The sequence below is a fragment of the Mauremys reevesii genome, linkage group 8 (assembly GCF_016161935.1).
Source record: "Mauremys reevesii isolate NIE-2019 linkage group 8, ASM1616193v1, whole genome shotgun sequence".
Lineage (NCBI taxonomy): Eukaryota > Metazoa > Chordata > Testudines > Geoemydidae > Mauremys > Mauremys reevesii.
This window is the reverse complement of record NC_052630.1, coordinates 22,710,242-22,782,023: the sequence shown is the minus strand read 5'-3', so window position 1 is coordinate 22,782,023 and position 71,782 is coordinate 22,710,242. Positions and strand designations below refer to the sequence as shown.

The window sequence follows — 71,782 nt, the reverse complement described above, 5'->3', positions numbered from 1 at the left end:
CAGAATGTTCTGACCAGCTGTAACGTACATGCTACACATTGCAGGTCTAGCAATAGTCCCAAAGGCCTCTAATAATATTCATTTTTAGAGCATTGTGTGTAGACTCATTTATTTACATTAAGTCACAATATTATATTAAGTCAATAGAAAATCTGGAGAGGTAACTTTATCAGGGGGTTTCTTATGCACACATTCAGGTATCTAAGTACTGCTGATATATGTTATACATGTTCGGGTGGCAGGATATAATGCAGCCACCACACACAAAGGTATGTGAACACATTTTAGGTAGTCTAAAAGACAGGGATTTTGCATCTTGAAACACTCACAGAAACAGTTAGCTGTGTTAATGCTGGTGCTGCAAGAAACAGCAAGGATAATTGGGAGACTAATTTTCAAAGTGCTAATAAGGGATTTAGCAAGCAATTCCCATTAAAGTTAATGAGAGTTGAGAAGCCAAAAAAGCACATACAAGTCTATGAAAATGCACTTCCCAGTTTTTCTTATATTTTCAGCAATAAACATCCAATCTAACTAAACAAAAAATCTCATGTCAACTGACTGTAAAAATATACAACAAGGAAAAGATTTACCTGGCAGAATATAGAATAGTTTCCAGTTCTAGTGACACCTTCTCACTCACTCGAACCTCTGATCACAACATACGCATATATACTAAAAATGGTATATGTACTCTCTACTATTATATAACAATATAGAATAGTAAGATTAACCACAATTTGAACCAACTTCCGATAAAGATGGAATCAAAAGCCCTCAAAATCATTGCTTGATGAGTATCTATCAGAACTGATCTAAACATATTAGAATACAGGAAGGGAAAACTGCCCAACAACCCAGGCTAGATGATGTCCTTTTCTGCCTCCCTTCTAACTTCCAATACTTCTTTTATAATTCAGAAGAACTGTTGTTTTTTACTTGTTGAAAGTTACAAAATAATTACAGTACTCATCATTGCAGTTTTACTGCATTCTATCTCATTAGCTCTATTAAAATTATTAAGTTAAATATGTTTAGTTTAAACAAACCATAATTTTATAAATGATTCCAGCCCTTTCATTATTTTAAACTTGAATTTGCTGTAACCCAGGAAGTATTTTATTTTAACCAGCACCATATAGTAAATAACTGTAGAATCAGAATTCTAACTCTAGAATTCATTACAGGACAGAGAAATATTTTCTTAAAACAGGTTCAAAATGTGCTCATTTAAAAAAATTATAGATGACTCCTTTGTAAATAAATCTCTGTGTGTGTCTATCTGTCTTACACAATACGCGCGCGCACACACACACACACAGCTTGTTTAATTAGTAATTCTTTGAGCTCAAATCCTGGGGAAACTGTAGTGAATTCAGATAGAGTTAAACTCCATTCAGTGAAATGGAGTTAAAATGATAAGTTGTAACTCATATGCAGGGACCTGCTAGTCATTCCAAATCATGTAGGCAGACTAAGGTGGGGCCTGCAGCAGGCTTCCACTGAGGCAGACTTTTCTGTCAGTAGGAAACATAACTTTAAAGGGCAGCTTTCCCCTTTTGGAGATCTGGCATTGAAGCTTATCAGTTTAGCCAAATGTTTGAATAAGTGTGGCCTAATTTAGAGTCCAGTAAAGTATGCTTCTAAGTAGGAAAAATTATCTGTCCTTGATGACAAGAAGCAAATACGCTCATTGACACATGCACATATCTGACTATATGCAGACAGACATTTCATAGAGATTTTCAAAGCCCACCCTGACTCTCTATATACTCATACAAAAGCTGTGGGCCTTCTCACACTATTTTTACTGGGACTGTACATCTAGCTCCAATGTCCTTAATAAGACTAACACAGGAGGCATTGCTTCTCTGCCTACAGTAACTCAGTGTTTCTCAAACTGGGGTCGCCGCTTGTATAGGGAAAGACCCTGGTGAGCCGGGCTGGTTTGTTTACTTGCCCTGTCTGCAGGTCCGGCCGATCGCGGCTCCCGCTGGCCGCGGTTCGCTGCTCCCAGCCAAAGGGAGCTGCTGGAAGCAGAGTGGGCCGAGGGACTTACTGGCCACTGCTCCCAGCAGCCCCCGTTGGCCTGCAGCGGCGAACTGCGGCTAGTGGGAGCCGCGATCGGCCGGACCTGTGGACGGGACAGGTAAACAAATCGGCCTGGCCCACCAGGGGCTTTCTCTAAACAAGCGGCAACCCCAGTTTGAGAAACACTGCAGTAACTGCTGGGGTGCCTACACCACAGTTCCAGTTTGTATGGCTCTTGCCAGTTCTATCAGTGTAAATTCAGCATACATTGACATAATCAACAAAGCGCCTTCCACCAAGTCAAGAATCCAAAATTTGCTCCACATCCTAAGTTAGTCTCTTCACAGAGGGCACAGAAAGCTATTGTCATAATAAAAATCTTTACCTTACATGAAGATTTCATTTTGCAGTCCTAGGGCCCAGTCCCGTGTTCCTGAAAACCCTGCAACCCCAGGAGTTCACGGCCCTACTTTTCGCAGAACTATAGCCCTATTACTACTCCTCTCCATTTTGAGGTACAGAAAGGCAACTCAAAATAAAATGGGGTGGGGAAGACTTAAAGGTGGCAGAAGAGGGAGAACAGAGGCAATGAAGCACTGGGAAAGTAGAGTGGGTCCAAAAAAATTTTTTAAACTTTCATTTTGATAAAAAATGACCTTTTTGATTACATGGAAATTTTCCTCAAAAAATCTGAGGGTGGGGGGGAGGGTTGTTAAAAGGATGAAAATACTTTGGTTTCTGACAACAAAAAATGAAAAGAGAGTTGGTATTTGAATTTTCTTCTACATTTTCTGCAGAAAATAAATTACATTATTGACCAGGTCTCCATGGGAATCACTTCTGTGTGAAATTCAACAGTGTGTGAGTTGTGTGAAGGGCCAGATAGCAACCATTGTACACCGTATGCTCCCCTCCTGTTCCTGTGGACATCTGTGCAGATTTTAATTTTACTCCCAGTTAATATTAACTCCCAGCAATATTAACTTCCACACCATGGATGCAATCCTGGTCTCATTGAAGTCAATGGAAGTTTTACCACTGACTTTAATAGGCCCAGTATTCCATCACATGTTGACAGTGAAAGAGGTGCTTAGGTAGGGGGCTGCCTCCCCATCAAAGAGAAGAGGATAATAAGGCTTGGACCCAAGATCCAGTGGCAACACATCCTCTAAGGGATCGGTACTACTGAGGAAGATTGGAGCTGCCTGGACCATTGCAGTGGGTCAGCACCCTGCAGGGCAAGGCTGCAGTTTCCTGATGCCCCAGACCCCCAGAAGATGTATCCTTTGCCTCCTTCCTGGCCTACTAGAGATATGTTAGAAATGCCACAAGGGGAACTTTGTGGATTTTCCTGAGATCCCTGACCTCCTCTTGCCAGTTTTGTTGCTCATTTCATAACTTAAGACAATTTTTTAGATGTCAGTACAACCACCCTATAACCAGGAGAAAGAACAAACAAATGAATCAACTACAAACAATAGCAAGTCCGATGACAAAGAAAAACCTGTAAAACCTAAGACCCACTGGTTGCAATTACTCTGTACCCCTTCAAAATCAGTGGCATTTGTTGGAGAGGCAAAATTAAAATTCCATAGGTAATACCTAGCAATCATTAACTAGTGTCACTTTGCTGCTCCTAATTAGAAAATAGGAATGAAAGGCAAAAATGTTTGCTACCTAAATAAATGTGCCCCTCAAATGCATAAAGCAATGCTTAAATATTTCACTATATATAGTATGTATATACACATACACTTTACACTTACATTGCTATTGAAGATATAATTTTAATATCTAAATGAATGCATATAAATCATATCTCAAGAAAAATATTCAAGCTAATAACTTATCACCTAGCCCTGCTTATATTATAATTGAATGCAGAAAAAAAGTAATCATAGTACCATTGTGACTATGCAGCCAACTCATATATGGTGACAGAGATATTAGAAAATGTGCAGCGTCTCTGACTTATTTATATTTACAAAATCAGTCTAAAAGCCTTATCTGCTTTAGCTCAAATAAAATTCAGTGTGTCTTAAACTTCTTGGGATTGAATTTCCTCCCATTTAAACAAGTTTAAATCCAGAGAAGCCAAAAGATTTGCACCAGTTTAAACTGGTAGAATTGAGAGGACAATCAGGCTTCTTGATTCTATCTTTAATGTGCAGTTTACTATTAAATTTTCTTATATACGACGCTTCCTGGCTCTCAGATAGAAGATAAGCATGTAATAAATCAGCTTAGAATTTTTTCCAGATCTTACTCACAGTGGAATCCTAATATTCATATTACTTTATCTTTTCCCCATTCTTCAGCTTTTTTGCTTTCATTTTCTTTCCTCCTCTTCAGTGCATTTCTTATTTTCTATTTGACACCACTCCACTCTGTGCTGTACAACACAGCCTGAAGAAAGAAAGAAAGAAAGAAAGAAAGAAAGAAAGAAAGAAAGAAAGGTGTCCCAGGTAAAAATCTCAAATATCCACATTCCGGAGGATCTGTTTCACTCTCAAACACATTTTAACTTTATAAAGGGAAGAGAATCAAAACTTATTTGCATAAGGGTTCATTCCATTTATTCACCTCATATGTTTATAGCTCTGGAAAGTCCCTTTTTGATTCCTTGGTTGATAAAGAGCCAGGAAGGTAACACAAACAAGGGGGAGAGGTGAGAAATGTTCTGCTGACCTTGCAAATGGAGCTAAGCTAAACTGTTCCATTCTCCTTCTATCCAAGATCCAACTGGGAGGCTAGGGTGCTTTTTATCCCTGCAGATTTCAGGGTTCAGACCATGCATTCAGAGCTAAAAATTCAAGTTAGAGAAAGCCCCACTTTTGCACAGGAGGAAGGTCTGGTCAGGAGCTCGATACTTCAGCTTCCTGTCTGTACACTCCGCGGTCTAATCTGGGGAAATCCTGAAAACATCAGATGCCTGATAAGCTCCTTAGCTTTCAAGTACCTAGTAATTCAGTTTCGACCAAAACCTCATTTGAATAAGTTTAAACAAATAAATAAAAAGTTAGACTCTGATCAAGAAGAGATTAGACTTTGAGTCTAATACAGTTGGTCACCAAAAAAATTCACTTGTTATTTAAAATTGACATCAAAAATTATTTTTCCATATCAGTATTAGTTGCTCTGTGTGCATGTGTGTGAATTTAATGCTTGTAAAAGATGCTGAAGTAACAACCCTGCTTAAATAAAGGCCTTTATTTATCAGCAGCAAAGAGTCCTGTGGCACCTTATAGACTAACAGATGTATTGGAGCATGAGCTTTCGTGGATGCATGCATGTCACATGCATCTAACCAAGTGGGTATTCACTCACAAAAGCTCATGCTCCAATACATCTGTTAGTCTATAAGGTGCCACAGGACTTTGCTGCTTTTACAGATCCAGACTAACACGGCTACCCCTCTGATACTTTATTTATCAGCTATAGCATAAAGAGTAGTAGTGTAGCTTCCTTACTGCACTTTCACAGCACTGACTTGGGAGAGATCATTCTAGAGAAAAGAGATTACTTGAGCCTTTGTGGCCTGTCCCCATCAGTCTTTCTGCTATGGCTCACAATTGTGGTGGTGCTGGTTTGAGTGATGTGGACACTTATCTACTGGACAAAGTCCACCAAATCTGTTTCACATACAGCAGTCACATGGTAACAGTTGTCAGTTACTACTGACATGAATTTGACCCAGAGATCTAGAGGTGAAAGATTATACATCCTTAGTGTTGATCCCATGAGCTATCTAGTCCCTCACCAGCACTGCCTATTTCAAATCAGTACCAAATCAATGCTAATGCACAGGATATTTCTCTTAATCCATAGCCAGTGGCTCCTCTAGATCTTACTAGGTAGGGACTTTTTCCACTGATGTTTCACAGCACATTCACTTGTTAGTACAAATGGTAGAAAACCTCAGAAAAGGTTCAGAGAGGCAGCTAAAAGTTTGGACGCAACTGGGAACATATTCAAAACCCTTCAGCCTGCAAAGCCAAGCAGCAATGGCTTGATTTTTAAAGGTACTGAGCCCCTGCAGCTCCCAGGCCATAAACCATACAAAAATGAGCTCTCTCTCACCAGCGCTCTGCTTTTTCCTACATTGGTTGGGTCTAGGTTTACCACAAGAACAAGCTTACGCACGGTATTTTAAAAACACCTCTGGTCCTGAGCTGATTCAGGCAGTGAAGGGAAAATTAAGATAAATTTTTTAAAAAGTTGACCAAATTCTCTTGAATTCAGTTCAATTTGGTTCATATTTTGGACAAAGGTTTGTGTTGTCTCTTGCTGTATCATAGCTGGTTTACACATCTCTAACTAGGACCATCCGTACATCTTAGATGCACATTGCAGAGACACAGCAGAGAGTGCAGACAAACCACCAGCCCAAACTCAGATGCTTAAAATGGTCTGTATTAAAATAAATAAATAACAACAATAATTAATATTACTTAGAGATGGTCCCAATGCCACAAAATTCAAATCCAGATCTGAAGTGTCCCAAAGTTTGGGAAGAGTTTGGATCTAGGATTTTGGTTTAGTTCATTGTACATGGAAATAGGGAGAGAGATTTAGTGTTCCACTCCAACAGCACAACATACTCTATCACCGGCAGAACAAGCCTGCAGCATAATAGGCTTCCCTGGGCAGCACAGAGCTACCAGAAGTGCTCAAAGGTAAGTATATGGTACATGCTGGAGACAAGTTAGGGGAGGGAGATGCAAGCCTAGTCACTGTTGTCAGCTGCCCACGGCCCACAGAGTGTGAGTGCAGCTCTCAGACTGCTCTGACTTATACAGATCATTTTGATACGGGAACAATATCAGTTCTCATGCTTCAGGACATAAAAGTATCACCAGCTGGGTGAGGAAGAAATTCCCACTACAGTGTAGAGCTCCATAATTAAATACAGTTAGATGCACGGTCATAAAGGATTTACACCTTCCACGGAAGCATCCAGCATTAGCTGCTCTGTTAGAAACAGGATGAAGAACCATTAGCCTGCTCCAATATAGCAATTATTACATTGCAGTATATAAAAAATATTAAATGCTTTGCAGTTCTCTAGTATCATTCATTTTGTCTGCTTTAAACTGAGGCACCAAGTATTTAAGCCACTCATCCAGGGGTACACAGTGTGAGAGCCAGAAGACCCCATTTTCCTCCTCTCAGCACACCTACCACCACTATACATGAGCTGGAAAGTACCCAGTAAACCTGAGCATTTTGGCAAGCTCTTAGAAAATAAGGATGAAAGCATGAGTGCTACAGTTTGCTTCACATATCAAAGGGGTAGTCTGGATCTGTAAAAAGCAACAAAGAGTCCTGTGGCACCTTATAAATTAACAGATGTATTGGAGCATAAGCTTTCGTGGGTGAATACCCACTTCGTCATGAAACTGAGGCAAAGATACAAGGAAAAGAAGGATCACATGCACGGGATGACTGAATGGGAAAACAAAAGATAAACACTATGCATTGTTCTCAATAGCTTACATCAGTCAGGATGGTTATTATCAACTTGCCATCTCATCTGGAAAGTTTTGACTTACAGGGTTTATTTTTTGACAGGAAGTCTAGATTTTACCTTATTCGGAGATTGGAAGCTCTTGAGGCAACATTATGTTATGCTACGCCAAACAAGATAACATTACAGTCCTGTTTGAAGCACTATCAGAAAGACAATGGATGGCCACACAATGCTTTGCGAAGGCAACACATCATAGTCCAAGTCATAATAGGTATGTCGTCGTCAGCTAGTACTAGCTCCACCAGCTTATTTACTGCTGCTCATTGCACTCTGAGCATAATGGACCTGATTCTCTTCTTACTTTTAGGAGAATCTCTCAAGAGTAATGCTACAAAAGCCAATGGAGTTACACAGTGTAAAATGTGTACAAGAAAAAGGTAAATCAGACCCACTATCTCAAATATCTTTCACAAAAATATATCTTCAGTAAAGAACAGTGAACACGCTCGCAGTTCTCTGGTAGTTTCATAAATCTCCTATTGCTGCCTAAATGTTTTGCTGAGATGTACTGGGAGATAACACCATGAAATAGAGTTATGAATAGTACTAAGGGCCAAAGCCTGATCCCTTTGAAGTGGATGACAAAATTCCCATTATCTTCAATGCAAATTGAATTTCTCCCTAATCACACTGTTAAAAAAGATTTTCTTGCTTCCCTTCCATAGGAATTGATCCCTGAGGCTTCCTATATCTTTCCATCCTAAGATATGTGATGCCATATGATTATTTAGAGCAGTGGTTCTCAAACTGTGGGTCGGGACCCCAAAGCGGGTCACAACCACAGGGCTGGCTTAGCCTTGCTGGGTCCCAGCACCAAAGCCTGAGCCCTACCACCCAAGGCCAAAGCCTGAGGGTTTCAGCCCTGCATGTTGGGACAGGCCCCCTGCCTGGGGCTGAAGCCCTTGGACTTCAGCTTTCCCCACCCCCACCCCCTTCCAGGTCAGCGGGGCTGAGGAAAGCTCAGGCTTCAGTCCCTTGTCCTGGAGTCAGATAGTAATTTTTATTGTCAGAAGGGGATCGTGGTGCAATGAAGTTTGAGAACCCCTGATTTAGAAGTTTATTTACTAGTCAATTTATTTTAGCACTGAATTAATAAATCTCCCTTTTGATTTACATATCATAAGAGCTCTGTTGTTGATTTATAGGCCATTGCTTTAATATTAAATTTAACCAGCTGATTCAAAAGACATTCTGTAGATTTAAAAGCCTGAGAAATTATTTGCAAATCATGCACTTCCTGCAGATCCTACCGCACAATTACAAAACCTACAGACAAATCATAAATCAGTTAAGATTTGATTTGCAAATTGTTACTTTGCTCTTGTCACAGATTTATAATTTAAGACCCAGTGCTCCCATCTCTTAGAGACAGCAGGTGTGTCTGGGGAGCGGAGCGCAGAAGTGGAGAGGAAAGTAACCTTGTTGCATACTCCCCTCTCCCTTTTCAGCCCACAAAAGCCCCACTTCATTGCACATAGATATGGATCCATAAATGAGAGGAGGATCATGCCAAGACAGGGGAGGAGAAGCTGGAGAGTGGCTGTTCTCTATAGCATATTCTCCTCCTAAAATGAGAAATGTTTTCATTAGGAAATTACTACAGGATTAATGCAGAAACAGCCTTAACCCTCCCCCAGAGCTTCTACCTTCCAAGGCATGGGTGTATCTGTGGCCAGTCCTACTAAGGGAGGCAATAGGGTGACCAGATAGCAAGTATAAAAAATCTGGACAGAGGGTGGGGGGTAATAGGTGCCTATATAAGAACCCCCCCGACCCCAAAATCGGGACTGTCTCTATAAAATCGGGACATCTGGTCACCCTAGGAGGCATGTTGCCATGGGAAGGAGAGGGTTGCGGGGGGGGAGGGTGTCAGTTAACACAGAGGGTCTCACCAAGGACTCATATAATTGTGGTCTGTGGATTTTCCAGCCCTTTCCATTGGAGGAGAGTCAACTCTCTGGCCCTATGAACTTAAAGCCCTGCCAATGGCATCCTGCTTAGGTTTATAAAACCTATCTCACTTGTTCTACTGTGAAAAATACACGAGTGGATTTAATATCTATGAAAGCAATATGTTGCTAATAGCATTGGAATGAGCCGGGCATAGCGTAGTCAAGCTCTGAGCAAGCTACCGTGCCCAGAGTCCTGAGTCCTGACCTGCACCTTTGCTATTTCACTCCTGCCTGGAGGCTGCCACTGACTGTGGTGTGCATTGGTTTGTGATGTCGACAAATGGCTCTTTGTAAAAGAGACTAATACAGTAGGTCAAGTGGTGCACAAAATAGATCCGTGAATCCACCGGATCCCCTTTCTTAGCCAGCATGAGTGAAACAGTTTTTTGCAATGGGCAGCACATATCAGATAGCACAATATAATTTATAAAACATCCTTCAGACATGGCTTCACTGAATATTGTATAGTCATAAGCTAAAGAAAACAGGAAGGTTGAAAAGCGAAGACAGGAAGTGACTCAGTGGAAAGCAGTTCTAAGCAGAGGGGGCAGCTAGCTGAAACCCCTTCAATTGCCTAGAGTCAAGGGGGACGAGAAGGAAGAGGAGGCCAGGACTGGAGGAATGGAGTGAGTGGGCTGTTGAAGTGAACACATGGAGATCAGATAAGAGGCATTGTAAAGTGTATCGTTGGGAGAGGAAAATGGAGGGAAAGAGGAATTCTTAATTAGACAGGACCTAAATAGTGGTGGCAGAGAAGTGTCTTCCTGGAAGCTCCGCACAAACAGGTGCTCATATTGCCTGAGTGCAAACAGAAGTGAACTGTTGGCAACTCGCACAGATCTCACAATTTGGTGTTTTTCTTAAAGCTCCAGCTGCCAGAAACAAGAGTTTGCGTGAGAATCTCACCCCACATTGTTAAAAAATGCAAATTTCTCACCCTAATGATTGCAAAGAAAACCTTGAACACATGGTCCCAGTACCCTAAGGGCTCAGACACCAGATCAAAGAAAAAGGGCCCAACATTTACTATGTTATACAAATCTCATGATTTTAAGCCAGTCTCATGATTTGGGGGGGGGGGGTCTGATTCGTGATTGTTGAAAGCTTGGGGTTGGCAATGCTGAAAGGGATCCCACTCCACTACGAGCTTGTTCTTATTATAACTACAGTCATGTTCTAGCCCAGTTCTCTACTACAGTTAGAGAGGCCTATCTTCTAAACAGGTATGTTTATTCCTGATGTGGATGGGACCCTAGGGATAACATTTTCAAGGCAGCCCAAATGACTTAGCAGTCTAATTTCCATTTTTAGGCTCCTAAATGCCTACATCCCATTGAAAGACTTAAGGTGGCCAGCAATGCTTTATTTAACCTGAGATCTCCCCACACTTCAACCACCTGGCATCTTCCTATAGTCCAGAAACATAGAAACCAATGGAAGTTAGGTGCCTCAATACCTTTGAGGATCTGGACCTAAGTCACTTTTCAAAATGGAACTTAAATCCTAAGTCACACAGACTCATTTGAAAATGTTACCCTAGAAAAATATTGCCTAACACATACAGCTGTTGTGGAATCATGTTGTTCTCTCCACATGAACAATAAAAAGAACACATTAGAACACAGGTATCCCTCAGCATGGTAGACGATAATGTCAGCACATAGATGGGCCCTAAATTATTGACATCCCCCACTCCCTACTATAGGTTCCTTGGTGGGAGAAAACAATTAAAACAGTGAAAGCATATTAACCACTGCTACAAGTACCACACTGAGCTCTCACTACCTCAGTCTCTGATGCACCAGGCTGCTAAGGCTCAGCCAGTAGGCCGCACAGCTGCTAACTCGGCTGTATTTATCGATCCAGAGAACTGCAGGGTGTTAGTTCTGTTGCCAGTCTGACAAAGCTAAAGCAATACCAATGCTGAACACCTGCAAGGGCCCACAAACCCTGAAAGTTCAGCCAAAGTTGAAACCAACTTGGGGGTGGCAGCTGCCTACTACTGCACAAGAGTTTAGGACAGGAAATTGAAGGAAAATATTGTGTCCAACTGAAACTGCAGAGGGATTTTAAATAGGGAGAATTTACCTGCAAAGAATGCCAGGGCTAATATCTCTATGTTTTTGACAAATCTCATGTGATCTTTAATTATAGAATCATAGAAGTGTAGGGCTGGATAGGATGTCGAACGATCATGTAGTCTAGCTCCCTGCACTGAGGCAGAACCAAGTAAACCTTGACCATCTGTGGCAGGTGTTTGCCTAACCTGTTCGTAAAAACATCCAGCAATGGGGATTCTACAACCTCCCTTAGAAGTCTATTCCAGAGCTTAATGACCCTTTTAGTTAGAAAGCTTTTCCTAATATCTAACTTAAATCTCCCTTGCTGCAGATTAAGCCCATTACTTCTTCACCTACCTTCGTGACATGAAGATTGATCACAGGCCTCTTTATAACAGATTGGAATATTATTATTAGGTCCCCCATCAGTCTTCTTTTCTAAAGACTAAACATGCCCAGTCTGTTTGTTTCCTTTCCTCATAGTTCAGGTTTTTAAAGCTTTTATCATTTTTGTTGCTCTGCTCTGGACTCTCTCTCCAGTTTATCAACATATTTCCTAAAGTGTGATACCTGCATTTGGACACAGTACTTCAGCACAGTACCTCACCAGTGTTGAGTAGTGCAGAACAATTCTCCCCCATCTCGTACATCTCGTACACACACCAGAATGATATTAGCCTTTTTTGCAACTGCATCACATTGTTGACATGTTTAATTTGTGATCCGCTATAACCCCCAGATCCTTTTCAGCAGTACACATAAGCCATTTCGTAGTTATGTATTTGATTTTTCTTTCCACAATATAGTACTTTGCACTTGTCTTTATTGATTTTCAGCTTGTTGATTTCAAACCAATTCTCTAATTTATCGAGGTTGTTTTGAATTCCAGTCTTATCCTCCAAAGTGCTTACAACCCCTCTTAACTTGGTGTCATCCACAAAGTATATACTACTCTCTACTCCATTATTCAAGTCATTAATGAAAATATTGACTAGTACCAAACCCAGAACTGATTCCTGTGGGACCCCACTATATACATCCTTCCAGTTTGACAGTGAATCATTGATATGATAAATACTCTTTCAGTATGGTCTTTCAACCAATTGTACACCCACTTTATACTAATTTTATCTAGACTACATTTCTGTAGTTTGCTTATGAAAATGTCTCATAGGACAATATCAAAAGCCTTATTAAAAATCAAGATCTATCATGTCTACTTTTTCTCTCTATCCACTAGACCAGCAACCCCATCAAAGAAGGAATTAGTTTGGTTTGGTGTGATTTGTTCTTGACAAATCCGTGCTGGCTACCCTATTATCCTCTAGGTCAGTATTCTCCAACCTTTTTACGCCCAAGATCACTTTTTGATCTAAGGACAACCCAGGATCTACCCTGCCCCTTCCCCAAAGCCTTGTCCCACTCACTCCATTTCACCTCCATTGCTCACTCTCTCCCACCTCACTCACTTTCACCGGGCTGGGGCAGGCGGTTGAAGTTCGGGAGGGGGTGCAGGCTCTGGGCTGGGGCCGAGGGGTTCACAGTGTGGCAGGGGGCTCTGGGCTAAACCTGGGGCAGAGTGTTGGGGTGCAGGAGGGGGCACAGGGTGCTGGCTCTGGGAGGGGGATCAGGGCTGGGCATAGGTACAGGAGAGGGTGTGGGGTGCTGGCTCTGGGAAGGGGCTCCGGGCTGAGGCAGAGTGTTCAGATGCAGGAGGGGGTACAGGGTGCTGGCTCTCGGAGGGGGATCAGGGTGGGGCTTAGAGTGCAGGAGGGGGTTTGGGGTGCAGGAGGGGATATGGGGTGCTGGCATTCTACCCATCTACCAGGCTCAGAACCTTAGAATGCCCTTCAACTCCTCACGCTTCATCGTCCCACACAGTATGCAAGCTCGCTCTGTGTCCTGCCTCACTGCTAAAACCCTAGGCCATGTCTCTCCCCTATTACAGTGCCCTTGTTACCTCTGGCCTCCTTGCTTCTCATCTTTCTCCACTCCAGTTTTTCCAAAATACCACCACTAGAGTTGTCCTGCCCACAACACCGAACACATCATCGCTCTCTCTGAATACCTTCACTTGCTTCCTATCTTTTACCATCCAATATTCAAGCTCCTTGGGCCTGCTAACTCTCTCACACACACATGCAAACTCCCCCCACTGATTAACCAGTGTTACGCTGATGTAATTCCATTGACTGCACCGGAATAAGAGAGTAAAGAATAAGGCCCCTTGTCCTCCATCTTCCAGGTCCTTGGCTTCTTCTGTCTCTTTCAGAGTCTGATCCTGAAAGTGTCTGTTTGCTCTCATCTCCCATTGGCTTTAATGAACGTTGAGGATGCTCAACATTTGGCAAGATGAAGCCCTTCTACTGCAAGCCCTTTGAGGAAGGAAACATGTCCTGTCTTACGCTTTGTAAAGTGCTAGGCAACAGTGCAGCATTATAAATATTATGAGCATTATAATCACAACAAATAAACATATGCACAATTCAAACCACCTTGGACTACAACCTTTTTAGGGCAAGGACTGCTATTTTGTGCATCTTCTACAGCACCAAGCACATTCTCCATGCTTAAAAAAATAGTACTGATGACTGTACAGCAATACAAATGCTATTTAGGTAACTGCAGTGGTAGAAAAAAGTGTAGTTCATTTCCAGTATGTTCCACTGCATTATATGCTGGGTATTTTGCAACATCGCTCAGCATTATCTGATCATGAAACAAAAGACCCTGCTAACGCATACATACACACAAGAAGCAAAGTTAAAGCTGCAGTGGGAACCTTAGACCAGGGGTTCTTTTCTCTCTGAGGCCCCTCCAACATACTATAAAAACTCCACAGCCCACCTCTGCCACAACAACTGTTTTTCTGCATATAAAAGCCAGGGCCAATGTTAAGGGGTAGCAAGCAGTGCAACTGCCCATGCCCCATGGCACATGGGGCCCTGAGAAGCTACATTGCTCAGCCCTGGGTGGCAGGGCTCAGAGCCCTGGGCTTCAGCCCCATGCTGTGGTCATCCAGCTTTCTGCCCTGGGCCCCAGCAAATCTAATGCTGGCCCTGCTTGGTGGCTCCCCCCTCCCCCCGAAACCTGCTCACAGCCCCCCAAGGGGCCCCAGACCCCGATTGTGAACTACTGCCTTAGCCCATCCTGGCTTTTGTAACATTACAAGTCATTTTTGCCTATTATTTCCATCACTTTGTTAATTTTTAAAGGAAAAACAAATGGAGAAAAATATTTTTCATGAATAAGTTGGAGGAAAGGCATTGGCTGGAGAAAGCTGTGCTGGTGATGAAATTGTGACCCCATTCTGTTACCCAAGATAGCCAGATGGGCCACAGAGAGTCCTTTTTCTCCTTGAAGGGGTCTCACCCAGGTACTTAATAGCTCCACCAATGCTTCTGTTCTTAGACCTGGTGAGCCCATGAGGCTGGATTAGTGTAGCCCTGATGAGTAAATGAATCAAGCTCCAGTTGCTCACATACCACTGCAGAGCTCGCCCACTAGTCAAGTAGTAATGAAATGTAAAAGTTGAACTAGATTGTCATCCCTAGAGGTCAAGGGGGAGGCACACTGAGGGAAAGGGGCAGCTTGCATTATGACTGTCTGTGCTGTGCCCATTCTGAGGATAAGTATAAGACTTCTGTTTCCATGGCTGTCAATCCAGCCCCGTGCAAAAGCAAAAAGTGGGATTTTCAGAAGTGCCCAAGTGATTTAGGAGCACATCACACTGACTTCCAGTGAGATTCTGCTCCTAACTCACTTAGGCCCTTCTGAAAATCCACCCAGAAATTCTGAAATTCCAGAGTCAGTTTTTAACTCCGTGTTTACTCAAACTCTTGCTGATATCAATTCTATCAATTCTGAGTAAAGAATGAGTAGGGGATTCAGGATCTGGCCCTCAATGTTTTAGATTTAAGGAGGTAAACATAGAGTCTGATTTTCCACAAGGTATTGAGTGCCCCCTAAGAGATGTCAGTGGCAGTGGAGAGCACTCAGTCCTTCCCAGGAGGGCTCAGCCCTGGGCGGGACTGGGCCTAGACTGTGCATGCACAGAGCACTATTTATAAATACCATAACTGGGGCCAGCTGATGCCCTGCTGATTTACCTACAGATCTAGTCCTGAGGAGAGAGGATGGAGTCAACTGCCCCTTCCAGTCTCAACAACCCAAAGAATTTTCTTTGTCAGGTCAGGATCCATACTGAGGGGAAAATGTGCATCATCCTCACACCCAGCTCCACAAAGATCAGGGGGGAAAGGTAATACAGCCACGGTGTACCTTTCATGGGGGACAGCCATCCACACTGGGGCAAATCCCCTATTTAAGGAAGTAGCCATGTACAAGGAGTCCCTGACAAAGCAGCTCCAATAGAGGCACATTGTGACTACACACTGGGCGAAGTGTTACATCAAAGCCAGGTTATCTAAGGGCTAGTCTACACTTACCTGCCGGGTCGACGCGGTGAGTTCGACTTCTCGGAGTTCGAACTATCGCGTCTAATCTAGACGCGATAGTTCGAGCTCCCCGCGCGCTCCGGTCGACTCCGGTACTCCACCACTGCAAACGGCGGTGGCGGAGTCGACCTTGGAGCCGCGGACTTCGATCCCGCGGCGTCTGGACGGGTAAGTAGTTCGAACTAGGGTACTTCGAGTTCAGCTACGCTATTCACGTAGCTGAACTTGCGTACCCTAGTTCGACCCCCGCCCTTAGCGTAGACCTGCCCTAAGAGGCAAAGCCGAGCACCTGAGAATAGATGGTTTTTTTAAATGTTCACTGCTAGCTCGAAAATAGCTGAGTGCGTGTCACAAAAATTTCACTAATATTCCCCTTCTGCCTGAGGCTGTGTAGGAGTCAATTTCCTGAAAAAGTTACAAGCATCTAAAAACCAAGGTTTTGAATGGAAGTGTCACCTCAGCTTTAAGTAGGAGATTGCTTCCAAGAAGCTCCACAGCCCAATATCATCCAGGTAATAGAATTTAAATATATTAAATTATAACAGGAATGACTGTATTATCAAAGGGAATGTGGGAATGTGACCGTGGCTATTTAAAAATCTATAATGTGAGCAGAAAAGTTCTGATATTGTATGTACAGTTAGAGTGATGCTCCCACTGACCAAGACTTGGACCTATGTAAATGTCCCCCAATGTCAGCATCATGTCATGCTTAGAGCAGCCTCCACCATCTCTTGCAGCAGAGTCCCTCTCTTTCCCTCCTTCAAATTCCTCAAGTAAAATTGTTTTCTTGTGGAAAGCTTCCCAAACTCTGCTCTTATCACTGAGGAGATGCTCTTTCCTTTGCAGTGCTAGCCTCTGTATCATACACTGCAGAGGCTCAGGATGGAACTCTTGAACCTGTTCTTGCCTCATCTCTTTCATCTATGCTATCCAAGTACTATTTCAAGGTGAGGATGCTCAGCCGCTCCCTGGAGTTGCATAGCATCTCACAGAACTGAGCAAATTGGACAGTTACAGGCGTAACTAAACAGTCATTTTTAATAGCAGCAATGGGGCCAAGCTGCAAAGCTCAGATCCAGATCCCAATTTAAACTCTCACCAAGTTGTTCATATCTGGGATTTTGACCCAGATCATCCCAAAGATAAGCATAAGACATTGATTTCAGATCTGGATCAGATCAAAACTTCCCCAATGCTCTGGTGTCAAGTATCAGAGGGGTAGCCGTGTTAGTCTGGATCTGTAAAAGCAGCAAAGAGTCCTGTGGCACCTTATAGACTAACAGACGTTTTGGAGCATGAGCTTTCGTGGGTGAATACCCACGTCGTCGGATGCATGTAGTGGAAATCTCCAGGGGCAGGTTTATATAAGCAAACAAGAGGCAGGCTAGAGATAACGAGGTTAGTTCAATCAGGGAGGATGAGGCCCTCAATGCTCTGGGTCATTCAGTTCTACTACAGTAACACTGATCCTGAGAAATATTTGAACTAAACAAGATCTATTACTCTTCTTCAGCAGCACCCTTCTTCCCCAGCATGGTGAGGTTCTATTTCTTACTGAATTCTCCCTATGGTTCCCTATAGCACAGATTTGTTTGGATTTTCTTATATTCTTTGCAGTTTAATTGTGAGAAAAATATAAATCAACATTTTATGTTCATTCATATAGCTTTCCCCCTCATTTGTGTGCAGCACCTTGCATAATATGCCCCTGGATTCTTGATTGTGGCCATTATGCGCTACCAAATACAAATCAGAAATAATAGTACTTGACTCATTTGCTCTTTACACACACAAAAAAAAACATACTGGCCCCTCTGGGTCCCAAATAACCATATTTACTGAATATGTACAAAGGTGCCAGGCCTAGTTACATGCACACTATTGCTCTGGCTGGTTTAGGGTGCCTTCTAGAACAGTGAGTCCCACAAGAGGACTCTCAAACTATTCAAAGGGATAGGATCATATTCCTATATATTAGTCCTAACACTAATGACTCTACAGTGAAACTAAAGCCTTCAAGATTCAGTGCCTCACTAACCCTAAAGGGATCTATTACCTCTAGCGATTAAATTTGTGCTCTTCTGTTTCATGATGAAGAAACATAAATGCCTTTGCCCAGTATACTGTTCACTGTAGCCTGTGGGTGAAAGTAGAATGCATTCCTAAGTGCTGATAGTTATGATCATCCACCATCCCACACTAATGAAGCACTGAAACCCATTAGAGACGCCTGTAATGTGCGTGACATACAAAGGCAAACATGATCACACCACAGTAGTTGGACTGGGGGAGTAAGAAGTCATAGCACATGCTGTTACCATGGTGCTTTTCCTCCCACTATCCAGAACATTACAAGTAAGATGAGTTATGTGATGTACAAAGGGGCAATTTTATTGAGTCCCCAAGAGAGATTGTTTTTATTTCTGGTAGAGAAATCCCAGTAATTACTTTAAGTGATTCTCGCTGTTAAAAATACTGTCAGATTTAGACACTTTACATGTAGACAACTAACTAAACAGGCATGTGGCATATGTACTTATGTTACAATCGAGCACCCATGGACTTCCTAGCCTCACCAAACTTTATCAGAGGCCTTTATCAGGGTTATGTCAAAGGAAAGAGAAAACATTTAACCAACAGCTTGAACTATCAGATCCATGTTTTTAAATGTTTAACATCCAGAAGCTGTCATTTTAAAGGGATTGTATCATATTTTCTAAAGGAAAACATAAAAAAAGTGATCAGAGCAATCAGAATGAAAAATAGAAACCAAGAGAATCCTGATCTGGGATCAAATTGTGGTAGCTGGGGAATAGCCACTCAAGCAACACCCACCCAAGACATTACTCACAGTAAACTAGCTGGAGCTTCCTAATATGATAATCCCTCATTATTGTGTGCTTTTCAGCAGCGAATAAAGTTTGGAAACTTGACATCTTAAATCATCATTAGGATTCAGAGTTAACACTCAATTTACAATATATGGGAGTTCTCCGTGAGTTTGCAGAGAGAAAATACTGTATCTGTTTACACTCAGTTTTCAAGCTACAATTTATCTTTGCAGCCATACATGCAGTGGCAGATTTAGAGTTAGTGGGGCCCTGTGCGTAGCTTCATTTTCACCCCCGCCCCCAGGACCCAGCCAAGAAAAAGAACTTTTTCTCTTATCTCTTCATTTTTAATTCTTATTTTCTTCATCCTCCTCCTATATTATAAGTAATGGGAAGTAAATGAAAATGAAGTGAGGCACCGTGATTGGGGAAGGGGGTTGCAGTGCAGGACGGGATGCAGGGGGCAGGCTCTGGGAAGAAGTTTGGGAGCTGGGTGCGGGCCCTGGGCTGGGGCAAAGGGTTGAGGTGTGGGAGGGGGTGAGGGGTGTGGGCTCTGGGCTGGGGCAGGGGTATGGGAAGGGGGCAGGGGAGCATTCTGAAATGTTGCAGTTTCACCCCACACATCCACCTCAGCAATGTATCTAATCATTGCATTTGCAATGCTCTCTGGTACCCCAGTCGATTTCAAAGGTGCACTGTGGAACAGTAGCAAAAGACCTATCAGAATCATCTATATGAGCATTAAGCAGATTCAGGCTGAACTGCTTCCGACTAAATTAGTATTGAATTCTGCTGAAAGCAAAGTCTAGTCCAATGCTACAAAGCACATGGTAAAGCAACAGGAGGACTAGTGTGTATGGACATAATAGAGCTGAGTTTTAGAGGTGCTGAAATCCCACAGCTCCCACTGAAGTCAACTGGATTTGTGGGTGCTCAGCACCTCTGAAACTCAGGCCTCATGAGTTTTTCAATCATTTTAAGACCACTATTTTTAGCAGGATATGTTTCTTTAAGGTGTCCAAGGCCCTGGTAGCTGAGTTTTAATGAGACAAATCTGATTGGACCTGCTGGTCTGTGACTTTAATTCATTTTTTGTATAAATAGTAAATATTGAGCTGGTTGTTAATAGGACATCCTGGCATAATTACATGTCACACTTGATATTGATTATTTGAAAACCAGGAAGCTGTAATGCATAAACATGGCCACATGATGGTACTGTGTAACTAGTTTCTAAGTTAAATACGTTAAAGTCTGGGTGGTTTTTTTTTTTTTAAATGTATAAATAAGGCATTAAAAGTTTTTCCCTTCTCACACCTTCTTAAAAAAAAGTGGGGGTAGAAATAATGATCTACTTGTTTGTTTCCTTAGAAATATCTATTTTATCATCAGTCTTTCCAATCATATGCAAGATCAGATCCACCAAATTGAGATCTCGAGTGGACTGCCCACCTCTTTATAGAATGTAATTCCAATAAACATTAATAAGAGTTAAGATCACATAGAGGCTGGAGCCCTTGTGCCATCCTCTGTGATCTAATCTGACATGTGCACATTAAAGATAGCTCCTGTCCCCTAACTTCAGATCTGCAAATCCATATTCCTCAGTAAATTAAATGTAGCATTTAGCAATGGTTTTCAACCTGTGATCTGCAGATCCCTGAGGGTCCACAGACTATGTCTAAGATTTCCAAAGGGGTTTGCACCTCCATTTGAAATTTTATAGGGATCTACAAATGTAAAAAGGTTGAAAACCAATGGTAGATGATATTAGGGTAGTATCTCTTCAAATACTTTGAAAGCCCTCTAGTGGTGGTCATCATGGTTTATGTTTTAGGAGCAGCCAGAAACCAGTGAGAGCAGCAGTCTGTATGTAACTAGCTCTGATATGTGTGTACACATTAGTAAACAGAGTTACTTGGGATCCACTGTGTCTGTGATTTCTTCATACTGTTTTTATTGTGTAAAGAGCAAAAAAAGACAATACTAAGGCAGTACATGCAAACAGAGAACAGAATAGAAATTACTTTTAGGTACTTTCTCACAAGCTTAGTAACCATGTGTAAACTATAATAATTTTTTTGAAAATCCTCATTAGCATAAATAATTATTTTTCTTTCTTTTTCTCAGTGCAAATTACCTAAGTTTCAAGTTTTTCCAAAAATGACCTGTCAGAGAACATTATTATTTTATTTTTTTTAGTGGTACATTAAAAACTACTATCTATGAGGTCAGCTCTCTGTTCCTTCATCCTCCATGGAATGAAAGTTCATTTTCTCAAGGTAAAGCAAACAATTTTTAGAGCAGTGTTCTTTTAGTAAAAGCAAGTTACAATAGCCCCATATTGGGTGAAAGTGATCCATAAGTAGGGCTGTTAAATATTTAAAAAATTAACCATGATTAATCATGCAATTAAAAAATCATAATTAATTGCACTGTTATCCAAAAATATTTAAATAAATGGTATTCTATTAGCGTTTGTTTTCTACATTTTCAATTATATTGACTTCAATTGCAACACAGAATGCAACTTTAACAGTACTCACTTTATATTTATTTTTGATTACAAGTATTTGCACTGTAAAAAACAAAAAAAGACTAGTATTTTTCAATTCACCTAATACAAGTACTGTAGTGCAATCTCTTTATTATGAAGGTTGAACTTACAAATGTATAATAATCCACAAAAAAACTGCATTAAAAATAAAACAGTAAAATTTTAGAGCTTGCAAGTCTACTCAGTCCTACTTCTTGCTCAGCCAATCACTCATATAGACAAACTTGTTTACATTTAGAGGAGATAATGCTGCCTGCTTCTTGTCCACAATGTCATCTGAAAGTGAGAACAGGCATTCTTATGGCACTGTTGTAGCTGGCGTTGCAAGAGATTTACGTTCCAGATGCGCTGAAGATTCATATGTCCCTTCATGCTTCAACCACCATTCCAAAAGACATGCATCCATTCTGATGATGGGTTCTGCTCGATAACAATCCAAAGCAGTGTGGACCGACGCATGTTCATTTTCATTATCCGAGTCAGATGCTACCAGCAGGTTGATTTTCTTTTTCAGTGGTTCAGGTTCTGTAGTTTCCGCATAGGAGTGTTGCTCTTTTAAGACTTCTGAAAGCATGCTCCACCCCTTCTCCCTCTCAGATTTTAGAAGGCACTTCTGATTCTTAAACCTGGGGTCTAGTGCTGTAGCTATCTTTAGAAATCTCAATTTGGTACCTTCTTTGCGTTTTGTCAAATCTGCAGTGGAAGTGTTCTTAAAATGAACAACATATGCTCTCTCATCATCCAAGACTACTATAACATGAAATATATGGCAAAATGTGGGTAAAACAGAGCAGGGGGACATACAATTCTCCCCCAAGTTCAGTCACAAATTTAATTAATGCTTTGTTGTTTTTTTTTATTAAATGAGCATCATCAGCATGGAAGCATGTCCTCTGGGATGATGGCCGAAGCATGAAGGGGCATACCAATGTTTAGCGGATATGGCACCTAAATACCTTGCAATGGCAACTACAAAACTGCCATGCAACTGCCTGTTCTCACTTTCTGGTGACTTTGTAAATAAGAAGGCAGCATTATCTCCTCTAAATGTAAACAAGTGTTTGTCTTACCGATTGACTGAACAAGAAGTAGGACTGAGTAGACTTGCAGGCGCTAAAATTTTACATTGTTTTGTTTTTGAGTGCAGTTACATAACCAAAAAAAAATAAATCTACATTTGTAAATTGCACTTTCACAACAAGGATTGCACTACAGTACTTGTAGGAGGTGAACTGAAAAATACTATTTCTTTTGTTTATCATTTTTATAGTGCAAATGTTTGTAATAAAAAAATATACATTTTGTATTCTGTGTTGTAATTGAAATCTCTATATCTATGAAAATGTAGAAAAACATCCAAAATATTTAACAGATTTCACTTGGTATTCTGTTGCTCAGTGCAATTAATCGAGATTAATTTTTTTAAATTAATCACATGCATTAACTGTGATTAATTGACAGCCCTAATAATAAGTAGTATAGTATGCAGAAAAAACCACAAACATGGCAAAACCACTCGTTGGGGAGGTTGGTGACCATGGAGAAGACTGGAAGAGTGACTTCATGCCCCAGCCTGTGAGTTAGTGACCTTCCTAGTAATTGTGCACAATCCAGTGTGTAAGAAGGGTTGTGGAGCCAGCCTGCGGAACGAGCAGAGCACCTGAGTTCATAATTACATGTATTCAGTGGCTATAAACTTCCACAAGGAGGCGCACAGTATGTGGCTCTGATTCTCACCTAGAGGCTGGAATACCAGCTATGGAGCAACCCTATGCCTTCCTGCAGGCGGAGCTGGGTTCCAATTCAAAACCTCTGCAATGTTCCTTGCACAAGGCAAAATTTTCCCAGGAGCAGGTGTGAAGTTTTACAGTTTACAGGAAAATCTGAGCTCATCAGGTGTTGTTGCTCTGCTACTAGTCCTTTAGCAAACCCAAGACCAATCTCACCAAGTTCAAGCCTATGACAGTTGAACCCAGCAGAAAGATTCACTAAACCTGAGAACTTCTACTGACACAGTTTGCATTACTTTATTGATCACACATCCTACACCCACTATCATTCATTCTCTTACGTTGGCTTTTACTAGCTATTTGTCTCTCTTCACCCCACCTCTCACAAAGGGAGAAAATATTTTCTTTTTACTTGACACAAAAATTGTCTATTTGTCAAAACCATCACAACATTAGCACAACGGATTGAATGTGGAAAAGCAATTGGGCAGGGGTATGTCTCCTACAAGGGAGGGATCGCTCAGTGGTTTGAGCATTGGCCTGCTAAACCCAGGGTTGTGAGTTCAAACTGTCTGAAAACAATTCACAATCCTAGAGGCAAAGAGAGAGATGAGAATGTGGGGGGTGAGGGGCAAAAGTTAAGAAGAGAATCAGAAAAGGTAAGAGATAACAGACCTCTTCTTTTGACCCAGGAGGAGGGGTAACTTAAAAAAAAAAAAAAAAAGATTTGCAGAGGTTCACAATACCAGATCCAACTCACTTTTTGACAGAGTTAAATAATCATTTCCTGTGATTTCTATCATGAACACAAGGTTTTGAGGTTTGACTTGAACTATCTTCTCACATGAGGCTTACAAATCAAACTCAATCTATGGCTTTAGATAGTAAATGATTATTTTTGTTCTGCAGCCAGGAAGTTTCAACTTTGTTACTCTGGACAATGAATTGGCCTCAGGAAGTCAGGTTCATCCTATCAGAAACAAGTAGGTTCAGCCAGTGACACCACCCTGCTTCAAACACTGAATTCATAGGTATAGAACTCCATACCGGATGCATGAGATATCTACTTGTGATGGATCATAAAGTTCTCACATGCAAACAGAAGCATCCTGTAGGAAGATTAAGATTTCAAAGACTAAATTCTGAAAAAGGTGTTTTAGAAGGTAAGTTTTATAAGCAGCAAAAGTGAAAACAACAATGTGCGGTGTATGGTATTGAGTTAATTGCATGTTCAGAATTCTTAATGTCAGAGCAAAGACGTACTTTTCTGCGAAGTATCAGAGATAAATGTTAAACAAGACCATGCCAACAGGAAATAGCATATCAGTACAATTTTTATACAGCTCAGAAATCAGCATACAGAATTTATGCACAAAATTTCCTATATCTAGCAAAGCAGATGGAAATTCTGTGGTTCTCTGTCCTCACCTCTGAACAGTTGACAGTGGGAAATAAACACAACCTAATTTTAATACATAGATAAACAGAACCACCTTTCCCAAGATGCAGTCAGTCTGCAAAAAGGAATGTTATAAACTCCTCTATTGTTTCTGTTTTGTAGTGTATGGTTCTTCTCATTCAATGCCTGCATTTTCCTAATGTTCACTTCTCATTTGGGCTCCAACACCTGATTGAAATGTACATTTCAGCCTGCCTGCATTTATGTTTATGTTAATAAAAAGGAAGCTTGTGTTTAGCTTTTATTACTAACTTGGGGATAAATTCTGCTTTATATTGAACGGAATCTTATTCCACATTTATTTCCACCTGATTTGATCTCCCATTAATTTCAGTGGGTCTCCTCCACTGAAATCAATGGGACTTCTTGTGACGTAAACTACTACTCAGTAGGAGTGGCAGAATCTAATTTTTGATAGTTATGGCCCAGATTTTAATACCCTAACTCATGCCATACCTGAATCTTGCCTATGTAACCACTGATAACATTTGTAGCTGTGCAAACTAAAAATCATGACTTCGGCTGGCCAGTCTTTATGAACGATGCGGACAAATTGGAGAGAGTCCAGAGGAGAGCAACAAGAACGATAAAAGATTTAGAAGCTCTATAAGGAAAGGTTAAAAAAAAAAACTGGGCATGGTTAGTCTTGAGAAAAGAAGATGGAGGGGGGACCTGATAATCTTCAAATATGTTAAGGGCTATATAAAGAGGATGGGGTGATCAATTGTTCTCCACGTCCACTGAAGGTAAGACACAAAGTAATGGGTTTAATCGGTAGCAAGGGAAATTTAAGTTAAAAAGTTTTTCCTAACTAGTATCTATAAGAATAATTAAATACTGGAATAGCTTCCCAAGGGAGGCTGTGGAATCCCTATCACTGGAGTTTTTAAGAACAGATTAGAAAAAAACCTGTCAAGGATTGTCTACGTATACTTGATCTTGCCTTAGGACACAAGGGCAGACTAAATGACATTTTGAGGTCAACTTCCAGCCCTATGATTCTATTATTCCTTCTCAGGAAAACTACCTTTTTCTCAGGAAGACATAACTTATTTGGCTTGGATGATAGCAAAGGTTAGTCCAATTCAAATGCTCTACTCACTGCTGTTGAGCTGGCTATGTAAAGCAAATGGAATATATATTCTCACCCAAATGACAGCCTACATGATGTGAAAGCTAAGATTTCTAAGAGCCATATAACACTGCCAACACAAACACTGAATATAACAGACACAAACAACCTCCAAGAAGAATGTCACACAAAATGTATGTTCCTCACAGGAACATTTGTAGCTGTGCAAACTAAAATCATGACTTGGGCTGGCCAGTCTTTATGAAAGATTTGGACAAATTGGAGAGAGTCCAGAGGAGGCATCTTCAGTGCCATAAACATAGCTCAGCTATTGAATCCTAATCAGAAATTTCTAACCGAACTCCAACCAATGGCTGCTTGTATGTATGTTTTGTAAACAATTCTTCTCTACTGTGTGCAAAGTTTCCTCCATTTCTTTGCACATACAAAAGATCCTATTGATGTCAATAGGACTCTCTTGATTTCAGTGAAAGTTGTTTAGGGCCTCATTCTCCACTGATGGAAAGGAGGTTATTCCCCGCCCCCCCACACTTCTTTTAACTATCGATCAGAGTGTTGGTTGTCAAGCTGTGGGACACAGCCTCCAGGAAGGTCCTCGAGATGTCCAGGTTGATCACAATCACCCTCTTTCTTTATGACTTGTTGGGAGAAGAGTCTCAAAACTTTTTTCTTTTGTAACATGGGGTCACAGCATGAAAGAAGTTGAGAACCACTGGTGTGGGGAATACCAAAGTGATTGTGCTGCTGCAGTTTGTCTGAATTTGTCTTACTAGTGATATCTACGATGATTGTGATTATTTTTATTATTTGTATTCCACTATTGCTTAGAAGCCCACCAGTGATTAGGGCCCTATTGTGCTAAGCACACACATATAATGAAAAGACAATCCCTACCCCAAAGAGTTTACATGACTAACTGAGACACTAGAGAAAACAAAAAAAGTCATATTATTCTGCACATTTGACACACTGCATGACATCCATTGCACTGTTTCTCTTTTCTAGTTAATTTCCTGTTTGTGTGGAGCCAGAGCAATCAGGAAAGAAACATATTTGAAAATAGGAAAACAACTTTGCAAAAGAACAAGAACAGTAACGGCAACTTTTGGACACTTAAGACAAACTACTGACAACTCATTTTTCTGAACTGATTAGATTTCAAGTTGATGGGGTACTCAGACTTTTTTTTTTTTAATTGCTGGTGTAAACATGCCATTTTAAAAAAAAAGCGTCATATTTACTTCTAAAACAGCTAACTTAATAGTGAGATTTAATATTTGAAATGCTTCCTGTATGGGAAATATTAAGAACACAGCATAATAAAAATATACTTTTCAGGTCACCCACTATATGCACCTCTAGCCAGGGGTGTTGCACGAGTAACTTGTTTTAGGGTTCTTTTGAAACACTGAAATGTTGATTAACAATCAACAAGATCAGCCTTTATAATAAGGCAAGACTAGAAGTTTTCATATCTCATGCAGCCAGAACTCTGCCAAGACTTGAATTCATATTGGCTCCTGTCTGCCGACTAGTGGCAAAATCTTAGTTAGTGTTCTTTCCATCTGAAGAAAGGCAGGACTCTGGGAGAGGGTGAAAAAGAGTTAGAAGGAAAGTAGAATTGTGAAGATGTTTGGTTGAGTAAAACCAAATGTAGACCTACAGCAGAGTTAAACTATTCTGTATGTAGCTATTAAGGAAAATCCAGAGTGAAAACGTCTAGGCTGGGAAACAGAAACTTCCTCCCAGAAACAGAGGGCTGTTAACTCAGTACGTCAATGAGGGGCAAGATTACTCCTACGTTGAAGGATCTCGCTACATTTTAAGAAGAAAATTTGGACACGAGAGAGTGTTTTCCATTTATTTCTACTGATTCCCCTTTAGATTTGTTAACTGAAGCTGCTTGACCCAGTGGCTGAGGCAAAACTAGACTGTGGAGGGGGAACCAAACTGTAACCTAGCGGTAGAAGAGAAGCTGCTTGTCAGCCCTGAATCTCTAGATGCCATTTGCTTTGTGAAGGTGACCAACATCTGGAAAGACTACATTCGTCTAAGCTACGCTAAATACATTCATATCATTAAGCATCAAACCTAGATGGAATAAAATCAGAACTTTTAACTTTATAGTCCAAATGAGACTGTTCCATAAGTCAAGAATGCAGTGACACTTCAGCCATGCCACCTTTTTCTTGGCCAAATCGCTACACCAAGGGCTGATGTGCGTATGAAGGGGATTTACATAGAACCATTACATCCGCACTACGCCACTACAGACCATGGGAGAAATGGGACCAAGAATTGTAGTTCTAACCTCTTCAAGGGAAAAGATAAGTTACTCATACTGTAAAAGATGATTGCTAGAATAGATGGTAAATTCATTGTAAAAGGGTTAAAACATCACTTGATTAATACAAAACCTTCACCTTGTAGGTCTGACTATTATTTGAATTAAACCCCAAATGAACAGCATAGTATCTCTTGCAATGCAACGTATAAACTGCCTTACTTCATTGTGTTGCAATGTGCTTTATCTTTGATTTCTTGCTCACTGACAGGCAGGGATAAAAGCAGACTCTAGCTACTCTAGAGTCCTGCATCTTTGATTATTTTTATTATATGGGAAGGCTCATCATTTTGGGCACCGAAGTCAGCCTTTTGAAGAAATTTTCAAAAGGTTTAACACCTCTTTGCTTGGTTTCCAAGTCACCTCTAGCCTATACATCCCCTCCTTAGTTAAAATTCAAAACTTAAATGAAAAGTTATGTTATTTAAGATATTGTCTAACTGACTCATTTAATTGCATGTGGTTAAAATTAATTACGGGTTCTCTTTGTGTTGCCTGAAGTCAATTGCAACATAAATTGTCTGAAGTTAATTAATTTCAGTACCAACAGCTATGAAAAGGCAATTAAGGATGAAGAACAGTGTGCCTTTGCCATATCTGCATTGTTTCTCTTGGCTAGTTCAGTTCGTAACTTTAAGACAAAATTATTCGCTGGGAAGTCAGATACAAGAAGCCCCAGGTAAAGCAGGTATAAAAACATCTTTAAGTTCAATTTCTAGCAAGTCAGAAACATTGGATATTTTCCTGACAAACCTTGGGGAGAAACAAAATGAATATTTGAAAGACCAGACACCTGAGAGAATGAACCAGAAAATAGAATTGATGCCACAGAGGATGTTCTGGAAAAAATAGATGATGGTCAGAGACTGCAGCAGGGAACGTAGATAAAGACCTCAAGGATTTCCTGAAAAAAAATCTAAGAGGAGATTAAAGACATGTTCAGTAAACATCCAACAGCTGGTAACCTTGACAGACCTTTTTAGCTCTGTCTGCCACCCCTCCAAGTCCAAGGCCAGTCTTTATGGTTTGGCCTACCATTTCAAGCCCCAAAGTCAGCCTGCTCCTTCAGGATTTTGACATTTCATTCAATTCGTGGTCAGTCAGTAACATGTCTTGTTGCTTTAGGCATTGTATTATATAGCAACATGGACTAAAAAGCTGGTCCCATTACAGTCTGTACTGATGCCACACATTACAAAATGTCTGGCCAAAATTCAGCACTTTTGGCCTGAAGGTGTTCAACTACAGAAAACTGGGCCCATTTTGATGGGCCATCTCAACCACTAGAATCTTTTGGGTCCAAAACCCATTGTAGAGGATCAATAAAAAGCTTACATAAAATACACTTAAATCTCCTAGGGAAGTTGTGTTGGATAAATGTTTGTAAGATGTACATTTTAAAAAGTTCCTCTCCGAAAAGGTCTTAGAGATGCCACATCATATTTGATCAGTTTATAGATAAAGGCTGATGAGATCTAAAATTTAAGCTTTTTTTCCTCCTCCCTCGGAGCTCATCACCAGTCATAAGGTTCTGCAGGTCAAATTATAACATCAAGTCACACCTGAACAAACCCATTGAAAACTAGCTTGGTTACACATGTTTGGACAAGAAACAACATGTCCGCTGTGTCTCTGTAAAATGGGGATAATGTTGTTTACCCGCCTTTGAAAAGTGCTGAAATGGATTCACTGACACTCAATGAACATTGCACCCCACAATGCTACTTTTCAGAGTGGAACTGCTCTTTAATACAATAGACATCAGAGGGATAGCCGTGTTAGTCTGGATCTGTAAAAGCAGCAAAGAGTCCTGTGGCACTTTAACAGACGTTTTGGAGCATGAGCTTTCGTGGGTGAATACCCACTTCATCGGATGCATGCATGCGACTAAGTGGGCATTCACCCATGAAAGCTCATGCTCCAAAACGTCTGTTAGAAGTGCCACAGGACTCTTTGCCGTTAATACAATAGAGTAACCACTCACAAAGCAAATGAACCATTCATTTAAAATTGTTTAAATAGGTACATACAAGGACATTTACTATAATATATTATTACAATGTGGCAAGAGATGTTGGGATCCTGACTCTTTTAGGTCCCTTAGAAAATCCCAACCCAGAATACCTCTTGCTAGTTTCATGTATCTATTGGATTTATTCTAAACACAAACCCCATTGTCTATGCTTTATGTCTTGTTGCTCCCAGGGTATACAGCATACACATGTAACTAACAGCTGCTCACCTTACTTTGATTTCCTGTTCAAAGTTATTCCCAGTGCGGGAGTCCTTTCATGAGAGAACATAAGGAAAAGTATCTGTTGTGCATTGGTTAGAAACTGACAATATTATAGGATCCGTGTATGGAAAACTCATTGAGAGAGACACATTTAGGTTTTCAAGTAACATTGAAAATATGAGACTAATATTATTTAAAAGTCTGTGCACATGCCCTGGCAGTTTCTGCTTTCACTATGGTTTAGATTATGCCTTTAGGTACAGCCCTGAACAAAGGATGGTGTGTAAACTGTACCACCCCATTAGTTGGCCCTGGAGACTTCCTTCTGAGTCACAGATTCCTCTTTACTTCCCCCTTGCTCCAGGTGCAGGGGTAGTTATTGGTTACCCAGCAGTAAGCCACAATACCCATGCACCCGCTCAGTGAGTAGAAATGGGGTGTGGAACAAGGGTTCCACCATTACCCACCCCTCCATAACCACCTATGCCAGGAACAGAGTATATGCAGCACCTGCTTATTCCTGTGTGTCCAGGCCCAAGGTCTGGGTAGCTTATTAAGGGTGTGTAAAGGGGATTCTTGCTGTGCAGGCATGTCATCCAAGTGACAGCTTAGTCCCGATTAGGAGAGCTCATTTCTTATTACCTTAGCAGTTTTATCTTTTAAAAAAAAAAAAACAAAAAAAAACACCCACTCTGCTCACCTGGGACAAATAAGGAGGTTGTTTTTATTTTAAAGGGGGCTTCCCCCCCCCCCCCATGGCCTGGGAGATAAATTAAGGGGTAGCTGTGTTAGTCTGTACCCACAAAAGCTTATGCCCAAATAAATGTTAGTCTTTACGGTGCCACCGGACTCCTTGTTGTTTTTGGAGAAAAACATATATTTGTTCATGTTTTAAATGTAACTTTTCAGATATCTTAATGCCTATAAATATACTGTTGTAAGAACAGAATTGCTTTTCTTGAATGTCTTTCACCTCCTATATGATACTGAAATTCCTAGAAAAATGAACTGAGAAAACACTACTGGAACTGTACAGGTAAACACAACAGCTGTTATATACTCAGGAGCTCTCTCAACCTCTTGGATATTCTTCCCATTCTTACTAGGAAAGGTCAGCATAGTAGTCAGAGATACTCAAATTTCACGTGCAGGGTATGCCGTTGTGACATCTTTGGCTACGTCTTCACTACCCGCCGTATTGGCGGGTAGCAATCAATTTCTCGGGGATCGATATATCACGTCTCATCTAGACGCGATATATTGATCCCCGAATGAGCTCCTGTCGACTCCGGAACTCCACCAACCCGAACGGCGGTAGTGGAGTCGACATGGGGAGCCGCGGACATCGATCCTGCACCGTGAGGACGGTAGGTAATTCGATCTAAGATACTTCGACTTCAGCTACGTTATTCACGTAGCTGAAGTTGCATATCTTAGATCGATTTCCCCCCGTAGCGTAGACCATCCCTTAGTTACCTAAATGCACTTGCTTTCTCTACTGGGGCAGCAGATCTATTGCATCCTAAGAGTTGTTATAAGTAGGTATGCTCTCTCTGCCCTACTATTGTGCTACAATAGGCCTTTCACTACAAATATATTAGATATGATTTTTTGCATAATGCTCCTGGGACTGGTTTTGAATCAAATGTGGGATCTACCACCACCCACTGGCTTCACTACCCAGAACGTGCTAACGAGTTGCCAGAAAACATCAGTCTTATTTTTATCCCCTACAAAACTTGTGATAGTCAATGGCTTTGCAATGCACTCACCCCTAGAGCCAACAGCAGGTAATTTTTCAATCAATCATTCTTAACATGCTGAGTCTGTTGAATACAATACAAGTCAGTCACAATCAAGTGCTGTATATTATAGGACTTACAAATCGGGGGGGGAAGAGACAAACACTGATCAGAAGGTAAATCATGGACACATACCTGGAACTTTCAATTGTCACTTTGCCCCACACAAGTTTCAGAGGAAGGATAGATGAGTATTGGAGCAAATGGAAGTCAGGACACCTGGGTTCTAATACTGGCTTAGACACTGATCATGATTTGTAATTGTGGGCAAGTCAAAATCCCTCTGAGGCTCTACTTTCCTATCCTGTAAAATAGGGATACTTGCCTAGCTCTTAATTTGCAGGATGGGGGAAAAGAGGGCAAAGGAGGAAAATAGTAACCTCCTGGTGAATATTGTAGTGATTAGAAAACATAAATTACATATGTATTAAGCACATCCTGCATTTTAAAAATAATAAGCCCACTTCATGGTTTCTGGGGCCTCTTTGTGCTGTCACAAACAGACTACAAAGAAGCCGCATGCCCCACAGTGGAAGAAGGTCCTCTGTATCACCCACACAAGAACCTCAGTTCAGAGGGTTTGCAGCAGGGTGGATTTAAAAACAAACCAAACAAAACCCCACAATGATTTTTTAAAAAAAATAAACACTTTATTTAAATTGGATTTTTTTGATAAAATGCTTTGAGGAAAAAACCTAAAGAAAGATGAGATATCTTTGAGCCATAATGTATCATGGAATAGGGATTATAAAGTCTATAGTAGGAGACAATATATTCATGCAATGTTTAAAAATAGTTTTGTAAATGAGTTCCAATAGTTCATGGATTAGGGACCCAATTTTATGGGGTTCCAGGAGCTTCTGTATAGATTATTTAGGTTAATCTTTCTATCTACCCCCTGGAACACAGTGCTAAGTCTAGAAGTCAGATATGCTTAGTTTTACAGTTCTCAAACTGTGGATTTGTGTCTCCAGCGATAACATGCTTAACAACAAACCATTTTAAAATAGAGGTGAGAAATAACAGACCTCAACCCTACTGTCCCTCTGCAAATTTGTGTACACAGAATCAGTCCCTTACCTCACTCTAGAAGTGCAACATTTCAAAAAGTTCAATGAATAGAAGATTGTTGGGTGGAATAGATCTGGACAAGGAGAAATCCAGAGATAAATGTGAGGACAGGCAGTAGAAGTAAATGAGAAACTGTTTGAGTAGCATATTCCAGAAGTCTTGAGGTCTTTGAGTGTAGCCTTCATTGATTTGAGATTTACCATACCATTCTCTCACTAGAAGGGAAAAATCTATAATGGCAGCAGGCTGTAAAAGAGAGCCGGTTTAGGTCTCATCTATCTCTGAATTGTGAAGAATATGTATTAAGGTTATAACAACCAACAAGAATACATTATGTAGAAATCGATGATTAAATTGAGTCTTCCTCTCTAGTGATTTAAATCAAGTTCATGCTGGTTTTCTTGGATATGTCTTGGGTGGGAGTGTGTGTGGCTAAAGTAAACTTGAGGCCTTTATGTCACCTGGAAAATGAAATAGAACCTCCAAGGGGGGCTTGTTTATCCAGCTCTTCAGATATAAGGAGTTATATAAGTAAGGCATTATTATGTCATCCTGAAACTAGTTGGATGTTTAGTGCATGTTCATGACACATCTTAGCCACCTCTACTGAAAGTATTACAATACTCTATGATTTCACTGAAGAGGTTTTGCTTTTCTGCTGCTTCTAATTGTTAAAAAAAGTGTGCATTGAAACACCAGTTACAAAATTTAACTAGATCTCACACAAGCTAAATGTTTGGTATATTTTATTGTAGAGTCCATTTTTCCTGAAATAGGTCTGGGAAGTTTGAATAAAATGTTATTACTACTATCCGTCCAGTGACTTTGTTGTGACTATTTGTCTTGCATTTATGTGATGAAGTAAGTTTCAACTGCTGATCCCCACTTTTCCTTAACTTAGTAGTAGTTCCTCCCAAGAAGTTTTAGAGCTAGACAGTGGACTAGATACAGGCTGATGGCTGATTTAAAAATAAATAGAGAGAGATATAGATTTGGAGGTCACCCATCTTTCTACTACATAGGACAATGGCAGGATTGAGAGACAAAAACCCTAAATATCCACTTTCATTGCTGGTATTCTTAACACTGCCAGCACCTGGTCCATTGTTGTCAATGCAAGTGAACCTTTGGGGATTTGGTTAAAGTAAAGATGCTTCTTGGTCACTATTGGGAGACCCAACCACATGGGAATGCCTGGAGAGAAAGACTGCTTCATAATTATCATGATGTACCTCTGATTCTGGACAAGCTAAACAAAGGAAAAAGTCACATCTACAGCATCCTGGCACCTTTACCTTTCTCCCACTGATAGAAAATATAAAATCTAAAACTAGTCAAGTTCTTTGGTTGGCTTTTAAGGAAATCTGCTGCACTGCAAGACCTATTACCAGCAAGCTGCAAAGAATGACTGGAGCAAACCACAATATTTGTTATTACACAGAACCTGTGGCCTAAACACCCTAAGAAGTGCTGAACCCACTATTTCAATCCATAGGTTGCTACAACCTATGCATAGAGGTCTGCTACAACTCTATTCCCAGGCAGCAGCTGCAGTTGGTAGGGGAGGGAGTGGGATGGAGAAGTAGTGTTCATCTGATTTCTTTGGCTTTGCGTGGTTTAAATTCTGATAATAGTTATGTAACCTAAAGATTTTTCCCTTTACAAATTAAAAATCACTGTCTCCCAGAATTGCCTAAATCCGTTTTAAATTACTAAAAAACAACCCAGGCTAATTATAATAAAGTTGTCTGTCTTAGGGACATATGCACATTTAACTTTCGGAGGTTTAGACTGTAATACTGATTAAAAGTCAGGTATACTGAGCTGTTAAAGCTTTTGACTGAGCAACTGCTATCAGAAAGGTACCCACTACTTCAGAGGCTAGGCACACTTGAATCATGTGTGCACTTACTCCACATAGGGCAATAAGCCTTGTAATGTGGATTTTAAAGCCCTGTGCTTGTTTGCAGAACAAGGGGCTCAAATGCTGTGATCTATATGTGCATGTAGCCTGGGGAAATAATCTGAACTGATAATGCATTTCATATTCTGCATCACAACTGAAAGTTCTTCTCCCCTCTCACTGGTACCAGTGCCAATCCTCCCTCCCACTCAGACCTGTAACCTGGGGTTCATTTTTGACTGCTCCCTCTTAAGCAGCACATCCAGGCTGCATTTAAATCTCATTTCTTTACCCATAAGATTTCCAAATGCATGATTTTCTTTCCCTCCACTCAGCTAAAACTAGTTGAAGGCCTCATCTCCATACGTCGTCCTCCTTTCCAGCTTCTGTAACAAGTACCACCCAATCTGATCCATTCAGAGTGTACATGATGGGGCACTATGATGATCTTCTCAGACCACATTGGCTCAGCTTTGAAAACCTGTACTGGCTCCCACTATTTTACCACATCAAGGGACTAGTCTTTGCTTTTAAGGTTTTACATCTTAGTCACACAATACATGCCCATCCCATCTTCATTTTGCCAGCCAGAGAGAATTGAGTCAATGGGAGTTAGAGCTAAAGGAGTTTGGCACTCAGCTCACCTGGGCTACTGTAATCTCTCCTCAACACCAACTTCTGTCCCAACCCTGGTTTGGGAGACTCAAGTAAATGATGGTGCAGGTTGTACGCGTCAGTCAGCAATACCAAAATTTCAAAGAAAATTACAATTGCAAAATGACTGATGGTTACAATTGCTACCTATTAAATATATTTGTTTGTTTCCTCTTGCTCCCTCCTCCCATTTTAGGCACTCACTCAAAATTGAGTGAAACAATCTAGTCATGCAGCACAGGGACTACTGTTTATCATTTGTGCATAAAGTACAATGGGGCACTGATCCTGTTTGTATTGTAATAGCACCTGAAGGCCTTGTTCTATCCCCAGGGAGAATGTTGGCTCTTTGCTTCAAGAGAGATTGCAGGACTCCCTTAGCACTGATTTGTGAAATTGGTTGTTAGGAGGGGTTCACACATACTTGGAGGCAGCTCAAACTCACATTTGCCAGATATTATCTAGGTAGTCCATAGAAATTACAGCCTATTTGATTTAAAAACAAATTCTATTTAAAATTGTGAATAGGCAAAAGCAGCAAGGCAAGGTAGTTTGTTTTAACACTACAGTAGCCAGAGGGTGTCTTACAATAACTTCTTGTTTTTGTTCTGCATTGAAACAAAACCTTTCAAGCATTTTTGTGAAATGAACCTGTGGCGAAGTGTTTGTTTTCTGATCAAAAGTCAGGTTTTTACTCAAGTCTTTAACTGAAGAGCCTGGGATTTCAGAAGACTTCCCAACTCACTCAGTAAGTCTCTGCAAAAACATTTTGCTTTGGTGATTCATCCTGAAGTCAATGTATGTTACTCTGAAGCTCAGTTTATTCATTATTGTCTAGTATAGCTTGCACATTACCTTGTAGTGCATTAACTGGAGCTGGTTGGCACCTTTTTTGACAAAAATGCATTTGGTCAAAAAAGGTGCCAACCAGCTCCAGTTAATGCACTACAAGGTAATGTGCAAGCTATACTAGACAATAATGAATAAACTGAGCTTCAGAGAAACATTCATCCTGAAGTCAACCTACCTACCCTGATTGTTATTGGACCAGTATGCTGGGAAAAGCGCTATTACACCTGCCAAAAATCCCTCTGTTGTGGAAGATTCCACTGAACTAAGGGTTATGCAAGCAGTAAGTTACTGAACAAAGTCATATCGATGGCAAAAGGTTGTTTTATTGTCAACATGCTACAGCTTCTGAAAAGGTAGCTGTACAGCCCTATCGTGAAGGCTGCTACATTTATTCAGCTGTGGGAACCACTGCTGATTTGAATGAACTTGACAGGATAGGAAAGAATGAGCAATCAAACTGAAGTTTATTAGCTCACTGCTACATGCTCTTATTTTAGTTTGATTGTGTAGCATCAGTTAGGATTTCTGAAACTCTGTGCCTCTTTCCCCACTAAGCATTTACTTAATGCATGGGTCTCTCTAAAGGGGAAAAAATAAAAATGACAGTTTGCATGTATATTTCATGTTACAGGAGATCCTAGCAGACAAGAACTGTTCAACCCCTAAGCAGGGTTATTAAGCTGTAGGGAAGGATGACCACTAATTTTAGATTGAAAGTGTAGCTTCTTCACTAGTAATAGTGAGCTGGCTTGCTCTACTTTAGATAAGTTTAAGAAATGCTTATAACACAAGCTACCAGGAAAAGCAAAGCATTTACTCTGCTTGGCAGGAATTAGTGAATTTCATTGTATAAATTGCTTATATAACAATGTCTTAGCACAGCTTGATTGTTTTCTGTTGTTGCATCATGAGCTATTTTCACACGAAGAAATCAAATTTAATCAAAATCTGATCACTTACTTGACATCAACGCAAAGCCTCTGGCATGTCTCAGCTGGGATAGGGCCATGTATCTCCAGGTCATTTGCTGTTCTTTTAATCAGAGTGTGGTAGTCATTACCCTACTGCTGAATGCAGGTCATTTCCATTTCAGTTAAGGGACACAAAGAACTTTTCTCCAGCTATTAAGTTGGCATTTACTGACAATTAACAAGAGTGAAAGTAACAAATTAGACTTACCACTCAACATGGGAACCTATACCAAGACCTCCAAAAAGCAAGCACCAAGGGGAGCGCCTCAGACAAGTAAGCAGTCTTGTTTGATTCAAGTCAGCTTTCTGCAGCCCTCCTCTGTAAGACCACTCCCTCCTAGAAAAAACGTGGGTGGGCAACCATCCCACTCCTTTTATGATTCCTCATGCATTGAAGAGGAGAGTGTCAATCATCATACAATTTTACTTTTAAACCAGTTAGTAGCAAGACTGAGTTTGGTTTCAATTGTAGTTATCCTTTGATACTGCACTAATTGCTGAAGTCTCCCCCATGCCAATTAGTCAGAGGATTAACTTAAATGGTTATTGAGGAAATAACCATGTTGTCAATCACCTCATTGTTTTCACTGGCTAGTGTAGCCTGTACATATTGGTGTCACTTACAGCCTTTGCTTGAAGTTCAGCTCAGCAGACTACCTCCTTCACTATCATTTGATTGTTATTTGTAAACAAATACAAGGTTTAAAAAGGGGAGTATTAATTGCTTAATATTTTCTGCATAACAAGGTTATGATCTCAGCTGGAATAGTACTGGTCACTGCATCTCACAAAAGGGGACCACAGAATCAGGAGGCTCAAAGAAGGGTAATAAGAATGATGGTGCACAAACAAGAGAAGATTGAGAAGCGGATAAGGAAAATGTATATTAAAAAGGCAGATGAGAGACTGTGCAGGTGAGACACTCCTTAAAGGAACAGCAAGGGAGGGCGGGGAAGAACTTAAGCAACAAATTCAAGATAGTAGGAAATGGCCTCTACATTCTGCATTACATAAACTAAGAACTCATCTGGACTTGGTAAGTGACTGGACATTTATATCCTTATGAGAAGTTAAGCCTCTTGGAAGCAATGTGAGAATTGCCTACTAGCTTTAGCTGGTCACCACTCCTGAGGTGGACACCAGGGCTGGAACAAGCTATCCAGCATCTGTTAATTGCAGGGTTTCTTGTATGTTTGTCTAAGTGGTCTGGCGCTGGCTACTATTCAGGCAGGCTACCAAACTAGATGGATCTTGGCCAGTACTGGAATTCATATGCAGGGCAATTGCTCTAATACCTAGCTCTCATTTAGTGCTTTATGAAGCTCAATATCACCACTATCAGTGAATAAATGGAGGAACAGAGAAGTGAAAGGCCATCTTCAAGGTTACCCAGGAGGCCCATGGCAGAGAGCCAGGAGTAGAACCCAGGTATCCTGATTCCCAATCCACTAGGCTGGATATTCACTGCAGGGAGGAGAGTTGTGTTCAATTTAAGTGAAGGACAGGGAGAAAAGGGTAAAAATATGTATTTATGCTATTGTACCTAGCTCATCCAGTTGTTTTTGGCTAGTATTTCTACAGAGAAAAGAAACTGGATGCTTAATGCATGGAGTAGCATCAAATGCAGCAATTACCAAGGACAGTTTCTAATCTTGTCAGATAAGAAAGTGCCTACCCCAAGTCACCTTTGCTAGAGACCTGAAAGTTATAACAAAGGCAGTAGGAGCTCTGTCTCCACCACAACCCAGGAATAAAGTAGAGATTTTGGCTAAAGTTTCTTTGCTAAGACAAAAGCCTAGCTTTGGTTACATTTCAGGTGTTGCTCAATTGAAAAGCAAGACTCTAGTTTTGCTGCAATCCTTTGTCAAACTAACATTCTGTCACTGTAGTTTCTGGTAACCCCCTGCTGCTGAGGCAAGATTGTTTCTACACAGATCAGACCCAAGTCTTAGGTTATGCAAGTTAGTCTAGTTCTTTATTATTAAGGGATATAAAAAAGATTCAAGCTGTTCAGTGCTCAATAAAAAAAGCTTCCAAATTCACTTTTAGAGTCATGACAAAGGTGGCAAGTCAATGATTTCATCCAAGGTAGAGAGAAAATTGGCAGTTGATTGTAGCAATTCTGGAAGAGTTAAAAAGGGAGCAAGTCAATTTCTCATGAAACCCCACATTCTATTAAGTAGGTTAGACTCCCAGTAACTGTTAAGGGTTGTTACCCATGCATTCCCTGTCCTTCTATCCACCCACCACTCCATCAAACAAAACAAGGTCTTACTTACCACATTCCCATGAAATGTGAGACAGCTTCACAGGTGAAGGGACCATGTTTATACATCTGTCAGGTATATTTTTGTCAAGTATCAACAGAGGAACCCCAGTCAGGGACATGTGGCTTAGTCTGTGTTCTTCAGGAACGTCAAAACTCTCAAAGTCTGTTCAGAGAGATTAGTTTATTTCAAGTTTGACAGAGTTGCATGGCTTTCCACCAGACTACTGTTAGTGTGAAGCCTGTCCCCTTAGACCTGACCATGTGTTAAAGACTGATAGTTCACAGGAAGCTAGATGCTACAAGTATGTTTACTCAGTTCAAGATAGCAGGTACTAAGAACTTGATAGCATATGGAATCATGTAGGCAAAGGCTGTGCAATCCATTTGCCTGCATCTTCATTGGTGTTTATACGACATCCCTGTGGGATGTCTCATTATGCAATTATTTAAGTCCAATTTAGCATAAGGCATGACCTGCCACTTGTTGCACTAAAATCTCTAGCAGGCTGGGCACTAAGTGCTCACCCCCCAGTGAATAAATGAAGCATTTATTCAGAGCTGGCATGAAAGCTCAAGGGTGCCTACCATTGCATCTTGTGTGACAAGACATGGAAACACTTCAAGTTTCGTCTTGTTTTGTTTGGTTTTTTTTAAACAAACATGATCTCATTCTCTTGAGATACCCTTCAAACTACTTCAAAAGTATTGCCAATATCTACCAAGGTTCCCATATGTGTTTTAATAAGCCTTACTAGAAGTACCATCAGCCAAGATGGTACTAGTTCTGAGGAAAGAAGAATCAGGAACGTAAATGCTGCATTTGGAAGACTCAAACATCTCCCTCAAGACAAAAAAAACTGAATGTTTACAAAGCAATTGTTACCATCATCACAATATATAGCAGTGAGACATGGCAACTTACCAAGAAAGATGCACAAAAGTTGGATGCATTTCATCACAAAAGTGTCTGAGAAGAATATTGGGAAGTACATAGAGATAGGAAGACTAATGAAATAGTCAGAAAAATTACTTGACAAGGCACCCTCTCACAAATCTACAAAAAAAAAGACAGTGGCTGGGACATGTGCTGAGAATGGAAAAAGAACCACTTACCAAAATACCGCCCTTGAATGGAAACCAGAAAATGCAAGAAGAAAGAGGAAGACTGCGAATAACATGGAAACAAACAGTTCTGAATGACATCAAGCACCTCAACATGAAATAGGAAGATCTGGAGAGAAGAGCAGTTGACAGGAAAGGATGGCAAATGTGGGTAGCCCAATGTGCAGCAAAGCATAAGATGGACCAAAGTCTAAGATAATAGCCAAGGGCTTTCAAGAGTTACATCCTAAGCTAACTCTACAACAGTCTAGCTAAAACCCTCTTTTGGAAAGCAAGGTTAGCCTGAAAGTCAAGTCTTACCTTTAGGTCTACTTAAGAGGCTAGGACAAAAATATTTTCTTATTTTTACATCAGTTCTCACCAAGAGGATTGTAGGGAAAGAAGTTTTCAATTTCTGGATAGGCTTCTTCCGCGGCCACATTGCAGCTTTCCACTTGAGTTGTCTTTCCAGTAATCTAAGAGAGAGTTTATGATTAGTCATCCTCCAGTAGTCTAATTTAAAGTGTTTGTCCTCTATACTGATGAATTGCCTCCCAAGGTGTGTGCACATATGCAAGACTCCTTAAGCTAGTTTTGCTTTTAATAAAATATTAATGTTCCAGTTTGATTGCTGGGAGTTCCTATAAGACTCTAGGTGATGCAAAGGACTCTGTATCTGCCAGATGATGACATGTAGTTCACTCAGGGGTGAAAGTAACTTACAGGACTTACCGGTACTGCTTGAGTCCTGAGGGGGCGTGGCCTCTCCCAGAAGAGAGGTGGCCTCTCAAGATTTAAAGGCCCTGGGGAACCAGCTGTGGCTGGGAGACCCAGAGCCTTTAAATCAACCAGGAGCTCCCAGCTGTAGAGGTGGCTGGGAGCTCCCTGGGGCTCAGGGGCAAATTAAAGGGCCTGGGGCTCTGGCCACCAGGGGGGAACCCCAAGCTTTGCAGGGCTGGGGCAGGGATTTAAAGGGCCCAGAGCTCCTGCCACTGCAGGGAGCTCTGAGCCCTTTAAATCCCAGCCCTGGCCTGGCCGCCAGAGCTGCGGCCGGGATTGAAAGGGCTCTGGGCTGCCTGCAGTCATGGGCAGCCCAGAGTCCTTTCAATCCCAGCCATGGAAGTCAATGCGGTCCAGCACGGTGTACTGGCTCTTACCAGTACGCTGTACCGGCTTACTTTCACCTCTGAGTTCACTAGATACTGAGCAAGACCAGCTCATTTTACACAGGGCAGACAGATTTGGAGGGTTGGGGGGCAAGGTCTAGCTGATCAGGTAGTATGTTGGATCCCATTACTGGGGATTTGAGTTAGGGTCATTCCCTTCCCTAACTGCTTTTCTACCAGAAAAGAAAGTATTCCCTACAATCCAGGGAAGATTTTTGGATTATTAGCAACAGGCTCTTTGGCTTCCATAAACATGGAGTCTTACTGCACTCAGACACCATTTCCCTGTACAGAAATACTAGTATCCAGCCTCTGTGCTTATTTCCAGGAACTGAGTAGGTAGAAAGCTATAGTGCATGTTCAGTTCCTGCTGAAGCCTTTATGTACGTACTTTCGTGGCAGGCAAAGCCTGTTTTTTCTGTTTTTGAATTTCCTTCTTGTTTGTAGTTCCCAAAGTTCTGTTTACATTTCCCAGAGCCTTTCTGACAGACTGAGACCTGGCTGGAGTTGCATTAACTGTTCTTCCAACAAGTGGAGTCTGGGTCTGTGATCTTTCAGATAAGACTTTTGCTGCAGGGAGAAATTTAGAGTTTTATTTAGATGAGTCAGTACATAGCTTTGCAAGTTCTTGAGACAGCTAAAAGTAGCCTATTTCAAGTTCTCTGCCTAGTAAGATGACTACATGACTTAAGTGCAGTCAAATGCTTCCAGAGTTAAGAATCAAAGGTGTTGTCTACATTTAAAATCTCTATTGGCATAGCTACACTGGTCAGAGGTGTGACAAACCTCACACCCAGACTGCCAACAATGCTGACAAACAACCCGAGTGTTTATACAGCTACGCTGACCGAGAGAACTTCTGTTCATATAAATAACTGTTTGGGGAGGTACTGTTCCTATACCACCAGAAAGGCTCCTTTTGTTAGTGTAACCTGTGTCTGCACTAGGGCCATGCCAATGTAGTCAATGTCTTAAATGCTTAATTCTCTATAGTCACATCCACTCCAGTGGACACAGAGGAGTTGCGCTGAACTCAGTTACAGGTTCTCAGTATACCCCTTAAAAGGGACAATGGGAAGGTAAAAGTGGCTCACATGGGGTTCTGAGGATAGGTGTTTATAACACTGAATCTTTGACACAACTTTCATGCTATTTTTTCAGGTCTGAAGAAACAGTGAACCAAGCATGTTCCTGGTTTATTACACTAGACATCTTGTTTTGGTTCACAGATTCAAAATTTAGTTTCTATAGCAACATATACTCACAAGAGACTGAGGACAACCTTAGCCGATTCTTAGAAGCAGCACCAACATCTCCTTCATTCTCTTTGTCTATGAATATAAGGGTTGTCATCTTCAGTGACGAGATCACTGCAAAAATAAAATAAAAAACCCAAACACCACACTTGTTTGTTGAGTTACTGCCAAGTCCTCAGGGAACACAAGCATTGAGGACAGTCATGACTTTGGTGCCTCTCCTAATACAAGCATGCATTGGGGATTCTGTCTTTAAGAGGGAGCATTTATGACTATGCTGTCCATTTGTTTCCTAGATGAGAGTCAGTTTAAGTGAGACCTGTCCCCAGTTTGAAAAAGCTGTATTTAGAGATGTATACACACACACCCACCTTATTTTGGGCACCATATTCTTGCTGAGCTTTAAGCCTGACATCTTATTGTAGGAAGTCCCACTGCCTAATCTTGATGACTTTTTACAGAAAACATTGGTAAATTAGAATAAACCCATCAACATTAACCAAGTTGCTTAATTACATCTTAATATGTTCTGTTTATTCTCTTATTAAGAAGACTACTTGCGAGTGCAAATTAATGTTGCCACTATAATGCCAAAAATGACAAACTGTCAAGTTTGGAAACCCAATCACATGATTTCCCAGCCTGCTTTAGTAGTCTGCAGTCAGCTCCTGACTAAGTTAAAGGGTTAGTCAGAGGCAGTTTTCAATAGAGACTTCAAAGTAGGCATCAACTTGAAAATTTCCCACACAAGCATCATTTGTGCCTATAGTTCACACCTAATCATACTATAATTTAATGAGCTAAGACAAGTCTGTTTCCTCCGCCTTGGGTTAATCAGTAGATCATGGAAGTCTGATGAAGGGAAAACATTTCTGGAAGATTGTTAAACTCAGATTAGTGTTACTGCACCTGAACAGCTCATGCAATGACATGGCAGTAACTAGACCGCCACTAGTGTTAGCACTTTGCATCTTATTAAGTGGAAATGGGGACAGAGGAAGAAGCTCAAAACAGCAAACCAAGGTAGTACTTGCACCATTTACCTCAAGAGATGAGAGGGTGAAGATTGTGCCCTCAGGGATGTGACAAAGGAAACATTGCCCAGAATGATGTTATTTGCAAGGGATTACAGTGAAGCAGATTATAGTTTGAAGATATCAGACACTTAGAACAGTCCCCCCTTTGACACACACCCCCATGCACACCCACACCATCAAAGGAGCCTGCATTTACCTGGCCAGAGTCCCCAGGAGCGCTAGGGGGAGCCAGAACAATGCAATTCTTAGGGGAGACAGCAACATGTCAACCCACTGAGAGCAAAAGAGCATAGGCAGCAAGTCATATGGGCCCCATGCACCACCAATGTTCAGGAACATGGGCTCAGCACCACTAATGTTTGGGCTTATGTTTTCAGAGCCATCCCAGCCACAGGACACACTGGGGCAACTGCCCTGGGTCAGACATTTTGGGGACCCCCACACTTCAGGGGGACATGGGTCCAAGAGGACACAAGGCATTAGTAGGGGACCTGGCCCCAGCCCCCCTCCCAGTTCCCCCAAGCCCCCACCCTGCCTCATTCCAGCCCTTCCCTCAAGAGGCACCACAAGCCATCAGGGTAGAGTTGCAGCCAGGTTATGCACTACTGCCAGCAGCACCCCTCCCAGCCTCCCCACATCCCCCTGAAGTACAGGATCCCCCAAAGCACAGGGCTCAGGGCAAGTCCCCCAGTCCATCCTATGGACTAAACAGCTTTGCTTGGATCCATTCTGGGCACCACCAAAAAAAATAAAAAAGCCACCACACACAACCACCACAAACCTGGCACCCATACACCAGAGCTTAGCCACAGCGTCATCCCAGAAGCTGGGGAAGCCTCCATTCCATACCCAGGAAAAGCCAGAAGTAGTGGAGATTAACAAGGCAGAAAGACAAAGCCAACCCAAGCCCTGCTCCCCCCCTGCAGGGGGGCAGCTCAGCAGCTCACTGGAGCAGGCAGCCGCCCGTAGAGAGAAGGAAAAGCACTGACACCTCCACAACCCAGAGCCCCTGCAGCAAACCAGCCTAGAGCAGCCTCTCCACAGACCCAGCCCGCAGGAGGAACTCGCGCCCCCTGCCCAGCGCACTCACCACCTGTATAACGCAGACACCGCCTGAACCTCAAGCCATAACACACCCCCACTCGCGGGGCCGTTTTTAAACATCAACCGCTTCTCCCATTGGCTGCTTGACACGGCGACTAACGTTCCGGCTGCTGATTGGCTGAGCCAATGGGTGACGCGATGTTTCTGGGCCGCTCTCCACCAATAGGGAAAGGAGGAGCCGTTGTCAATCGGGGGGGGGGGGGGCTGTCAGGCCTAGGCTACTGAGGGTCACCCTTGCGCGTAATTCCCAGCCTGTGCTGCTCGCCACGCTTGAAGTCACTTTGCCTGAGAGCTTTAAATCCCTTCTCCCCTGACTGCTGTTTATTGTTTTGCATTTCACTGAGGCTGGGCAGTGAAAGTGGTTCGGCTTTCGGGTTCTCATGAGCTAATAATCTAGATCGCTACTAACTGTGGTACTATTTTATATGTAGGGCTTATCTGTTACGCACAATCTGCTTGCTGCAGCTGTCCTGGCCACAGACAACCCCCGCCCCCAGAAGTTTACAATCTAAGGCCTGAGGCCCAATCCTGCCAAGCGCTGAGCAATTCCTGGGAGGCACTGGATGTGCTCCTCTCCGGGAGGCGTAGCGAGTTCAGCCCCTCCCAGAAGATGCTCAGCCCCGGGCCCTCAAATCAGGGCTACACTGGCCACAGTGACATCTATTTATAACACTCTGTCTCATCCAAACGCTACCCCGGGCACAGGACCCCAGCACTACAGCCCTTACTTCATAAACGCGGCAGGGACGTGACTAAATCCAAGCCGGACCCGTTTGGGTTGGGATTTACACACAGAGCCCGTGGACGCATTTAATTCGGTGCCATTCCGAAGTATTTTATTGCCAGGCGAAGCTGCGTAAGTGCCGCCGAAGAGCCGGAGAGGGGACGGCCGGGGGCCTGGCGGAGAAGGCTAACGCGCAGCTAGCGCCGGCTGCCGCGGGCCGGGCTCCGCAGCGTCGTGGCCGCTCTCAGGGCTTGTGACCGCCCGAGCCCGGAGCCCCCCGCACACGCAGCACAGACACACGCGAGTGTGGGGCGCGGGGCGAAGGGGAAGCCCTTCGGGGCACGGCTGCGCTCGGAGCCGCCCGATCACGTCACGTCTCGTGCGGGAGAGGGGAGGGTCCGCCCGGCGTTGACAGGAGCAGCCGCCCACACCAACAGGCTCCTTTAAGAGGCGGAGCCAGAGCCGGCGGCGCGGTGCATTATGGGATTGGGGAGGGGGAATGACTTGAGGCCTAGTTGGTAAACACGGAGCCGGGGCCTGTCTTGTGTCGTCTGCGCTCTCCGGGTAAGTCCGGCTGCGTCCCGCCTGCTGGCCTGGCCGGGTCCGATTCTCGAGCCTCAGGCGCTGCGGTCGCGTGGGGGGATGGAGTAGGGGCAGCGGCCGCCTGGACAATGGGGCAGCAGAGCCAGGCCGAGGCACCGGGCCGGGAGCTGCCCTGCCGGGCTAGGCACAACGTAACCCCCCTGACTAGGGACCCTCTCGCCTGGAAAGGGGATCCATGGAGGCGCGTCCCCCTGTCTCGGTGCCCCTAGGCCGCCGCCTACGCGCGATTCCCCGGGCCCTCCCGAATCACGGGTCCCCAGTAACAGCGCAGGCCGGGCCGTGTGGACAAGAACCGGCGTCGGGTCACTGCCCTCAGCGGTTAGTCCCGGTGCGCTGCGGGCGAGTAGCAGACACGGGGGAGCGGCTGAGGCAGGAGTCAAGGGCTGCAGCTTGGGCTCTCTGAAAGGTTCGTGAGCCTGGTTGGTCCAAGGCCTGCTAATGAAACCAGGTGACTTTTTTCATAGGAGGTTTTTATGATTTGAGACAGGATTCCTGAGTTTTTTAGCCAGCTTTGCCCCGATTTGTCCTCTTGTGTAAAGTATCTGACTTTACTGTGCGTTGCTGTTTTTCTGGCTGTAAGATTGGGATAACACTTATCAACTTTACCTGACTTGTGCAACTTTACCTCTTTTATGCATGTTCATAAAAGGCCCTGAAGCCTTTGCAAAAGTACTGCATAAGGGCCCGGTGTCTGCTCGCATCCCAGAACAGAAGTTGGTCCAGTAAAAGAGATTCCCTCACCCAACTTGTCTCTAAAGTTTATCTTGTTCTTTACAAGACCTGTATTTTGCTATCTATGATCTACTTGGCCACCTTGACATGCGATTGATAGTCCTGAAACTACTTGCCCTGGTTTTTAAAAACATATTTTGTACAATTTTCTACTTTATTTGCAAGAGATAAGAAAGTATCGTGTATTTTTCAGTACTAGTTTCTATACTTATTTAACTGTTTAACATGGTTATAAATCATAAATGCCAGTGATTTTTGTCAAGCATACTGGCTTAACTAGAAAACTGGAAGGAACTAAGTGATGTGAAAAAATATAAAAGATTGTTGTTAGATAAAAATAACTAATATATTAAAGATTGATTTTCCTTTAGTTTTTAATAATTCTATATAGTGTTAAATCTATTGCCCTTTTCAATATACCCATATGTGTTCATGTCAAAAGGAAAAAGACAATGGCATCTGGGACTGTTGAAATAATTAACTCTACCCCTGCGGGAGGGTCGAATGATGTAAGCTTGGAGGAACCAAAGAAGATGACAAGAGAAGACTGGAGGAAAAAGAAGGAACTAGAGGAACAGAGAAAGCTGGGTAATGCGCCAGCTGAAGTGGATGAGGAAGGAAAGTAAGTTTCATCTAAGAGCCATGCTTGATTTTCTGTTACAATAAAACACACTTGCCCTTCTCATTATTAAAAAAATGTTGAGGAAAATGGCTAAATTCCAGTAATGCTGGGTAGACTTTTTGTGAAAGCTGAACTTTGTGAATTAGCTGTTAAAGCCTAAATCATCCCCACTTTTCTGCAAGTGTAGAGTTTCCTTTAACAAACAAACAACTAGTACTAATCTGGTGTACGGTGGGTGGAGATGCCAAATACAGATGGGGGCTCTTGTGGTTGCGTACAATGGAATTATGGTGTTAGGCAGAGGGTGGGACTGGAGAGTCTGTTATGCAGATTTCCATTTCTTTTCCTCTACCTCCAATCTGTACTAAAAGCTATGTCACTACTTTTGGCTGGAGTAGTAGTCCTGGTGAAGTAGTCAGTTTTGCACCTCAGAAAAGGGTATATCCCTGGTATACTGTAGCATCAAGCCCAGTTACTTCATTTGGAGGCAGGATGTGAGCCTGTGTGAATTGACTGTAACAAAAGAAAGGAAAATCATTGTTTGCTTATTTTGACAATTATAGTTAGTTTACATTCATTAAGATAATGTTTACTGCGGCTCATCTGTCACAAAAAGACTAATGCTGAATGTAATAGACATCTTTAAAAGAAATTTTACTGTTTTTCACTCACGCCACATTGTTTACATCATTAGCATGTGTCTAAATATTTTTTATATCTTTTTACAGAGATATCAACCCTCATATTCCTCAGTACATTTCTTCAGTGCCATGGTACATAGATCCTTCAAAAAGACCTACATTAAAGCACCAGAGACCTCAGCCAGAGAAGCAGAAAGAGTTTACCTCATCTGTGGAATGGTACAAACGAGGGGTTCAAGAGGTAAAATATCTTTATGGTGTAGCAAAGATGAGACTTATGGAACATATTTTTGGAAAGGGAAGAATTGTGACAAATATATGAGAATCTTCTTTGAATGAAACTGATTTATCCTTGTGATGATTTTATTCTGAAAAGTATTTCACTGTAACTAATCTAAGTTTTGGTAACTCTAGTGTTCAGTTTTGTCCCCACTTATCCCACACAGAAATATTTGTTCCTTCATTTTCACTTGCTGGAAGAGCTGCACCCCTATACACAAAGACTGAAGAGCAATAACAGTATATCTAGTCCTGTTTTTTTTCTGTTGTGATCTTATCTGACTACTGAAAAAAAACTTGAAGCGGAATATTAGTTTCTCTCTTCATAAAGGAAAAGTTGGGGATGTGCACTGTATTTTAGTGTTGGGAGCCCTGCTTGGTAATTCTTACAAGTTTGATCTTCGTTCTCCTTTGATATCCAGTGGTTTCCTTAACTGTATTAAAGAAATGTAAAATTTCCTGTAATCTCTCACTAACCCTAAAATGGTGTTGGATTGTAATCCAGAGGTTTAATTTCATAGTTTATTTAGACACAGGGCTCCACTAATAGGCTTCAGATCTTTTCTAAAGGGACTGTTTCTGTGAGAATAGTTCAGTCTTTATTACTGTTTTGATTCTTTACATCTGTACAAAGATCCAACAAGGGTGGAATTGCTTTCACTTTTCTTGGTAGTGTAGAAACTGCTACTAATAACTGAAATGAGACCTCTGTTTTAAAATAGGTCATTAAATAGCAATCAAATTAAATTACTTTAATTTACATGCAAAATTAAATGTATTTAATTGAATAATCCAGTCTAGAGGAAAAAATCTGAGAGCTCAATCCAGCACTATTGAAATCAGTGAGAGTTTATAGATTTCTATTATCAATTATTCTGAAATATCTATTCCCTCTTGTTCTGTAGTGATTGGGCAGAGCGGGGGAGTGAAAGGGGAAACCTTTGCCATAGACTTTCCAGAGCATTTGGGAAACAACTGAAACTGTGTGTTTTGGCTTTGTAGAGCTGATTTTGTGTACGCAGATTCACCTTCACTTAATCAGGCTAATGAAAAATGCAAATCAGCCAAAGCTGATTCTTGGGAATGTGTGTGTCCATCATGCTATTTATATCACAGTGTTTGTTCCCTTATGTTTAGAATGCTGTTACAACTAGGTACCGCAAAGGAGCCTGTGAGAACTGCGGTGCAATGACACATACAAAGAAAGACTGCTTGGAGGTAAACCTGACTATTTTTGGTGTCTGACTGTTCCTTGGAAAATATTGCTGTGAATTTGCATTGATGGAAAATATGTAGTTTGGCACATCTAAACTGGCTCTTCAAAGTGATTTTAATCAATCTCTCACATACAGTTTGAGGTGTTTGAAGGCTATTGAATGAAACCAGTTTTATGTAGGAGGAATATGTAGGGGAAAAACTCAGTTACCATATCAAAAGACTTATCTTTTCAAGGTATTGTGGGTCCACTCATTTATAAAAATATTTGCCAATATGGATAAGAAAACGGACTTCAGTCTACCACATCTCACCCATGCCTTTCATTGTATAATTTATTGAAGTAATTGTCTTACACTGCTTTGGGTCAAGCACAGTCCAGGATACCTTTTTCAGCTCCAAATCTGTTAAAATGGGATTTCTTGAAAGTACACTTAAATGTCTGATGATGGGACCAACTTTAATCTGTTCAGTTTAAAAAATAACTTCATGTACTGCATTTGCCTCTGAGTCTTTATGTCAACTTTTTTTGGGTGGTTTTTACAATCACACTTTATTTAAAAAAAACAAAACTTTTTTCTCTCTCTCCTTTGAGTGTATGATCCACAAAAACAGGGGAAACTAACACAGGTTTTGCTCACATGTATGACTTTGCAGAAATCATCTCATCTTTTTTTCTAGCACTGGACTGGTACAGCTCCACCAGCTCTAGTGTAGACCAGCATTGTTCTACACTACCTGTGTTCTCCAGATCTCCTTTGATTGGCATTATTAGTCAAAAACACCATTGTTAATCTATACTAGTATTCTTGCCATTTCTAGCAGTGATCCAATAGTGGGAGAATTCCAAAAAACTACCTCTGTTGATGCAGCCTAACTGTCTAAACAGGGAAATGCACAGTGAAGGAACTGAAAACTAATCTTCCAGTTAGATTTCAGAGTAGCAGCCGTGTTAGTCTGTATCCGCATCCACGAAAGCTCATGCTAAAATAAATTTGTTAGTCTTTAAGGTGCCACTAGTACTCCTGTTTTTTTTTGCGGATACAGACTAACACGGCTGCTACTCTGAAACCTGTCATTATGCAAGGCACTGCATTTAGCCGTATGGAGTGGAAATCCATCAACTTCATGAAAAAGGCATCCGAAGAAGTGAGCTTTAGCTCACGAAAGCTCATGCTAAAATAAATTTGTTAGTCTTTAAGGTGCCACAGTACTCCTGTTTTTCTTCCAGTTAGAGTTCTTTTCGATGTTATTGGCAGCAGTAGATAAAATAAAAGCAGCTACACTTTTGTCAGTTGTTTTAGTCAATACCTTTTTAAGCCAACTTCAGTATATAAAATCTAGAAGTAGTAATGAACATATATTTAGAATTGTAGGTTGCAAATAGTGTATCTAAGAGGAATTAAGTTTTTTAAAGTGATGTGTATAGGTGAGTAATGTGGCTGTCCTTTAGACTAAAATAATGCAAAAGTAATTGTGGCTTCCCTTTTTCAGAGACCTAGGAAAGTTGGAGCAAAATTCACAGGCCTTAATATTGCACCAGATGAACATGTGCAGCCTACACTAATGTTTGATTATGATGGGAAGAGAGATCGTTGGAATGGTTACAACCCAGAAGAGCACATGAAGATTGTAGAAGAATATTCCAAAGTTGACTTGGTATGTAGGTATTTAGTTGAATAGACTTACTAAACATTCTTCAGCATGTGCTGCATTCGTAATCCAAAAGATATGTGGATTCTCTCTTTGATTGCTTAGATTTCTTTTCTTGTTGAACTAAAAACTTAAAAATAAAAATGGAATTGCAGGGAGATTCACCCGGTAAATGAACTGCAGATCAGAGTTGCATACACACTGTTGCAAGCACTTCTTACATTGACTTAATTTTTCTGTATGTATAATTACCCACAGTAAATACTTGATATGGGGTAGGTAATATTGATAATGATTTACCACAGAATTAAAATATTTTAGCTTAGCTGGACTTTTAACATTTTCAATAGCAGATATGAATGCCAATGCTGAAAGCAGACACTTTTAATTTTAACTCAGTGAAACTGACGTGCCGTACTGCGTCAGCCCAATGAGCCTGAGTATTTGAGAGTATGCATCTGTAAACTTGCTTATATTAAGTAAATTGGTTGTGATGGTAAGATGGCCTTTAGATGCTCTTCCCTCCCTCGAGTGATGTAGCCAGTAGCTAGAGATTTGGAAGAGCAGTATAAAGACAAACTTTGGGGCACTGGATCCTTTGGATAAGTCGACACTGCAATAAAACACCTGAGGCTGGCCCGAGTCAGTTGACTCAGGCTTGCGGGGCTATAAACTTGCAGTGGAGATGTTTGGACTCCAGCTGGAGCTTGGGCTCTGAGACCTTTTTCCCTTGCAGGTCTCAGAGCCCCGGCTCCAGCCCAAACTGAAACATCTACATTGCAGTTTTTTAGCCCCACAAGCCAACCTCAGCAAGCCTGAATCAGCTTGTGTTTCGTTGCAGTGTAGACATACCTTGGGGGGCTATCAAAGCTGGAGACTGTTCGCTACCAGTTGGTTGGTAGCAACAAATTCGGGTCCTAACGAGTGCATTTAAAGTTCTAAATGCACCCAGAGGTGCTTATGATGAGTGTTTTTGATCATTCACTTTTATTTAACAAAATAAAATAAAAACACTCTTTCCATATTTAGGCTAAACGTACTCTGAAAGCTCAGAAGTTGCAGGAAGAGTTGGCTTCAGGAAAACTGATGGAGCAGGTGGTAAGTAAGCTAAAACCTGGCACATTTTTCTTAAAACTGAAACAAAAAAAGTGCCTTTTTTTTCCTGTTCTGAATAGAACAGGTCGTCTCTGCCTTCAGATGCTGGTAGCCCAAACAACTAGTAGAGGGCATTACAACATATATGTGCTTCATTTGCTGTCTTGTATCTTTTTGTGTTTGTGCAGATCTGAAGCTTCTGTTTTGCATCTGCTTGCTTTTCAGCATATGCCATTGATAGGATTAGCACCTAGCACTGGGGCAAGGGATAGAGCAATGATTTTTTTTTTTTTTTGGTCATTTTTATGAAGTGTGTTTATCCTATATTGTCCAATACTCTAATCATTTTTATAAAGTAAGTACACTAACAAGAAAAATATACTTTACTTTAAAATACTCTCAATTATGTGAATATGGGTTAATAGTAAGGCTCCCGTGTCCTGACAATTGATGGCCTTGCCAAGACATGCAAAACAGAGCTTAGAGAATCTTGCTGTCAATTAGTAACTTTTATTCAGGGAAATACTTAGACTTAAGAGGTTTTATATTATTTGACTAACTTTCTAATTATGAAATCTTCCCATGGATTCATTTGTCAATGGTTAGTATAAACATGTATGAACTCGGCTCACTATCTGAAATCTGCACTTTACATCTTGTTCAGTTTTTTGTGCCAGTATTTGTAGGTTCTTGGTTAAGCTTTATTTTGAGGTTGAGGAATATCAACATACATTCCTCTTGGCTTGCAGGTCTCTTTGCCATGGCTTTAGTTTTCATTTTCCTTCTCGCTAGTGGCTCTTGGATTATAATTAGGGCCTTAGTAATGAAATTAACTGAATATTCTTGTAAGAAGATTTAATGGTAACTTTGCATGTCTTAAAAAAAATTAAACATAGAGATGGCTATAAGTGAGGGCAGTTCTCGGAATATAGTATACTGTGTTTACTCTGTTACTGATCAACAACAAACCAAAGAATTTATGCCATTCATCCTCCATTTTCTAGGGCAGGGGTTGGCAACCTTCCAGAAATGGTGTGCCAAGTCTTCATTTATTCATTCTAATTTAAGGCTTCACGTGCCAGTAATACATTTTTACGTTTTTAGAAGGTCTCATTCTGTAAGTCTATTACATATAACTAAACTATTGCTGTATGTAAAGTAAATACGGCTTTTAAAATGTTTAAGAAGCTTCATTTAAAATTAAATTAAAATGCAGAGCCCCCCCGGACTGGTGGCCAGGACGTGGGCAGTTTGAGTGCCTCTAAAAATCACCTGTGCCATAGGTTGCCTACCCCTGTTCTAGGGAATGTAACCACAATTTTTGTGCCTAGATGGCAGAGTAAACTTGGTCTCTAATCCTGACACAGGATTACTCTTCTTCCTAAGGACTAAACAGAACAATCAGAGCTAATTAAAGATAGCTCCCATCTCTTTCCCTCTCCCTTCCCCAGCAGGAACCTCCATCTCCCTTTCAGAGCCAAAAGGAAGGCCTTGTCACTCCTCAAAACAAGCCATTCTCTGAGGGTGAAAAACTTCATGCTCTTTGTTTCCCTTCTCTGAGTGGTCAGACACACTCTCCATAGTTTGATCCCAATGCCAGATCTCCTTCAGCCTTCCCCAGTGATTCCTGGCACAAGGGAGGTGGCAGAAGTGGAGCATGTCAAGAATGCAGGGCAAGATTTCTGGGAGAGGGAATGTGGAGTGGGACTAGATGGGTTTCTCCCAGGACTCCTATTCCTTCCACCAGTGTCCATGGATCTTCCCTCCTCCTCCTCCACTCCAGAGGTCACCTCAACCTGGAAATTAATTGGTCCCACTTAAAACTCTTTATCTGGCTTCCTCTGGGTTAAACTATGGGTTCTGGTCTCTAAACAAAAAATGACCAAGGTACTTTGCAACTGTGTTAAATCATCAATTCCAAACTATGTTGGGTTTTTTTTGGTTGGTTTGTTTGTTTGTTTTAAATAACTTGAATTATTAAAGGTCTCATGAGAACTGAATTTGGAACTATCAGTGTTGATAGACAGTAGAACTGACTTTATGCTACACTCTCACAGTTCAGGGACTCATCACTCTTGCGAGATATATAGTGGTTTGATATGAAAATAATTTAAAATATTTTTCAAAAAGGTTTCTGTGCTGTAAGAGGCTTGTAAACTTTAAAGCAAAAAATGTATATCACAATGATCTGTTCTGCAGTTTGTTCCATGGTTATCACGTGTGTCTTCCACTGCCTTTGGGGTAAGCCCTGCTTTGATTGTTTGTTTGTCCAACAGTTTCCTCTACTTCACTCTCCCAAATCTCTTCCCACCCTAAAGTTTTGTATTTTCTGCTCATGTGCTTTTTTTTATTTTTTCCCCTGCAGAACTCCCCAAGACACCACTGGGAAGAGGAGGAATCAAATTCACAGACAGTAAGACACTTATCAAATGCATCACTCAAGGGAAGGAAAACCAGATGCTGGAAGGGGTTGGAATAGGACCTGCTATGGTGGCTTCATGCCATCTATGGATTCCTTGAGCAATGGGAGCTCAGCAGGGGCCTGGAGTTACTGGCTTTGCAGCTGCTTTGTACTCCCAGAGTGGTGCAAAGCAGATGGAGTTGGGTTCCAAGATCTGGCTCTTTGCCTTTGAATTTTATTGTGGTATTAACTCTTAGAAACAAGTTGTCAGGCAGGAGAATAACTGACTTGTAAAGAAAATCCAGGCCATATCAAGAATAGTGGCCATATTTTTTTATTGCAGTTTTATTTTAAGTGTATTTTAACTCTTGGGTCTCATAAGTAGAAATGGAAATCCTGTAGCAGATTTATTTCTAAATTTTTCAGTGTAACTGTAGAATAGATTCTAACACTTAACCCAGAATTTACATTGGAAATGCCTAATTAGAGAAACAGGGGGATGGGATGAGGGGGTTCTTGAATTTTTTTTTTAACTAATCAATTTAAACTAATAATCAGGTTGTTGTATTTATTCCTAGATTGAACACCCATCATTTTACTTAGTAGTTTTCTGACTCTGTTTTCAGGAAAGAGATCATAACAGTGAAGATGAAGATGAAGATAAATATGCAGATGATATTGATATGCCCGGACAGAACTTTGACTCCAAAAGACGTATTACAGTCCGAAACTTGCGTATTCGGGAAGACATTGCTAAAGTAAGCCACAGCAAATGAACTGGGTTATATTATTATGACTTTTTTTTTCTTTTTTTTTTTTTTTAAATGTATTTATATAAACTTATTGTTTCTAAGGTTGTGTTCTCTTAACTAGTAGTTACTACTAGTGGACTCAGCATGGGGCTTGGAGCCTGTGGACTTAGTTTCTGGTCCCAGCTCTGCCATTGATCCTTCTATGTCACCTTGGGTAACTCATGACCTGCCTTTACCCATTTCCCCTTCTGTCAACATATACAAATTCTGACTTTTTAGATACTGCTTTTCACCTACAGAGCATCAGGTGCTTTACAAAGGTAGGCAACCTATCATGGTTATCCCAACTAAAAGGAAGCTGCTCTAATAGCAGTTGAGGCATGTCATCGAACACTTTAAAAGTATCTATGAAGGGATTACAGTAATATTTTCAGTTCTGTTAGAATCCCAAATTTCTAAGTAAACATTTTGTATGTCTCCTTTATTTTAGTACTTGAGGAATCTAGATCCAAATTCTGCCTATTATGATCCCAAAACGAGAGCAATGAGGGAGAACCCATATGCCAATGCAGGCAAGAATCCAGACGAGTAAGTTTGAAACTGGGATTTTGGCTACACATCTCTAACAAAATGAGTTAAAGTTAAAATTGTCTTAATATTAAGCTTGTTTCTCTTTGCTGTCCTGTGTATCTTGCTACCAGTGAGCAACTAGTCAGTTATGGAGGAGGGAATCTTTTAATACTTTCTTGGTTATGTTCTTCTGATTATTTTGTTTTTTTTCTTCTAACTTACAAGTTGACACACACAATGCTGATGAGGATCATTTTATTGAGTATTGATATTTAAAGTGATCTTGTCAATTTAATTACCATGGGATTGATACTAATTATTTGAATACAAATTGTAAAGTGGGCAGAACAGCAAATTGCAGGTTACAGCAGAACCCCTCTGTAGTAGAGATGGTATCTCTAGACCACAGTGATGTATATGTAAATGTATTTCAATAGTTGGATGTCTGCAGCTATTCTCCTCTTGATCTGCAATTATCACAGCAAAAATACTCCCAAATTCAGATATCCCACTGTCCAGAAACTGAACTTCATGCTTCCCTGTCACAGACTCGTTAGAATCCATAGGTTGGGCCAGGAAGCATTCAGAATATTGCAGAGCTAACGTGTAAACTCTCAGGTAGAAAGCAGAGGAGTAGTGATGTGAATGACATTTGTGTGTTCTTCTGTGGCCCAGGTGGGGAATAGAAACAATGTTGCAAGAGGGTCTCCCATTTGGGGAGTGTTGGTGACATGTCCTTTTCAAGCAAGAGAGATTCAAAGTTACGACAGTAACAAAATGCCAGTAATGGATGAAAGAACTTAACAGGGAGTAAAGGTGTTGCACATTACTTAAATAATTGGGGTGGATTTTTTTGTTTTTGTTTTTTTTTCTAGAGTCGGTTATGCAGGTGACAATTTTGTTCGTTACACTGGAGATACCATTTCAATGGCACAAACTCAGTGTAAGTATTTCATTAAGTCAGAAAAATCATACCTTTAAAAATTGAGGTGCCATATTTCTGTGCCAAGGCAGAAATGTATCTTGTTACAGATAAACTTGACTGCATGATGACTCTTAGCACCTTTAATTTATTCTTTGTCTATTTGAAAAGCATGTATAGGATTCAGAATGATCATTTAATTAAGTGATGGCTCTTTGTTTTATATATAGTGTTTGCTTGGGAGGCTTATGACAAAGGCTCTGAAGTTCATCTTCAAGCAGACCCTACAAAACTGGAGCTCCTGTACAAATCCTTCAAGGTGAAAAAAGAAGATTTTAAGGAACAGCAGAAAGAAAGCATCCTAGAAAAGGTAACACAGGCAAATGCCCAACGAACAAGAATGCTGTAAAGAGGGGGTCCAGCTTGGGTTTTTGCTTTTTTTTCATTTAAAAAAAAAATCATTAATAATGCTGGTCAAACCACCTGTTAACCTGATCAAACTCTAAAATTATGTAGCCTTTATACCTGTTGTGTCGGGTAAGTTTTTTTTTTTTTAATATAGACACATCAGTATAGTTGTAGGTCAGTTAGCATTTCTTTCTCTATAGGTCACGGGGCTCAGCTGTCAGAATTTACCTCTGGTGAAAACTTGGCAGTGTAAGATGTATGTATTTTAAAACATAAATCTGGACCCCCACAAGTGGTGGAAAATAGTCTCTGTATTGTTAAAATTGATCTTTTAGGAAGAAGGTAACTTGTGAAATATGTGCAAACACTTAGTCTAAACTATCCCAACTCATACAAAATAAATGCTTTTCAAAATCTCATTTTTCAGACTTTGGTATCGCCACAATGAGCGCTGTTTCCTTTATATAAACATTTGTCTATTTTGCTGTATTGTCAATTTTACTTAGACAACGTGGTAAAAATCATGAAGATGCTAACATTTGTTAAGTACAAGTTGACAACAAACAACACGTTGTCTAATTGTTCTATACTTGGATTGTTTTTCTAACTTTGTTTTGCTTTGAAAACTTCTAATCGTTTAAACAAGATTTTCTATACTTAAATTGGGATATATCACTGGAGCTGGTAATATTTCTCCGAACAAAAAAAAAATCTGAAGTGTTACCACTGTAGCAGAAAATAAGATCTTTTAGCTAGCAAGTCAAGCACAAAAAATGGATCCTTTTCCATTTTAATGTTCTAAGTGCTTGCATAGCACCCAAAGCACAGGGAAGGTAGTGAGGTGATGTGTTTGAAATGCAGATATAGTTGCAAGTCTAAATGACTTTTTTTGCTATAGATCTTCAAAAATGTTGCTTGTATTGTTGTAGTATGGAGGACAAGAACATCTAGACGCTCCACCGGCTGAACTGCTGTTAGCCCAGACAGAAGATTATGTGGAATATTCTAGACACGGAACAGTCATCAAAGGACAAGAGAAAGCTATTGTCCGTTCTAAATATGAAGAGGATGTAACTATCAACAACCACACAGTAAGCACCTAGACTAAGAAACAATAGCAAGAGCTAAATTTCCTGGTAAAGCAGAGGAAATATGACCAAGTGCCATGGGAACCGATGCACTGTCTACTAAAGTAGTGAACTTATCTTTTCGGATTAGTTGCTTGCTTAAGTCTCTCCCTCCAAGCAGGAGATTTTAATTACCTTTAACAGGAGCTGTGTGTGAATCAAGTGGAGAGTGTGTAGGGAACTTTCAAAGGCACAAATGGCAGTCATGCTTCCAACTCCCCTTGAGTTGTTCTGGGAGTTGGGCACCTAGTTGTCCTTTGCCTTTGAAAATCTCCCCCCCCCCCTCCGACTAATTCTTGTGGATCTTCAAAGTTCATCAGTTTTCCTTCCTAAGATTTTTGAATGAACTACTACTTTTCTGAAAAGAGTTAAACAAAAATCTTGCATGATTTGCAATGTTCCTGTTACAGGATTGCTTCTCTGTCTTGCAGTGTATATGGGGTTCATATTGGAAGGAAGGCAGATGGGGATATAAATGCTGCCACTCGTTTGTCAAGTATTCCTATTGTACAGGAGAAGCTGGGAAAGAAATCGCTGTAAGTAACATTTCATTTTTAGACATTAGAATAATGGGATGCTGCTATAAAAATGTCTAAAATAAGGCTAGTAATTCAACTTGTCTTTCCATTTTGGTACATGCATAGTGAGTTTTCATGCCCTTTCTTTTATCTTCATTATGCAGAATACTGCATCAGACTTACCAGAGGAAAAACCTACAGAGGAAGAGTATATGGCAAAATCCAAAACGTTGATGGAGGTAGGTTACCTCCCCTCCCACGTGTCTTCCCTTTATAAAAGGAAAACTACTTGAAAAGATTGTGAGAAGGAAGATTTTTACATTCTGTTTATCTGGAGTTTTAAAAGGTGGAGTAGTGTAGTGACTGTACGACGAAGTTGCATGGGCCATCTTTTCTGAGCTTGACTAGGAGATTTATAAAATATTGGATCATTAATGTCTCATCTCTCAATATTCCCAGCTAAACTCCTGAGATATAGAGTTGGTAGACCTTAGAGATAAGTTCCTTGAACATACATGTGCATAACCCTTGGCATTTCAGTCTAAAACTCCTGCTTTTCTACCTCCAGATACATCAAGAAAAACAGAAAGATGAGAAAAAGAAGAAGAAGAAGAAGCAAAAGAAGAGTCCAAATTCAGATAGTGAGGGTGAAGAGAAAAAGAAACACGAAAAACTGAAAAAGGTGCACTGTGTTTTTCAGACAGTGTTCTTGTTCTTATTAAGAAATATTTGCTCAGTGGTAAGAGGGTCCCACTCTTGTCCTGAAGAGATTACAAGAAGCTGATATTCTTGTGGCGTTGTATATAGGGTTTCTCTGCTGGTGACTCTGAGTTGAAGTGACTTTTAGACAGAGTTGTTTAGCTGCTTTGAAGTAAATGGTTAGAACAGTGGGTGATGATAGCAGAAAAGTGGAATACTAACCTAATTAATTGTGTGAAGCAAGATGGGAAACAAACCAACAAAATGCCTTTTATCCCAAGGAGAAAATTAGGCTCTATCCTGAAATTGATGGTGTGCATGAGTAGATTACGGTAACTGTACAAAGTCCCAATGAAGTCATTGAATGGGGCTCCACAGAAATACAGCAGTCTGCCTGTGTACTATCAGTTACAGCATGGGAGTCTTACACTGATATACTATACTTCAACCATCTTTTGGATAAACCACAGCTTCTGCTGAATAGCAAACAGTAGCACTACAATAGGGAAGGAATATTTAATGTCTTTAAAAAACAAAAGGGGAAAAAAGCTGTCCTTGATCAGTCTGGATGAATTTCTCAAGCTCTTAAGTCACTAAAACGCTTTAGAGAATTTCACCATATACATAAACTTAGCTGAAAATTCAGGAATCCTTAAAATTACTACATCCTACATTTACACAAATTTTAAAATGGCTAAATTAAATAATACTGTCAACAGAAAACTGACAGCAAAATTAAAACATTAGGCATGACCAATGCTAATTTGGCACTGTAGTTGGAGGTTAAACACTTAAGGCTTGTAGGTGTAAAATGAGAACTAGCAGTAGCTGCTTTTGTGTGGATTATAGAATTGTACTGTTCTGTCTCCTGCTCGTGTTTTAGTTAAAGTACTAGAATCTATCATGATTGTTACCTCGTTTCTGCTTTTCTTCAGGCATTAAATGCAGAAGAGGCTCGTCTCCTCCAGGTTAAAGAAATCATGCAGTTAGATGAGAGGAAGAGGCCATATAACAGCATGTATGAAACACGGGAGCCTACAGAAGAGGAAATGGAGGCTTATAGAATGAAACGCCAAAGACCTGATGATCCCATGGCCCCCTTTCTTGGACAGTAATTATGTGAAAGACATTCCAGCACATAGTTCTTGGCTATTGTATATGATACTTGGTAAACCAGTAACTGGAACTTTTCTGCCCGCGTTTCTGTAAAAACAACTGCACAAGTCTGCTTTGCAGAAATGGCCTGGTTTTTGCCAGGGAAAAGAAGTCTATGAATGAAGCTAACGGCTGGTGCTATAAGCATACTAGTGCTTTCTTTTTTAAAAAAAGTATACTTGGTACAGACTTGTACTACTGAAAGTGTAAGTTGATACCTTCTAAAATTCATCATAACAAGTAATGGGAGAGAGGAACCTATCAATTCAGGAAAACAAACTGCATCTAAACCAGTTGGCCAGCAAGTGTCACTGTTATGTAAAAATTGATTAATGTAACAGACTATGGGCAGGTCTTTGCTACCCACTGGATCGGAGGGTAATGATCGATCTATGCGATAAAAATCGATCCCCGATTGCACTCCCCTGTCGACTCCGGAATTCCAGCTTGCGAGAGGCGGAAGCGGAGTCGACGGGAGAGCAGCAGCGGTCAACTCGCTGCCATCCTCACGGCCAGGTAAGTCGACCTAAGATATGCCGACTTCAGCTACGCTATTCACGTAGCTGAAGTTACGTATCTTAGGTCGACCCCTCCCCCCCCACTAGTATAGACCTGGGCAGAGTCTACACTAGGGACCTCACAGCAGAACAGCTATACCGCTGCAGCTGTGCCACTGTAAGATCTCCTGTGTAGCCACTCTATATGCCAGCTCTACAGCTGGCATAACTAAACCATCCCCAACAAGCAGTGGTAGCTATGTCGGCAAGAGGCGCTTTTGTCGGTGAAACTTTTTGTTTGTTTGTTTGCGGGATATTTTTTTCACACTCTTGACCAACAAAAGCTTTGTTGACAAAAATGCTTATGTATACAAAGCCTTAAAAGTGGTAGACTATAACATCTCTTAAGAGGTTTTTTTTGTGTGTGGCTCAGTGGGGGGAAAAGTAATTATTTATCATTTGATAATTTTAGGAATGCAAAAATGTGTAAAAACTGATGTGATTGGATGTACAGACTTGGTTGAATATAATATAAATGTTAATGCTGTCTGTTAATTGGGAATATTTGACTCTTGTCCTGAAGAGATTACAAGAAGCTGATATTCTACACCGTGCTTTGAAATTCTTACTGTGTTTTAGCTAACAATGTAGCCTTATATGCGTACACCCCATATGCAATGCTGAGATCCTGTGAGATAAATTGCATTTATTGTGAAACTTTGACTGCTTCACCTGCTCTGTCCCTACTCATGCATATCCAACAAAATTCAGTCTCACATTCCAAACATTTGAGCAGTTCAACCAGCCAACATTATTATGTATTTTAAAAATAAAAAATGACCACATTTCTTTAACCCTTTGCAAGATGGGGTTCTGGTAGGGGCAATCTTCAATATTAAGTGACAGATTTAAGGTCCAATATCTTATGGTATCTCAGTTTAAAATACACTATCTACACAGTTGGAAAGGTGTGATTCCTAAATTTCCAAAGGGGCAGAAATGCAGCTTTTGGTTCTGTCCCTGGATGGCTGAGATATTGGATATGACATTTTCAGTGTAAACTCTTAAACATTTTTAAGAAATATATAATCTCTCTCTCTCCCCCTTAAAAGTCTGTATTGGTAAATTAATATTAACAAAACCTGACTTTACAGCTAGGAGGATTAAGAAAGTAGTCCTAACAGCATTTTTAAAACATGTAATATCTTCTTTTCTCTTAAATATATGGATATATTGGTTTCTAGTGGTGTGATATAGGAATATTTATTAGCATTGTTTGAGTTATGCAGGTCATCCCTGAATAGCAAAGTTATACACGTGGGAGTCCTACTCACATGCTAATAAAATCCTTTCTACCCTAACCATATTTTTCCTTTTTTAATCTTTTTATAAATAGAAGCCCAATTACAATGTAGAAAAAATACTGTGACATAATACTATTTCAAATAACTGATATACCATAACTTTCCTAGTTAAAATCTAGTGTGTTACAGTATACAGTTGGGTTGATTTCTTGTCACTCCATTTTGTATTGCATTTGTCTTGTCCCTGTTTTTAACACTCCTATCAGTTCTGGAGCATCTCTTACTATCAGCCCATTCGTACAAAAACTTCAATAAAAAATAAAATAAGCTATATCTATCTAACACATAATGCAAGCAAGTGAAAAGAAAAGCTTTAATGACTAAGAGTGCTGGTTTTGTGGGTGGTTTAATTTAATAAAACAAAGATTTAGCAAGTCAGTTAGAGTTTAGAGTAAGATGCACCCCTTAGGGTAGAATCTGGCTCTAGACAAAACTCAAGACTAGCAGCAGCCTGTGCTGCTTCCTACAGTTCCCATTGGCCAGGAACGGCGAACCGTGGCCACTAGAAGCTGTGAACAGTCAGTGTAAACAAACTGTCTCATAGCCCACCCATAGATTACCCTGGTAGGCTGCAAGTTGCCCACTACTGCCCTAGATCTTGTAGCCAATCTTGTAATAAACTATCTACATGCTTATTAAGTAGGAAAGAGAAATAAGTTATTTACAGGTTAAATCAAGCAAACATACACGCAAAGGAGTTACCATCTAAATCCAAGGAGCGACTGTTGTGATCTGTCAATTCAAAGTGTCTTTCAGGGTAGACCCAGGGGTAATCCCTGGAGACTTCTGGCTTTATCTTGGCTTCTCTGGCCATGTTAGAGTTCAAACAGCAAAGAGATGAACAATTTTCACATCAACTATTTTTATTTTCCTCTGCCATCATTCAGAGTGAAAGAATGAGGCCTTCTGCTCTTCTCCATAGGTACAATAGGGCCATTAACCAATCCTTTGTATTGCAATGTTCCTCGAGGCCCATCTGATTTTGATAGTTCTTGGTGGGTGAGGGGGAGGAGCAACACTCTTCCCATCTGGGTTCACAAATTTAGAGCAAACATTTTTGAAGTTATAAAGCAAAACTTACATATTTCCTTATAGGCTGGAATACTGACGTTACAAGTAATGGATGCAGCAATTTACAAGTATTTCATAGAGTCTAAACACTAAATACATTCTTATAAGACTAATATATAGTGGTCTGGTCTCCAGTTATGAGTTTGTCAGTTCTTAGCTAGTGCCTTCAATCTTGGCAAGAGCTGGCACCTGGTCTGCCAGTGTCACAGATACATTCTGTCAATTTGCCTCCACTTAGTTCACGAAATTTAATGCTGGAAATAGGAAGCTTGCTGGCTTGTTTAAAAGGGAATGCATAACACCCAGGCACAAATGTTGCTGGATTAATTTTTTGCTGAAGCCAAAACAAAACAGAATCTAGTACAATGTGGTACCTCTTCAAAGCCTTCAGTGAGGCTCACCAGCTAGCAGTGGCCCATATTGCTTTGAAATTAAACTATGAGGTGGGGTGAGCTTCATGTGATATCTAATCAGTCAGAGCTGGATGGGTGAAACCCAGTTCTGGGTAAGCCATGAGAGCCTTGGTACCAAGAAAAGCAGTAGTAGGATAATTAATGATGAAATGGGGTTAACGCTCTAAGAAAGAGAAAAACAAAGGTACACAAATCCTGCAAAAGAATTCCTTTCTCTGCCTTGTAAAACAAGAGATTTCTCTAGCCTACCTCAATTGCTCCAATTCTCTATGTCTACTCTCCTCTTGCTACTGCTTTAATTATCTGCTTTATTAGGTTGGGGGCAAGCCACTACATCTTGGGCTGGGCTTTGAAGTAAGAATTGCCATTTTGCTGCATTAGTACTTCCGTGTGGATTAGTTTTGCTAGACGTACAGAAATAGGAGGAAACAGTTGTACTCTTTTTTATTTTTACACTTCCCTTACATGGTCTAACTAGAAATCCCATTAGAAATATTAGACACAGATGCTTTCTTGCTTGTGCCAAATTACCACAGTTTAAGCCTCTGTGGAACTGTAAAATCTCACTCTGCCTAATGATAGCTGACTAAAGTCTATGTGGGCAGATTAATGAGACCAAACACATCCAGCCACTAGGTGCGAAGTGGAATCTCTGGTAGCTCACAACAGCCCTCAGAAACAACCACCCAGATTCTTATTTATATGGTGCTTTTAAGATCTGAACGTAGTCATTGGCTTACAGCTCTGTAACCACACACAGCCTTACTCCTAATTAGGCGATTTTCAGACTTGTGCATGTCAGTATCACATGTATGAAAGTTTATATTTAACAAATACAAAACTAGCCAATTTCAAATGAATACAGAGGTTCGACTCCACAAGCAACTAGAGGCAGAAACGTAGCCCACAATCACTCCTTATTCAAAAGCCATTACACTTTCTGCGGAGGTCTGTCAGACCAAGAAAAATGAGTGCCAGAGTCAAAGGCCTTTGACTGAAAATCCCCCCTGCAATGCATATGCAAACTGAGGCCCTGTAAAGGAGAACATGTCAGCTGTTATAGCAGGGCAGGAAGAGGAGGAGTCTCCTAGGCTTTATCTACACACAATTGTGGTCATAGTGTAAGCTTAGTCTGGACAGGGTTCTGGCCTTTTACCTCTGTGGCAGGACAAACAGCTAAGTGCCCCTAAATGAAATCAGGGTTGTGATGAACTTGAGAGGAGTGCGGAGTCCCACAGAGAGAGCAGCAACTGGAGAAAAGACCTTCCACTTCTGACTGTCTATTATTTGTCAGGCCTTCCTTTGTCTGTTTAACTGGGACTCTTCTTGAAATCTGGAGACTCCACTCTTGCCTGAAGAGCAGAGAGATTCTACCATAACACTGGACTAGTGACACGAGTTAATTGGGTTTACTGGCCTGTGCGAATGCTACCATTGTAACTGGATTCACCCCCATGGTGTATTGAGGAAGTCTCCATCTTTCTACAACGGACTGAGTTTTCACCAGTCACGTCAAATGCTCTAGTTAATATGTTTATAAGTTTCTTAACTTTGGCTCCACTTCACTATAAGACATCTGTTTTCCCACTGGAATGTGGAACTCTAATAATAGTGGGAGCTGTTTATAAAACTCCTTGAGTACTACCAGGAAAAACTGACCCTTTTCCATTTACATCAGCATTTGATGATTAAATTTGCATGAGCAGCCAGTCTGAGGTCATCCCAACTCCTGACATTTAGGGGATAGTATGGGATATGGTACAAAAATTATCTTTAAAAAATAATATTCTGCCTTTGCTCAGCAGAAACTATTTAGCTGAAGTGTGGAACCTATAGAACTAATTTCCCTATTGAGTTCTGCAACTGGCTTTATTTGTACCATCACCATCTCTCCATAAACACTGTGATGGTGACACGACAAGGACAAACATTCCTAATTCACTCCAAACAAATTTCATCTTCATAGATTTCAAGGCTAGAAGGCAACATTATGATCATCTGATCTGACCTCCTTCATACCACAACCCATAGCACCTCACCCAGTAATTTCTGCATCAAGCCCATAACTTGTTTGAGCTATAGAATATCTTTTCGAAGGACATCAAGTCTTGATTTAAGGATGTTGAGAGATGGAGAATCTACCACATCCTTAACTAAATGTATTCCTCTTGCCAATTTTCCTCACTATTAAAAACTTGCACCTTATTTCTAGTCTGAATTTGTCTAGCTTCAGTTTCCTTCTGTTGGATTCCATTGTGCCTTTTTCTGTTAGATTAAAGAGTTAGCAGACCTATTCCCATATAGGTACATCTAGATGGTCATCAAGTCATATTTTAACCTTTTCTTGGTTAAACTAAATAGACTGAGCTTCTTTAGTCTCTCACTATAAAGCAGATTTTCCAGACCTTGAATCAGGCTTGTAGCAATTTTTCAACAACCTTTTTGAAGTGAGAGTGGAGAATGTGGGGATTTTCTTAAGGCTTTGTCTTTAGTTGTTTGATTAGATATCTAATATGTGCCTCACCTTGGCAGGTGGCAATAAATCATTTTATTCACCTTGAAGTATAGAGAAAAGGCATAGAGAAAAGAGGACAATTTAAAAAATACACACCTAATACTCACTTTCTTCTGCATTCCCTGCTTGCCTTGTCTCACTCATTTGTTGGTCTGGTTTTCACTACCATTTCTCCCCCCACTACCATTTCTCCACTGATGCAGCTGCACTGCTGTAGTGCATCTGGAGAAGATGCTGTCTGCCGACTGGAGAGAGCTCTCCCATCAGCATAACAAAACCACCTCTCCAAGAGGCAGTAGCTATGCTGACGGGAAAAGCTCTCCCGCCGACATAGCGCTGTCCACACACCAGCACTTAGGTCAGCATAACTTACGTCACTCGGGGTGGCTTATTCACACCCCGAGTGACACAACTGCTACGAACATAGCCTAAGTGCTTGTCTACACTACAGAGTATGTCTACCTTATGAGCGAGGGGTGTGATTCCCATTTGTGTAGACATACTCACGCTAGCTGTCATCGAGCAAGCACCCTAAAAGTAGTAGTGTAGTCACAATAGCACAGGCAGTGGCAGCACAGACTAGCCACCCCTGAGTACGAACCCACTTCAACTTTGTTGGTATGTACTTGGGGTGGCAAGCCTGTGCGGCCACTGCTGCTGTCCATGCTACCACGACTCCACTGCTATTTTCATCATGCTCGCTCACGGAGAGCTAGCACAAGTATGTTTGCTTGAGCTGGGAACCCCACACCCCTAGCTCATGGTGTAGGCGTAGCCTGTGTGTGTGTTAAGATTGCAGTTCTTCAATAGCAGAGCTGATATTGTCAGTGGCATCTTTTAAGTTAAAGGCAGAGCTTCAACACACTTTGTCGGGGTTTTTGGACAGAGACAATCATTTACTAAAGATGGCTCAGTGACCTCTAAACTCCTTTTAGCTAGGGCAATAAAAGTGACTCAACAGTGAGTCCTGCAGACAGAAAATGTCTTTGCCACATCAACATCTGCAGATAAAAAGTCAGTCTCCCACATCCCACCATTTATCTCTGAAAACACACACACTTCCCCTCTTCCTTTTCTCTTTCCCATTCTATGCCATGCATCTATATTTTAGGCTAGCTGCAATCCATCTGTAAGCTAGTGAAATGACTCAGCAGAAGAAAAAGACCTTCAGTCAACACGGTCTTTTCCACAAGGCCGGTGTTTCTAACAAGACAGTAACATATATTAACCATCATAGAGTAAATAAGAAAAAACAAAACAAAAACCACCCCAACTCAGTCGAATCCCATTATCTCTGGGTAGGGAACCCAGAATTCTCTCACCTTTGTCTCCCAAGCAGCCACTTCTAGCCCTTCCCCTGAGTATATTTAAAAGGAGACAGGTAGCTGAGCTAGAGTTAACCCTGCCTCAGTTGCGTCCCTGCTTCTTGTCATACAATTTGTCTGTATACACATTAAAAGTTGTAATCTCACTAAAAAGTTACAAATTCAAGATTACTGTTCTCTAGGGCACTGTCTACATTAGGGATATTTACCAGCCTTGCTAACACTTCTTCAGCAATGTTGCAAAGTTAACTGTGTTCGGAGCCCTAGTGTAGATGGGATCTTAGCTGCTGATGCAATTTTCAGCTCCGTATGGATTAGATTTGCTCACAATGATACAGTGTTTAAAACTGTGTTAGCAGGCAAAGCCCCTCCAGCTGAACCAGTATTAGCAGTGGTGGGATTTTTTTTCTAAAATGTCCCTAGCGTAGACAAAGCCTTGATCTCCCCCTGTAACTCTTAAGCAGTGACTGGCTAAAAATTCATAAAACTAACTCTCATGTTTATTCTGTTTCATATTATGAAAGGCTAGTTTATTTATTTAATACAAGGACATTGCCAAATATGTGCTCAAGCAGAACTTTCTGAAATCCTCTAAGTCAAAACGCGGTGATCCCAGGCTAAGCATTACAGTACAGACATATTTTCCATCTACAGATAAAAGCGCTAGAGAAAGGCATGACTACTCAAAACTGTTTCCTTTCTATGCACATAGTCTAAGTAGGGCAGAATTCAACTCTCTCTGCATCTGATGTACAGCAGATCTGAACATGAACTAATCAACTACTGATAGTTAACAATATCCTGGATCAAATATTACAGCACCCATCTCCACACTGTACTTTACCTTTTCCTCAAGTGCTGTTGAGCATTTTGAATTATCCACAATTACTTTTATAGCCTTTGTGTGTGTGTTTTTTACCTCCCTTGTACACTGTGCCCTTGGCCTGCTTCATGCTTGGAACAGAGTGGAAGGCTTTCGCTATAATAATTATCCAGTCTGAACAGCCGAATATACGCTGCCTCAATCTTTAGCTCACATCTGGTATGAGCTCACAATTGCTGGGGGGGGGGAAGGGTGTGGGCTAAGGCATGTTTTAGCAATAAATAGTTTACAACATTTTGACACCCTCTGCATCGACGCAATATTTGGAGGAAGGTCAAGAAGAATAAGGACTTTCAAAGTAGTTTACAGTGGGGACGTCTTTTAATGTGGTTTTTAGGAGAAAAAATGATCCCCACAAAAAATTGTATCATTTTAATGGCTTTTTAATACCTTAGCATTTTATTATGATTTATTTGTATTGTGGTGGCACTGAATAGCTTCAGTCATGCTGCAGTGGCCCATTATACTAGGTGCTATACAAACACAGAATAGAAAAATGGTTGGTTGGTCGGTCCCTGCCTCTAAGAGCTTACAAACTAAATGTTGTTAATACAATCTAGGCACCATCTTAGTATATAGAATTTTTTTCAAAGTTCTTTCTGAGAAGGAATCCTGAGCTACAGTGGTCAAAGAAAAGTGGGAAGTGAGTAGTTGGAATCCATCTCAGGTGTGCACAGAAACCCAGTGTTTTAGTCCTAGACAACGATGAGGCAGATTGAAATTCTCTGTCTCATCTGGCTCTGTGAAGACATCTTTAGCTTTATCTCTTTACCCTCTCAGCTTTATTTCACTGCCTTGATCTCTTCAGGAGGTGCTATCTATGCAGACATCTATTCCACATACATCGCTGTGGTATTTTAGTGCCTGCCTCAAGTCTAAGTGACTTCAAAGCAGGTTATAAATGTGCACTCTCACCTTAATTGACACAAGGGATCACTTTTCTTATTCCAAAGATGACTTTCTAGTTCATAAGGCAGTCACATTCTGCTCCTGAGCCACATGTACAAATCCCAGTGACAAAGCAAGAGCTTGGCATGGGTCTTCTGAGCCTTGAGGTAATGATATCAGAAGGACAGAACAGGTCATGCTGGTGGGGGAGTGGCACTATATGTGAAACTGCATGGAAACTTTTTAAAGAGACCATAATAGAGGCTCAACTAAAATATATACCCCAAATTTAAAAAACATAGTCAGACAACCAAAAAAGTGCCACTGTGGCTAAACAGCAAAGTAAAAGAAGCAGTGAGAGGCAAAAAGGCATCCTTTAAAAAGTGGAATCCTAGTAAATCCTAGTGAGGAAAATAGAAAGGTGCATCATCATCATCATCATGTTCCCATTATGCCTCTGACATTTAGGACAGCAAAGCAGCTCCTCCACTCCTGTCTGTTTCTTCCAACTCTTTCAACGGTTCCCTGGCTGTGTCCCAGGTTTTTCAGCTCGGCTTCCACAGCTCTTCACCATGTTGTTTTCAGGTGGCCTAATTTTCGCTTGCCTTCAGGTGTCCATCTTATTGCTACTCTGGTGATAGAATCAGTTTCCATCCGAAGCACATGGCCACTCTATCTCCAACGCCTCCTGGCATTGATGGTGCTCATATCCTCTTGGCTGAACTGTGTCAAAAGATCTTGGTTTGAGATTGTTCTGGGCCAAAAGATATGGAGGATTTTTCTGAGGCAGGTTGTATGGAATGAAGATAGTCTGACATGTCCAAACTTTCTCATTCCCTAGCATTCTGCACTATAAAGTAATGTTGAAAGTATGCAGCTCTGATAAATCTTGAGTTTGGTTTTGGTGTTGTATTTTGATGATTTCCAGACTGTATTTAAGCTCCTGAATGTGTTCCTGGCTTTACTGATTGTGTTCCGGGTGTCCTGGCTTGTTCCACGGTCCTGGTTGATGGTGCTGCCCAAGTATGTGAATGTTTCTACATTGGTGAGACCATAATCCTCTATCCGTACTGGTGATGGTGAGGCAATATTAAAGGCCATGATATCTGTCTTATTACGGTTGATTTTCAATCCAATTTGCTGGCTGAATGCGTTGAGTTGAGTTGTTTTTTCTTGTATATGGTGTTGGGTATGTAATAGGAGAGCAACATCATCTGCGAAGTCCAAGTCTTCAAGGGATG

At 41.0% G+C, this 71,782-nt stretch overlaps 2 protein-coding genes and 1 long non-coding RNA gene across 6 annotated transcripts in view; 1 reads left to right on the top strand and 2 right to left on the bottom strand.

The window, feature by feature from the left end:
- The window catches only part of LOC120369787, a 15,195-nt gene extending 7,429 nt beyond the window's left edge, over nucleotides 1-7,766 (bottom strand). The window contains exons 1-2 of the long non-coding RNA XR_005583417.1: nucleotides 7,619-7,766; nucleotides 4,302-4,437 (exon numbers count right to left, since the gene is read on the bottom strand). This is a non-coding gene — a long non-coding RNA (uncharacterized LOC120369787). The remainder of the gene's footprint in view (nucleotides 1-4,301; nucleotides 4,438-7,618) is intronic.
- Nucleotides 7,767-39,489: 31,723 nt separating this feature from the next.
- On the bottom strand, nucleotides 39,490-46,216 carry PTTG1 (PTTG1 regulator of sister chromatid separation, securin). 4 transcript variants are annotated; one of them, XM_039483872.1, is made up of 6 exons: nucleotides 46,198-46,216; nucleotides 43,338-43,442; nucleotides 42,464-42,642; nucleotides 41,289-41,382; nucleotides 39,816-39,968; nucleotides 39,490-39,658 (listed from the first exon to the last, which is right to left on the bottom strand). In XM_039483872.1, coding segments are annotated over exons 1-6 (603 nt in total). In that variant the 5' UTR covers nucleotides 46,199-46,216; the 3' UTR covers nucleotides 39,490-39,587. The 4 variants fall into 4 exon arrangements, with proteins under 4 accessions (XP_039339806.1, XP_039339808.1, XP_039339807.1 ...); XM_039483874.1 differs by lacking the exon at nucleotides 46,198-46,216 and adding an exon at nucleotides 45,456-45,502; XM_039483873.1 differs by lacking the exon at nucleotides 46,198-46,216 and adding an exon at nucleotides 45,313-45,331.
- A 353-nt stretch (nucleotides 46,217-46,569) lies between these two features.
- Nucleotides 46,570-62,799, top strand: SLU7 (SLU7 homolog, splicing factor). The gene is made up of 16 exons (XM_039483854.1): nucleotides 46,570-46,757; nucleotides 47,971-48,150; nucleotides 48,879-49,032; nucleotides 50,208-50,288; nucleotides 51,780-51,944; nucleotides 52,968-53,036; nucleotides 55,399-55,446; nucleotides 56,061-56,192; nucleotides 56,677-56,774; nucleotides 57,632-57,699; nucleotides 57,909-58,048; nucleotides 59,016-59,177; nucleotides 59,645-59,749; nucleotides 59,896-59,970; nucleotides 60,300-60,413; nucleotides 61,366-62,799. The coding sequence occupies exons 2-16, from the start codon at nucleotides 47,981-47,983 to the stop codon at nucleotides 61,543-61,545; spliced, it is 1,761 nt and encodes a 586-aa protein (XP_039339788.1). The 5' UTR covers nucleotides 46,570-46,757; nucleotides 47,971-47,980; the 3' UTR covers nucleotides 61,546-62,799.
- The last annotated feature ends 8,983 nt before the right edge of the window (nucleotides 62,800-71,782 follow it).

Excerpts from the sequence above, each read along its gene's own strand:
- PTTG1 (XM_039483871.1), bottom strand. The coding sequence starts at position 45,183 with ATGACGCTGTGGCTAAGCTCTGGTGTATGGGTGCCAG. Across the intron at positions 42,643-43,337 it reads AAGGTTGTCCTCAGTCTCTT|CAAAAGTCTTATCTGAAAGA; the intron begins GTGAGTATATGT and ends TTCTCCCTGCAG. Across the intron at positions 39,659-39,815 it reads TCACATTTCATGGGAATGTG|AATTGCTACAATCAACTGCC; the intron begins GTAAGTAAGACC and ends TAACTCTTCCAG.
- SLU7 (XM_039483854.1), top strand. The coding sequence starts at position 47,981 with ATGGCATCTGGGACTGTTGAAATAATTAACTCTACCCCTGCGGGAGGG. Across the intron at positions 53,037-55,398 it reads GAAAACTGATGGAGCAGGTG|AACTCCCCAAGACACCACTG; the intron begins GTAAGTAAGCTA and ends TTTCCCCTGCAG. Across the intron at positions 59,750-59,895 it reads AAGCTGGGAAAGAAATCGCT|AATACTGCATCAGACTTACC; the intron begins GTAAGTAACATT and ends TTCATTATGCAG.